Below are 65,553 nucleotides of genomic sequence, written 5' to 3' on the forward strand. Positions count from 1 at the left end.
TATTATGTATACAATAAGCCTACAAGGATATATTATACAACACAGGGAATATAACCAATATTTTGTGATGACTATAATGGAGTATAACCTTTAAAAATCACTACCTTGAATACCTACAAGTCATATAACATTGAACAGCAACTATATTTCCATTTTAAAAAGGTGTATCCAAGAGAGGTTGCCCACAAGTGAACACTGATACTCCTTCTCAGTTGCTTAAAACATATTTCTTTATTAAATGTGCTCCACAGATATCTTTTCTGCTATAAAAGCTGAGTACTGTGCTAGATTCTTGGGACAAAACTATGAATAAGACAGATATAGAGCTTACTGTCATGGAGTTTTAGGCTACTTGCAGGAGAGAAAGGAAACAGGGAAAACAAGGGAAAAAATGTTTCAAATATGGAGAATAAAAGACTAACAAAGAAGAGGGGGAGATGGTTTTAGATAGAGTGGTCAGAGAAGGTCTCTATAATGAAGCGACATTTAGGTTTAAGATGAGAGAGAGCTCCCCTCAGAAAGGTTAGGACAGGAGTTGGGGCTGACTCTAGGCAAAAACCTACTAACAAGTCAATCAGGCTAAACAATAACTGTAAGAATTGAAAAAAAAAAAAAAAATATATATATATATATATATTTTAACAAAAGAGCCAGTAGAATGAGGAAAACATGACTGAGTTCTCCCAACAGTCAGGCACCGACTGATCCATGTGTCTGGGTCATTTCCATCCTAGAAGGAAGTCGGTTTATCATACAGCCTGGATGATCGGATTAGAGAGCTGGTACTGTCAACATCAGGGGGTCTGCTGAGAGCACTTCATTGATAGTGTTGCCCTGTGAGTCTCCCCCGTCCCATTCTCGCCTCTTTCCGGAGAATTTCCACCATGAGAAACACTGAGAAGCAGTCAGAATCTCCGCGTTTAGTCAGAATTACTTCTCTTGAAACAGGCAGAAATCCAACTCGATCACATTATGTTGTGTCGGGGGATGGATTTAGTCATTCATGTAACTGAGGAGAACAGGGATAGATTAGGAAAGACTGAATTGAAGGCCTCATATAAACACTGTTTCCTCTCTCTTTCTGCTTTGCTTTGTTTTGACTCCACTTTCAGGCCACACCCTCCAGCATCTCCAGTTTGTGTTGTCTTTTCAATTAGCAATTTCAACAGGGAATGAGGGCGTCTTTAACCTTCGCTTCCCTGTCACATGCCCAAGTCTGACCCCATTGCTGGTCTGGGATGTGGGAGGTGCTGACTGGCGGGCTTAGGTTACAGACCCAGCCCTGGAACTGAGGATGCAGAGACAGGGGTGGGGGAAGGGTGACAGCCTCTTACAGACAAATCTACAGTTCTTTGATCAGTTTAGCTATTTTCACTTTAACTCTCAAGAAAGATTCTTATTGACTGTTTTCCTATGTGACCACAACTGCAATGGGAATTTGGGAGAGTTCCCCATTTTGGGACTACATTACTTTAAGCTCCCACTTGCTAATGTAGTTCAGTGGTGTGGAGTTCTGCTGCACTCTAAACATTGACCTGAGGGGCTCAGTCTTTAAGGAAAGATTTTAGGGCTGCCTAAAGATTTAATGACTGCCATCTTGACCTCTGCCTAGGGGCAATTTGAATCAATGAACTGGGGGGTAAAGAAGACTAAAGATTGGCCTCTTGAACCGAGGCTGTGTTCTAGTGTATAGCTCCTTTAATTAGGGTGACCTGTTTTAGAGCTGTCACTCCAGTGTAATTATTAATAGCACCCCTACTCACACTCAAAATTGTTCCATTTGGATGATAAATTATATAGTCACCCTACTTAAAATGGGGTTATTATTATTTCTTCCCTTTCTTAGACAGGAATGGCATAGTAGGAGGAGTCTGATATAGACTCTGCAAACAGTCTTTGCATTATCAGAGGTTTGTTTTTGCTTTGTAATCTTCAAGCCTTTGCTGTCACTCTCGGAAGGAACAGAGAATTTCATTTTTCCAATCTGGCATGGCTCAATACATCTGATTCTTGACCATTTAAGTTTCCTGGCTAGAAGCAGAAAGAGCATCTTTTAGCCAGACTGTAATTCCTTCCTCATTGCTTCTACATAGGCTCAGGTTCAGTATCAGCATGTCTGTTTCTTTAGAACATTTATAAAAACTACAGGGAGCCCAAACCTTTGCAAACCCTGACATATGTCAATCAAGACCTCTAAAACTCCACCCTTGCAATGCTGGGGTCTGACACCTTTCACTCAATTTTTTGATTACCATATCACAAGTACTTCCAATTCTCCAGCCCTGTACAGAGGGGTCCTTTCTACTGTCACCCTTCCTCAACTTAGCCAATTGCACATTTAAGAATCTGCATCACAATACCCCCATGACCAGCTAGCTCTATAGAACTCTCTTGGCCGTAAGAGACAGGACTTAATTCAAAATAACGTAAGGCCAAAGAGAATGTTTTGGCTCACATAACTAAAAAGTCTAGGAGTATTTTGGCTTCAGGCATAATCAACAATAGCATAAGGATTTGCTTGTGATAGTATTCCGTCCCCCCCACACATCTTTTCTCAGTTCTGCTTCTTCCGTTAGCTTATCCCTTGCACAGCAACAGAATCTATTCTGTTGGTACATGTTGATCTTGTATCCACCATGATCTGCCACTCTCTAAACCACAATGACTAAGGGTTGGGAAGGGAATTATTTTCCCAAAGTTGCTGTTATCAAAAAAGGGAGATGGATCCTCTCAAGGGTAAGAAAAACAATAGTGGTCCACCTTATACTTGAAAGCTTAAAAAATGTAGGTGCAATTTCCCATTTTGAAAGGTGAGGATGAAAACAGTTATCTAGTCTATGTCAAAGTAAAGTCAAAAAAAAAAAAAAGCAAGGGTAAAATATTTGCTTACTTTACTAATAAAATAATATCCAAACCCACAGTCTTAAAAGCTTAGACTTTTCTCAAGTTGCTGAGTGCTTTTGGAACTTGTCATTGAATTGGAGAACTTGACATCCATCCTCTAACAGCTGGGGAGCCCTTCTTTCCCCCCCTTTATCGGATTATCTATTACCTTCCCCTGAGGACAAGGAGTGTGGGTGAGGGCTGATGACGAGGGAGAAAGGAATGTCATTTCTGTCTGGTCTCAGACTCTGCATATTTTTGCTGGGAATGTGCAGTTTATTAATTGCAACCTCAATATCTTCAGCAATGATCCGTAACAGAAATTAGTTAATTCAACAAGTATTTGTTGAATGCCTAATCCCTTACCCTTTCTCTCTTCTCTGTCTTCACCCTCTCTGTCTCCTAGTCCTTTCCCATCAGCATTTAAACATCCCCAAGGAGCTCTCATCTTAAAAACCAAATAAAACTCTTACAAGCAGAGAATCCTCCTTGGATCCTACTTCCTTCCCAGCTCCCCACACCCCCTACAAAACTACATTTCACACACTAAGCATCCCAATGTACTATCTGCATTTTCTTGTCTCCCATTCCCTCTTCTGGCCACTCCTGTCCTACTCCTATTCTCACTGGAACAAAAAGTTTATGGAAAGAGCACCACTTTTGGGGAACACAGACATCTTCTTTAAATACCGTGTGGTAATTGTCTGTGTGATGTTAACTAGAGTGAGCTTCTTGAGGATAAGACTCGAGGGCATGCATGCTCAGTGGATCAGTTGTGTCCAACTCTTTTCGACACTATGGACTGCAGCCCACCAGGCTCCTCTGTCCATGGAATAGTCCAGTCAAGAGTACTGGAGTTGGATGTCATTTCCAACTCCAGGGGATCTTCCCGATCCAGGGATCAAATCTGCATCTCCTGCATTGGCACTTGTATTCTTTACCACTGCCCACCTGGGAAGCCAGAGGGTAAGACATAGCTTGTAGTTAAGTTACTCAGTAGATATCCTACTGTTGAATGTTATCATTTGTCTACTCTAGGCATAGTGACTAGTAAGAGTTAAACTGATCTTTGTTAAAGTGATGAATTAACTTGGGTTGGCAAAATAAAATGAGGATGAGGTTTGATATGGGATAGAGATAGTGGGGGGCTTCCCTGGTGGCTCAGACAGTAAAGAGTCTGCCTGCAATGTGGGAGACCCGGGTTCGATTCCTGGGTTGGGAAGATCCCCTGGAGAAGGAAATGGCAATCCACTCCAGCACTCTTGCCTGGAAATAGTGAAGTTTCAGGTATCATGAGCTGAAGTTAGAGATGTAGAAGGAGGAGAGGGTATCATATTAGAAGCATGGCAGAAAACAGCTTCAACAAAGCCTGGTAGATAATGTTAAATGCTACAAGCGAGTATATCATTTTTTTCCCCAAGCTGAACCCTAGAAAAGGTCGACAGATTTGCCAAACCATTATCACCAATTTATCTTTTGGGAGAGGGGCACGCTTTCACTGGAATGTTACCAGACTGCAAACCATTAAGGAATAGTAATTTGTAGGGAATGGAAAATTCGAGGATCACAGCACGGTTCGTTTAGGTGGACAATGAACACAGTGCCATGCAACAGGAACTCCTGGAAGGGAAGCAAGCATATCTTCGTGCTTCTCATCAATTCTACACCTTAAATTAATCCAGCCCATTCCATGCCTGTGGTTAGTCATGTAGTCTCTAAGCGGCCCTTCCTTGATTTTCCCATGAGGGTCCTGGGAACTACACAGGAATTGGTGGAGGATGTTACAGACCCTTGATAGTCTGAAAGCAGAGTTTCTCTGTTGTAGCCAAGCTCCTCCTTCCCTAACCCCTTCACAGGCTCTACAGTGGCCACCACGTCAGTTTTGTAGAACCCAGGAAACTGAATCCTAAAATGTGAAAGGAAAAGATAGGCAGAGAGTCCAGCAAGTTCCTCATTCAAGAGCACATGGGTTTTTACGTGTCTTATAGTTAATTCATGTAGTTTATTTTCAATCTCTTAGTTGAATTACTTTTCTTGAAAAGATGCCTGGGACAAGGCCAACATCGCAGGGAGGAATGCCACTGGGTCAGGATCTGGGAACAATCAGCTCTTCTGGTTTTAAGGATGAAGCGCCAAGATCTTAAGGAATCTGAATTCCTGGTGAGCAGTCAACTTCGTTCATTCGCCCCCAGCAGCATTCCGGTGACTTAAAACAGAAAAAAGAAAATCTATTTAAAAAAACCCAGTTGACCTAAAGCGAACCCATCCCCAGCTTCTTCATTTCTTAAAAAAAAAAAAAGGCCTCTCCCATCGCAGTCCCCCCGCACACAGCGACAGGTCAGTGGCAGGACTCTACTCAGGGACTAGGGCGCCCGGCGCCCACCCGAGCCGCGGGCTAGGCGCGAGCCGCAGGGCGGGGCCCAGGGTCCGACCAGCCCGCTGCTCCCTTCCCGGGAGCGCTTCGGGGAAGGCGGTAGCGCCTCTCCTCCAGGCCCGGGGTCCTAGTCCGGCCGGGGCTGCCTCCCGGGCGCCCGCTGCCGTGGTGGCAGGAAGTCCCCAGGAACTACAAATCGAGGCATGCTGGGAACATTCCCCTGCTCCTCCCAGGAAATGTCCTTTGTCCAGCCCTACAGGAAGCCCCAGTGAGGAGTCAGCCGGGCCACCAGCCAGTCTGCCAGCCAGCCCGCGGCCGCTGCACCCGCCGCCGCTGCCGCCGCAACAGCAGCAGCACAAGGGCAGTTGCGCCGCGGCGCGGGGCTTGGGCCCGGGCGTGCGGTGCCCTCGCCCCTTGCCGCACCCGACGCCGCGCAGGTAGGAGCGTGGCTGCGGCTGGGCTCCCACGCCGCCCGGGGATGGGGCTGATCGGGACCCGACCGGACTGCTGCCGGGATGGGGCGTGCGCCCCGGAGCGGGTGGCCATACCGCTGGGCGAACTTGTACCGTTGTCTGTTCACCCCGGTCGCAGGGGCCCCGGGGCTGTGGGCGCGAGGTGGGGGTGTACTTAAGGCCCCCCAAGCCGGGACCGAGCTCCTTTAGGGATCTGTGGCGAGGCGCGGGGAGAATGAGGCTGAGTAGCGAGGGAGGAGGCAGCGTTTGAAGAGGCAGTCAGACCGTCCCGCCGACCACCGAAGGGGGCATCCGAGACCCTCGGAAAAAAACGAAGCCCAGGGAGGAGCTTGGGAGGCAAGGAGAAGGTGAAGGGCTTTGTGTGCAGCTGCGGACGGGTACCGACTGCAGCCCCCTCGTCTTGTCTCCCCGCGCCCCCAGCCCCACTTGGGGCTATGGACAGTGGGGATGGGAGACTCCGAGGAGGGCCAGCGGGTCATCTCGGGTCCTTGTGAAACGTGTGCTCCCTTTTCCTCTCAGCTGCATTCTAACCTGACTCGGAGTAGCGGCTTGGGCTGCCATCAGACTGGACAAATGGCACAATGGGGATGAGAGGGTAAATGGGGCAGCAGCAGCTCGCTGTCCTGGGAGTGGTCGCCGCCGTTTAGCTCCGGTAGGCTTCGCACCCCGAAACGCCCATGTCGCCGGTGTGGCCAGGCTGGTACCGTCATCCAGGGGGAATGCCGAGACGGAGGACTGTCAGTGGAGGCACCGGGTGAAGCTTGGTGGGAGGAGAGGACGAGTAAGAGGTTGACGGGGGAGAGTCAGTGCAACAGGGAGTCAGCTGAGAGTACCTGATGGCCACGTTTCGAGAATCGGATGGCCACTTCCTCTGGGACTTTCCGATTTTCCTTTTTCCTAACCGCCCCGTCCCTACCCCAAATAATGAATCACCCACCCTTGCTACGTGAGCTGGATTCAATCTGGTGGTGTCTGGTGGTGTTTATCTTTGCTCTGATACCTGGCCTGTTTGTCCTTTACCTGTAGGTTGACTTGAATACTCTGCATCCCCGATGGCTTTATCCTCCTCTCGTGGGACTCAGGGTGTGGTGAAGGCGGTTGGATAATGGCTACTGTGATGGATGAGTGGGCAACTTTGAACACAGCCCAGGTGTTACGGCTGTGTACCTGAACTCCCTCGCCTAAGCAGCCCGTTTCTCCTTTCTACCCCCACCCTCGTCCCCTAATTCTGTTTAGTTTACTGCTCTACAAGTATTTTTACTCTCTGAGCCACCGGGAAAGCCCAAGAATACAGGAGTGGGTAGCCTGTCCCTTCTCCAGCAGATCTTCCCAACCCAGGAATCGAACCCGGGTTTCCTGCATTTCCGGCGGCTTTACCTGCTCAGCAACCAGGAAAGCCTTCTTCTCTTAAGCCAACATAGGGATATTATTTAATGTGCGGTGTTTTAAGAGCCAAATGAATCTTTAAAGATGGCATTTGGGTGGTGAGGCAGGAGTACCCAAGGCTCATGATGATGTGGTAGGCACAGAGTCCTGTCTCCTATATAAATAGCTTATGGGGAAAAACAAACCTTTCCGGCTGGCTTCTCTAGAAGAGATGAGGCATCTGTAGTGATTTAAGAATGGAGTGGGGAAAAACCCAGTTGTTGAGGCTGAGGACATGAGAATGGTGAAATAAAGAGAATACACTGTGAATTCAGAAGATTTCCAATTGGAGCATATTGGCTGTGTGTGTGCGCGTGTTGAACGTGGAGGTTATCGCTGGGGGAAATTTGATATTCAAAGTTTAGCTGGGCCCCAAGAAAAATATGATGATACCATAGTAAACAAAGGTCATAAATGGGAAGTCAGGCTACCTTTTACAGAAAGGAGAACATAGATGGCCTTCAAAAATGACTGGGATTAAGGGAATGAATGGAAAGAAATCAGGTTGAGAAGCACTGGTGATGGAACTGAATTGGCCTGGGAAGGGTGACCTCGCTGAAGGTTGCATGACTAAGGATGATGGGGTTGCATCACATTTCCTCTCCTTCCCCTCAAAGCTCTTTGGATTTCCTCTGTAGCTACACATTTGCCCAATTTCTGATGTCTAGTTAAGGCAAGGAGAAAGGGTAAAAGCTGGTTAAAGATGATAACTTAAAGCAAGAAAGATCTTGCCTGTTCGTGTAGAGTGAGAAAAAAAAACAAAAAACAACTCTGCAATGTCATTAAGAGGTCTGGAGCCTGATCCTGTGTTAATGCCATTTGGGCTTTTCCTTTGATCTGTGCTCCTACTTCTTTTTTTCTTTTCCTTCATTCTGCGCAGCTCCCCCCACCTCCGCCCCGCCCCACCCCTTTCCTAACAGGTTTCTTAGTACATAGTATGTAGTGTTAATGTAATCAGAAAGGTAACTCCAGAGTTTGGCATTCAAAACCCTTAACAATTCAGTGCTTACCTACCTCTGTTCTCCACTGGACCTGGGCCACTCATATTACCTATCCATTCTTGCAGCAAAGAGCTCCCTAGTCTGAGATGTAGCATTCTTCCACCTGTGTGTTTCCTCAAGTTGAACTCCATGCCTGTTGGGCATCCCTGCCCTGCCCTGATTATTGTCTCCAAATTCTAGCCCAGCTGGTGCCGAAGTCTTATAGAAGTCTTCCTAGACCTCCCAGTCAGAATCCATCTTATCCCCATTATACTCTGCATCCTCTGAAGAATACCCATCTCTGGTCTGCCTTGTGATAGTTAGATGTTCTCCTTCTCCCCTTCAAAAAGTAAATCCCTGAGGGCAATGGCTCTGTACCCTATACTTTAAACCTAACAAGTGCACAGAGGATGCTATATGAAAAACATGACTAAATGAAGGAATGAGTGAAAGAACTGAAAGAATACATATGTCTTAATTTATCTTTCTGTGAAAAGGAAGATGAAGCCTTTTTACAGACCTGTAAGGATTCACTGCAGATGTGACTCTAAAGCATCTAGACCTTTTCATTTTGTTCTTGCATTTGGAGACCCTAAATGGGTCTGTTACAGTGTCTAGTACAAAGACACTCATTAAGAGTTGTTGAATAGGGTCTTGCTGCTGCTGCTAGTGCTGCTAAGTCGCTTCAGTTGTGTCCGACTCTGTGCGAACCCATAGGCGGCAGCTCATCAGGCTCCCCAGTCCCTGGGATTCTCCAGGCAAGAACACTGGAGTGGGTTGCTATTTCCTTCTCCAATGCATGAAAATGAAAAGTGAAAGTGAAGTCGCTCAGTCGTGTCCGACTCTTAGCGACCCCATAGACTGCAGCCCACCAGGCTCTTCTGTCCATGGGATCTTCCAGGCAGAGTACTGGAGTGGGGTGCCATCGCCTTCTCCATGAATAGGGTCTTAGCTAGCCTAAATTTTAAAACTCTATAGGCAGGATATAGAATGGATTAATCCCAAGGGGATAAACAATGACTTTTGCCATGTTCTTGGAGGTGATATTTTCTTCTCAGTTGTGAAAGTTCAATGTGCTTTCTAGAAAGTAGCACTACGAAGATCATCCTGCTATTTCCAACTAGGCCAATGACTCCATCACGTCACTTTGACTTTTATAGCCCAAGCAGTCTACTAGGATTAAAATGTGGCATATAGAAGTTCAAGACAAATCAGACTTTCAAACTTTCCTTAAAGACATTGCAGTTTGTAGTTGCTCATTTATCTATAACTGGAAAGCTTTTTATGCTTTTGTTTTTTTTTTAATGTGATGACGAGTTACTGTATATTGAACATTTATGTATCAACGATTATTGTTTATTTGCTAAGTCATATCTGACTCTGTGACCCCATGGACTGCAGTCTGCTAGGCTCCTCTGTCCATGGGATTTCCCAGACAAGAATCCTGGAGTGGGCATTTATTTTTCTAAGGGATTTATCTGACCCAGGGATTGAACCCACATCTCCTGCTTGGCAGGCGGATTCTTTACCACTGATACACCTGTTTTTTATGCTTTTTTTTTTTTTTTTTTTAACGTGATGAAGGAGTTACTGTATATTGGACATCTATGTATCAGTTATTAAACTAGAGAATTTCTATGCATTGTCTTAATCTGATGATTTACATATTACAATCATCTCTGTTCTAAAAAAGGAGGAAACTGGGTCTCAGAGAGAAATTAGGGATCTTGCTTAGAGTCCCAGATGCTAGAGATAGACCGGAATTTAGGTCTGTTTTCACAACGGGTGTGTTTTTGTTTTCCCTGGGAGAAAACTGCTAGATCTATGTTCTTCCTCTGAGGTTCTTCACTTTACGGATTTCCTTCCTGGAATATTGTTGGGCTTCTAAATGCATCCTAATGGATCTCATGTGAGAGGCCCGGGTTCTTCATACATTCATTGTTTTTATGCCCTCACAATCCCATGGCCATCATTTGGAAAGACCAGGTTCAGAATCCATAATAAGACCTTTGGTCATAGAACTGCTTCCCTGGAATTCTTTCCCATTTTCTCACAGCCTATTATCTGAATTCTTTCTGTCTTCCCTCCAGGGCAAGTCTCACGCTTTCCCCCTTCTGTAGCCTTTCTTGACCACTCCAGGCCACATTCAGGCTCTCCTCTAACCTTTGGCATTGCCTGAAATACCTGAGGCTCAGTGTCTTCTTGATGAATGTAGACTTGAATGAGCCCCCACCGTGTGCTGGAATTTGCCTATTCTCTGCGCAAGGCAGGGACTGCATGTCCAGAACACACCCCGGCATATGGTGGACTTTCAGGAATTGTGAGTTTGGTAATGAACTGGTAATGACTCAAAATGCAAAAGTGCAGGCATGAAACATTATTTGCATGTTGCTAGTTTGTAAGAGAGAGATCGGAGGGTCATTTTCTTAGTTATTATAATTTTCATCCTTTTCACCAGACTGCCCAAAAAATTAAGCACCCTCTGGAAATAAATGAGAGCAGATCTGGGTATTGCTCAGTTGTACGAGCTTGATCAGTGCTGAACGATGATGGTGTTTTATTGATGCTGGGTAGATAGGCTTCCCTGGTGGCTTAGCTGATAAAGAATCTGCCCTCAAAGCGGGACACCTGGGTTTGATCCCTGGGTTGGGAAGATCCCCTGGAGAAGGGAATGGCAACCCACTTCAGTATTCTGGCCTGGAGAATTCCATGGACTGCAGTCCATGAGGTCGCAAAGGGTCAGACCCGACTGAGCAACATTCACTTCACAGCCTGGGTGGGGTCACAGCTTCAGTACCTTAATCCTTGCTGTCAGGCACACCTTCTGCCACATCTCCTAGGAGAGGCCTCTATGGTGCACGTCAGAGAAAACTGGAGGGGTTTCCCTGCTGCTGCAGATATGGGGGGGGAAAAAAGGCTGGAATGAGGAAGGAAGATAGTTCCTTCTGTTTTTACCTCTGAGAAGAGTAGCATGATTTGTATGGGGTATGGAATTGGGTTTTGTTGCATTATGTATTAATGGGGATGTTAAAAAGATCAGCAGCTGCCCCTCTGTGGGTGAAGAGGCTTTGCCACAAGATGGCTTTGCCATCTCCTGAGCCTTCTTTTCCCTGACCTCAAGGCCCCACAGTGCTGTGGACGCCTTGGTATAAGCACAGTGTGTGGGGGTTCTTAAAAGCACATCAGTCATTTTAAATGAGGATAGGGCAGTTCTGATTGGAGAAGGAAATGGCAACCCACTCCAGTGTTCTTACCTGGAGAATCCCAGGGACGGGGGAGCCTGGTGGGCCACCGTCTATGGGGTTGCACAGAGTCGGACACAACTGAAGCAACTTAGCAGCTTAGCAGCAGGGCAGTTCTTGGGCTTCCCAGCTGGTGCTAGTGGTAAAGAACTCACCTGCTAATGCAGGAGACTAGAGACTCAGGTTCAGTCCCTGAGTCAGGGAGATCCCCTGGAGGAGGGCATGGCAACTCACTCCAGTAGTCTTGGCTGGAGAATCCCATGGACAGAGGAGTCTGGCTGGCTACAGTCCACAGGGTCACAAGGAGTCGGGCACAGCTGAAGCAACTTTGCATGTACACAGTTCTTGGGGTCCCTGCACTTGTTCAGCAAGTCATGCACAATACATCCAGAGGCTGGCAACAATGTTCCAGTCAGATGTGTGGAGCACCACCTGCAGTTCTCTAGTTTCCCCTTCCTGCAGAGGGTCAAGTCGGGGTCATGTGCACACAGCTCTAATTTGCTAAAATGTGTATAAAGGGGAAGAGAGCCTACATTCATTCAGAGAGGCATTTGAGATATATTTTCTCCCGAGAACTTTGTCAGAATCTTACCCAGACTTACAAAACAAGAACCATTCTTTCTAGGTTTTATTAATAAGAAACATTACTTTGGTCTCAGTGTCCTACCTATTCAGGAGGTTAGCTTATCTCTGATGCTTGATCATGCTTAAACAGGGCACTCTGGGAAGAACACCTTTCCAGTTATTCAACTTTTTTTCCAACAGGTAAGAACCTTGGTGAATTTCAAAGAATCTCTTAAGGAAAAAAAAAAAAAAAAAAACAAAAACCCTCATGCAGGTATTGACAATGATTTCTGGTAGCAGTAGGTAGTTTTGAAAGCAGTGGGTTTTAGAAATGATTTCATCTGAATGTAATCTCCATAAGACAGAACTTAGTGTAATGGGTAGCACGGTACATGTTAAAAAAAAAAATTGCTGAATGAATGGATATATTACACTTTAAAACATTTACTTTGATGCTTTCCTAATATGATGGTACTGCCAATTTTTTATAAAGAGATATGGCAAAGGGTGTAGCTTATGTGTTATATTAGATGGGGAAAGGACGTTTTATATGTACATATAATTTTTTTAAAAAATAGATTTTATTTTTTTAATCTTTTAAATTATTTTAAAAACATTTATTTGGCTGTGTTGGATCTTAGCTATAGCACGTAGAATCTCTGATGTGTCAGGTGAGATCTTTCCTTGCGGTGTACAGACTCTCTGGTTGTGTCTTGTGGGATCCAGAGTGCTTGAGCTTCAGTAGTTGTGGCAGCCAGGCTTAGTGCCTCGATGGCATGTGGGATCTTAGCTCCCCAACAATGGACTGAAGCTGTGTCCCCTGTATTGCAAGGTGGATTCTTAGTCACTGGGTCACCAGGGAAATCCCTTAGACTTTATTTTTTTGAGCACTTTTAGGCGCACAGCAGTATATTTTTAATTTTATTTATTTTTGGCTGTGCTGGGTCTTAGTTGCTGCGTGGGTATTCTCTAATTGTGGTGAGTGGGGGGCTACTCTTGATTGCAGTGTATGGACTTATTGCTGTGGCTTCTCTTATTGTGGAGTACGGGCTCTAGGGGGGGTGGCCTTCAGTAGCTGCAGTTCGTGGGTCCTAGAGCACAGGCTCAATTGTTGTGCACACCGGTTTAGCTGCTGTGTGGCATGTGGGGTCTTCCCAGACCAGAGATTGAACAGGTGGTCCAGCATCGGCAGGTGGATTCTTTACCACTGAGCCACCAGGAAAGCCCTCACAACTACATTGAGCAGAAAGTACAGAGAGTTCCCATATGCTCTCTGTGTCTTTTCATGATTTGATAGCTCATTTCTTTTTAACTCTGAATAATATCGTTTGAATCAATGGATGTGAAAGTTGGACTGTGAAGAAAGCTGAGCGCTGAAGAATTGATGCTTTTGAACTGTGGTGTTGGAGAAGACTCTTGAGAGTCCCTTGGACTGCAAGGAGATCCAGGCAGTCCATTCTAAAGGAGATCGGTCCTCGGTGTTCTTTGGAAGGAATGATGCTAAAGCTGAAACTCCAGTACTTTGGCCACCTCATGCGAAGAGTTGACTCATTGGAAAAGACTCTGATGCTGGGAGGGATTGGGGGCAGGAGGAGAAGGGGACGACAGAGGATAAGATGGCTGGATGGCATCACTGGCTCGATGGACATGAGTCTGAGTGAACTCCGGGAGTTGGTGATGGACAGGGAGGCCTGGCGTGCTGTGATTCATAGGGTCTCAAAGAGTCGGACATGACTGAGTGACTGAACTGAACTGAACTGAACTGAATGTACCACAGCTTATCCATTCACCTACTACGGACATCTCGGTTGCTTCTAAGTTTTGGCAATTATGAATAAAGCTTCCATAAACGTCCATTTGTGGAGATGTTAGTTTTCAACTTATTTGGATAAATAGCCAGGCATACAATTGCTAGATTTCACCGATGCAATGGACATAAACTTGAGCAAACTTTGGGAGATGGTGAGGGACAGAGAGGCCTGTCCTTCTGCAGTCCATGTGGTCACAGAGAGTTGGACACGACTAGGTGACTGAACAAAAACATAACACGCTTAGTTTTCTAAGAAACTGACAAATTCTCTTTCAGAGTGATTGTGTTATTTTGCCTTTTTTGTCAGCCGTGAATAAGAGTTCCTGTTCTTGTACATCCTCACCAGTATGTAGTGTTGTCACAGTTTTGGCTGTTTCCTCACCAGTATGTAGTGTTGTCAATGTTTTGGCTGTTTTGCTATTCTAATAGGTTGTTGTTGTTCAGTCGCTCAGTCATGTCTGACTCTTTACAACCTCGTGGACTGCAGCAGGCCAGGTCTCCCTGTATCTCACCATCTCCCAGAGCTTGCTCAAACTCAAGTCCATCGAGTCGGGGATGCCATCCAACCATCTTGTCCTCTGTCATCCCCTTCTTCTCCTGCCTTCAATCTTTCCCAGCATCAAGGTCTTTTCCGATGAGTCATTTCTTCACATCAGGTGGCCAAAGTATTGGAGCTTCAGCTTCAACATCAGTCCTTCCAATGAATATTCAGGGTTGATTTCCTTTAGGATTGACTGGTTTGATCTCCTTGCTATCCAAGGAACTCTCAAGAGTCTTCACCAGCATCACAATTTGAAAGCATCTATTCTTCAGTGGTATATCATTAATTTACAGTTCCATAGTGACATAAGAAAACCTGTGCCCTCTGCATTGGAAGTGTGAAGTCTTAACCACTGAACAACCAGGGAAATCCCTGCCTATTTTAAAATTAAGTTACTCATTTTCTTACTGTTAAGTTTTAAGGATTCTCTGTATATTTTGGAAAGCAGTCCTTTATCAGATATGTGTTGTGCAGATATTTTGTCCAAGCTTAGGTTCTGATTCTCTTGATATATTTCCATATATATGAACTTTTCTTATATTTTTCTTTTTGAGAGGCATACCAGATCTATTTTAATATAAAACAGGTTTACCCCAGAAATGAAGACAGATAGTGTGAAATAAACTTGAAGAAATGCTTAAAAAAAATTATTTCATTTATTTTTGGCTGTGCTAAGTCTTCTTTGCTGCATATGGGCTTTCTCTAGTTGCAGCTAGTAGGGGCTGCTCTCCAGCGGTGGTGATCAGGTTTCTCATTGTGGTGGCTTCTCTTGTGGAGCACAGGCTCTAGGTGCATGGGCTTCAGTAGCTGTGGCTCCCAGGCTCTAGACCACAGGCCCAGTGGTGGTGGCCCACCAGCTTAGTTGCCTTGAGGCATGGGAAATCAGACCAGGGACTGAATCTGTGTCTCCTGCATTGGTGAGTGAATTGTTAACCACTGGACCACCAGAGAAGTCCCCTACTGTTCTTTTTTTTTTTTTTTAAATAAGGTAACTGCCAATTAAATTTAACCAGACGGTGGCCACAGCCTTTAATGAGCTTGGGGGCAGTTACTATAGGAGCTCTTTTTATTTCTGTTTCCCCATTCCCTCATAGGTACTTGTGTTTATTGATTGAATTAGTGGCTTAGTAAATATTTCTGGTCACCTACTTCCTAAGCGGCACATACCCATTTTAAAAACTTCTTTAAGAGCCTATGTTTGTCTCATAGCTTAATTATGGACCCTTAGGAAAGGGTTCAGAGAAGGCAATGGCACCCCACTCCAGTACTCTTGCCTGGAAAATCCCATGGACGGAGGAGCCTGGTAGGCTGCAGTCCGTGGGGTCGCTGAGGGTTGGACACGACTGAGCGACTTCATTTTCACTTTTCACTTTCATGCATTGGAGAAGGAAATGGCAACCCACTCCAGTGTTCTTGCCTGGAGAATCCCAGGGACGGGGGAGCCTGGTGGGCTGCCGTCTATGGGGTCTCACAGAGTTGGACACGACTGAAGTGACTTAGCAGCAGCAGCAGGAAAGGGTTTCCATAGGCTGATGACTATAAGTGAGAAGAGAAGTCAAGATGTGCAGATCCTTCCTGTCAGAGCCAGCAATCAAAACAGAATCCCAAAGCCCAAGAAAACTGCTGGAGAATAAACTTTGGTCTGAGTAGATGCTCTAATAATAAATATTGAATACAGATTTCTCCTGTATTTGATTGTGCTTCCTGTTGCCCTCTCCTCCCAAGCAACTTTTTATTTAGTCTCCTGACTACTTTGTAAACGTTGAATGTTGATCTTTTTTCATCCTCATTTAATTTCTAGCCCTGTTGGTTCTAGCCCTGTCTTTCCTGCAGGGACGGGAGAGAAGCAGTTGTCCTGTACGACTAGGAAAGCCCAGGAACAACCATGGATCCAGACACAGCTCTGGGCCACCTCTTCTTTGCACCACCGAGTTGCTTGTTAAAGCCTTGGAGAGGAGGCAGGACACGCACAAGACTATTTGATGCCAACAAGGGCTGCTGTCATTTGGCCATGGGACTCGGAATTCTCTTTTGAGAAGGTTCTAACTTTTGAAGCTAATCACCACTATCATATCTACCTGTGTAGCAGGATAATTAAGCATGCTTGGCTCCTGGTGCTGACAGGTTATTGGATCCAGTTAGGAGAGCTAGCTTGTTTCCAGGGCTCTCTGCCTGACATAATCTTAGCCAGATCACTAGATTTCCTGGTCCTATTAGTCCTTCATTTTGAGACTGAGGAAGGAAATAATTAGCCCTAACTTTATCCATTTAAAGAACTATTTGACAGTTTGGGAATGACAGATGTTAATATAATATATACAGAATGAATATATATATTCTAATATAGAGAGAATGGATAAACAAAAAGATCCTACTGTATAGCACAGAGAACTATATACAGTATCTAGTAGTAAACCATAATGGAAAAGATTTTGAAAAATAATGTATATGTATATATATGGTGTATATATATATATACATGTGTATTATATATGTGTATATATATATATATGCATGCATGCTAAGTCACTTCATTCATGTCTGATTCTTTGCAACCCTATGGACTGTAGCCCCCCAGGCTCCTCTGTCCATGGGATTCTCAAAGCAAGAATACTGGAGTGAATCTCCTACAGGGATCTTCCCAACCCAGGGATCAAACCTGGATTTCTTATGTCTCTCCTGCATTGGCAGACAGATTCTTTACCACTATTCTTTACCACTTTACCACTATTCCCACTATATATGGGAAGCCATCTATATATATATATATATATATATATATATATATAAAACAACAGAAATTAATACAACATTGTTAATCAACTATACCTCAATACAATAAATTTTTGTACTGAAGAACTATTTGAAGGCTCATTTTGTGGGGAATCATGAAATTGCATAAAGCAATATGTTCCCACCAGGACTTACATTTGGGAGGTGGGAGGGAGGGAGAGAGGGCAAACAATAAGGTACAACTTATAACTATGATTATATTTTTAAAACTAACATTCAGTCAGTTCAGTCACTCAGTCATATTCAACTCTTTGCAACTCCATGGACTCCATGGACTGCAGTATGCCAGACTTCCCTGTCCATCACCAACTCCCAGAGCTTTGCTTAAACTCATGATGCCATCCAACCATCTCATCCTCTGTCATCCCCTTCTCCTCGTACCTTCAGTCTTTCCCAGCATCAGAGTCTTTTCTGATGAGTCATTTCTTTGCATCAGCTTCAGCATCAGTCCTTCCAATGAATGTTCAGGACTGATTCCCTTTAGGATTGACTGGTTTGATATCCTTGCTGTCCAAGGGAGTCTCAAGAGTTAGGCAGAATGAAATAAGGAAGAGTACCCTAAAGAATCATATACAAAGTGAGATAATAATAATTCTCCTTGAGCATTTAACACTAATCTGAGAAGGTAGACCCAGTTGTTTCTCTCATTTTGTAGATGAAAAAGCCCAGGCTCAAAGAGATTGGGCTAGAGACTGGATTCACACAGGTGGTCTGGCTCCAGAATCTGAGCTGTCATTTGTTTATTGGAGTATAATTGCTTTACAATGTTGTGTTAGTTTCTGCTGTACAATGAAGTGAATCAGCCATATGTATACATATATTTCTTCTCCCTTGGACCTCCCTCCCCATAACCCCTTCCCACCACTCTAGGTCATCCCAGAGCACCATCTGAGCTTTTAACCACTACCAGTATTGCTTCCCACTAGGAAAGGGGAGACTTGTTTCTTGAGAGAGAACAGCACAGTGAGAGAGGAGAAGCACAAGGTGCCTTTTGGGAGGCTTGAATCATGCCTTTTTGAGGCTGAGGTTAGCTGGCAGAAAAGTCAGGGAGAGGTTAGCGCTTTCAGCTACATTGTCTCAGGCTTGGAGTTTGCACTTCTCTAGACAGAATGGCAAAGTCAGTTAGAGGTTTCTGAGCAGGAGAATGGCCAATGGCAAATGGTAAATGGAGTGGCAACTATGTTTTAAGATGCTTCCGGAAGCGTCTACTACAGTAATAAGAGAAAATAGAGGAGAGAACTGAAAAAGAAGGACTTGGCAGCTGATTGGATTGAAAAGGGTGAGGGGAGGGGCCAAGGCTGACTCCAGGGTTTTAAACCTGATGAGTAAGAACAAAGAGGCTTTTAACAGAAATGTGCAGGTGATTTGTAAGACAGGTTTGGAAGGAGAACTAATGTTTTTCAATATGACAAGGGCCAGATCCTTTCCAAATGGAAAGCCCCTTCGAGTTTTCAACAACCTTTCAAGGTAACTTGTTGCTCTCTTTGTATAGATGAGAAAAGTAAGACTTAGTTTGGTGAACAGCCATCCTAGGAGCATAGAGTGTGTAAGTGACAAACTTCTGTTTGCAGCCAGATCTGTTGGTGCCATTACCGGTGCTTTCCTTCCAGTTTGGACTGCCCATCCCCGATGCCCCCCGCCCCCTGGCCCCGCGTCCCGAGTCCCATGTGACATACAGGGCAGCACTTCGGTACGGAAGGGACGCTGAAGCTCCTCAGCTGTGACGCTTGCTGCACCATTAGAAATACGGACCTAGAATACAGGTCAGGGGGTGGAGGGAGAGTTTTGTATTCGTGGGGTCTCTGGACAGAGGAGGTATTTACTGAAAACTAGGGGAAGGGGTATCGTGATTGAGAGGAGAGGGAGAAGAAAATGTAAACAGAAACCTGGGAGGTCAACCTCTTGGGAGATAAGAGAAGCAGGGTACTAAGGGAAGTGGTGACGCCTAGAACAGTGGGTGCTAAGGTATGAGAGAATTTCAAGGACGGCATCTCAACAGGATTTCTGTAGTCATTTATTGCATCTTGATTATGCATGTCCAGCACATTCCAGTGTTAATGGTGAGATCATAGAAGAGACTGAATGTTGGATTGGAAGATGGAAAATTATAGCTGATGCTGATGTGAGCCAGACTCAATGTTAGCAATGATTGTGATCTACTGAGATGTTACACACCTGGGAAGACCATGGTTCACTAGGAAACTGATGTGTGTGGTGATGAGGTTAGAACTGATCAGGGCTCACTGACCCCAGCCCTGCTTTTCCCAGTAGCTTGTAAGACCTGTTGGCTCTGCAGAAGGAAATATAATATTGTTTGATAACTGGCTTTAGGCATTTAAAAAATGAAAAGGAAGGAAAGTCTTTGCAGAAGAAAAGTCTCTCCTTTCAATGAAAGGGTTTCATTCATAGTTTGAATTTTTAAGAGTCTTTAAAAATATTTTTAATTGCATGATGGAAATACTCTATTAAGATTCTCTTTTAAAATTTTAATTTAATTGTTTTGCCTTTTGGCCACACTGCATGGCACGTGGGATGGTTTCCAAACGAGGAATTGACCTATGGCCTCTGCAGTGAAAGTGCTGGATCCTAGCCACAAGGCCACCAGGGAACTCCCTAAAATTCTTTGAAAATGACATACCAGTTGTTCAGGTTGATGCTCCATAAGTATTCTTTTCTCTCCAGCTGTCTGTCTTTTATGATGACTTCTTTTTCAAATGCTGTACCAAAGACAGACGTATTCATTGTTTACCATAACACTCCCATTAAGTCAATGTTAATTCAGAATGACTGCTTTTTTCTGGGCAACAAGATGTCTTTTTTCTCTAAGACAGACAGTAGGTAATCCAAAATCTGTTAATTCGGAGATAATTTCTGAGGATCACATGAACTTAAGTTTGAAGAATATCTTTTATGTTTTTTAGAGGAAAGCTGTTTAAAATGAATATGGTGGGGCAGGGGAGGCAAGAGTCCAGAAGAGAACAAGAAAAATAGGAAGAAAGAAGGTAGTGTCAATGAATGCTGTCAGCAAAGCCAGAGCACTAAACCCATGAATATGACAGAGCTGGTTGGGAGAGTCTGGCGCAGGGGAGATGGAACTTAAAAGGAATCGGGTAACCTGAGTGGTAGTCCCAGTTCTGCCACCAGCTCGTGTTTGTGAATTCAGACAAGGCACTTATCTTCTCTGGTCCTCATTTTCCTTATCTGTAAAATGGTGGATCCTTTAAAGAAATGTTCAACAAAAACACATGAGATCTCTCATCTGTGGATGGAGTCTCTTCCCTTAGCTTATGGTTGGCTTGCTCCTGCCACCTGGCCCACTTCAGCACCACCTTCCATGCAGAATGCAGAGCTATTAAAACAAGCAAAAAGATAATGATAGAAAAGAGGGTGAGTCTGAGAAACTGTATTTGTAGTCATGGGCCATGTTGGATGACTATGGGTGGGTGGTACCCTTCCTTAATGATCCTTTCATGTGACCTGGGCTCTTTGTACTGAGGAGTTTGAGTTTATCCCAGAACTCCCTTCTTCACATGGCTATTTCCATGTTATTATGTATTTGCAGGCAGGATGACTTTGCGAACACTCTGATGATTTGTTAGGAATGAGTTGGTGACTTTGGCCAGATTTTAATTCGTTTTCTTTTGAGAAGACAAGGATTAACTAACAAAGCATTTTGTGTCCTGGGTAGGTTATGGCTTGATTAACGTGCTCTGACTCACTGCCCAAATAAGCTGCTGATGGGAGCCATAAACCCAGGGTCAAACTTGTATAAATTAGCCACATCCCAGAGAGGCAGGCTGTTAGAGGCTAGAAGAGCAATTTAACATCCTCTCAGTGCACCTGCCACATAACACAAGCGATCAGGACATGAAAAGTGGATGAACTACTGATGCCAAGTCGCCAGCCTGAGTATTTCAGCCAAGCACCATAGGCAATGCTAGGTTGAGCAGAAAGGGGATTAGAACACAAGTTGAGATGCCAGGGATTTAGGCTCCTGTCTGTGCTCAACTGGTGCATTCATGGGTAATTCACTTACCCTTTCTGGGTCCCTGTTGCCTGACTCATCTGTCACATAGGACGCTAGACTAAACCAGGGCTTCCCTGGTAGCTCAGCTGTAAAGAAATCCACCCTCAATGTGGGAGACCTGGGTTCAATCTCTGGGTTGGGAAGATCCCTGGAGGAGGGCACGGCAACCCACTCCAGTATTCTTGCCTGGAGATTCCCATGGACAGAGGAGCCTGGAGGGCTACAGTCCATGGGGTTGCAAAGAGTCGGACACGACTGAGTGACTAAGCACAGACAGACTAACCAGCAAATTGGATCAAGCAAGTTGCATTTGCCATGCCCCTCATTCTGCTCCATCCTTTTTGAAACATACGGATGTTTTTTGTGCTAATGCCTGATTCAGAGTTTACTGTCCCTATCATCTCTTCTCCACCTGCCCACCAGAAGATCTTGTGGCACAGAGTGTGAAACTGCTGTTACTTCGCTAACCCGAAACTGCTCTGGAGGTTTTCTGAAATGATAGGAAGGCATCATGAATCCTCTTAGTAGAGGTTCATGTCAGGGATTTTGCTTTGTTTTTGTGTCCTGTATGCTTTCAGAGCCCGAGGGAAAGCTATGGGCTTTCTCATCAGAAGAAAGGTTCTGCAGACACTTTCACGTAAGGTATCCAGAGTTCGTGGACTCTCAGGGCCCTCAGGCTAAGAACCCAGGCCTAAGGAAAATACAGTTATTCTGTTTATAAGCTTGTTTAGGACTACTGCTCTCTTCAAGAAATGCCAGGAGCTGGAGGTAAAAGGACAGAAGGAACCCAAACAGCCTGGGCCTGATGATTGACTTAGGAACTATGATGTTCAGGCCATGAGGGGGCCCTGGACACTCTGACCTCCTTCTTGAGACAGATGCCCCACTGCTTAGATGAAGGTTGTGTCCTGTCGTGGCTTCCATGCGCCACAGACTTGCCTGTACTCTTGGTTAAGATGGAAACTATCTGCAAGCCTTTAGTTTCCAACATGAAGTGGGAACATGATCTTGTCTAGCTGTTCTCTCTGTAATGTGGTATCTCGAGTATATTTGGATGGCATCCTTAGTGGTTCCCTGAGAAGGACACAACTTAAAAGTCCTCAGTTTGGGCTGCTAAGGTAATTCTGTTCCTGCCAGGGTGCATCTCATGGAGATAACATTTTCATAAATCACTAGTGTATTAGCTTTCTTTTCATCTACACACATTTTTTTTTAATCCTCTTCGAACAGTGGTCCCCAACCTTTTTGGCACCAGGGACCAGCTTTGTGGGAGACAATTTTTCCATGGACCCAGGCAGTGTGGGGCTGGGAGGGGTGGGGGAGGATGGTTTCAGGATGATTCGAGCATATTACATTTGCTGTGCATTTTATCTCTATTATTATTAAATCTGCTCCACCTCAGATTAGATCCCAGAAGTTGGAGACACCTGCCTTAGGAGATCATTCTGGAGATGACCAGTTATTGATGTACTTCATCTGTTGGACCATTGCATCGGTTTGTCGGCTTGACTTTACTGGGGATACAGCATTCCTCTACCAGAGCTGTCACAGCCAGGGCTCCCAGCCAGGTTTATTTTCTCTATTCCCATGCACCACCACCCCACCCCCATTTTTGGCCTCGCTACTTGGTTTGTGGGATTTTAGTTCCCCAACTGGGGATTGAACTCAGGACCTTGGCAGTAAGACTGCAAAGTCCTAACCACTGGACTTCCAGGGATTTCCCTGTTTTCTCTCTTGATTGTAGAGTGGCTGAACTAATAATGGTAGAAAGAAACAAGCACTGGCTGTGGTGTTAAGAACTCCTTCTTTGAGTTCTTGGGAAAAATGCAAGTAGTTATGAAAGCAGAAACAGTTTTCTGATTCTATTTTGTATATAACAGCTGTTCCTCTATTTCATAAATAGGAAAAAAAAAGAGAGATTCAAAATCATGAAACTTAAATTTCTTTCATCTTTTTCCCTTCTGCCTCTCTTCTCAATACCCATGAGCTCTGTTCAGTATTAAGGATTGTAATCACTCCTGATTTGGCACACTTTGTAAAACACAGACTAACCCTTTTGTGGAAGTTACTGACATTGTATTATGGTCTGCTCAGAATGTAAACAAGTACACGCGTGTACTGTCACTTTAGTCGTGACTGACCCCGGGCTCCTCCGTCCACGGGATTCTCCAGGCAAGAATCCTGGAGTGGGCTGCCGTGCCTTCCTCCAGGGGATCTTCGTGACTCAGGGGTTGAACCTGCATCTCTTACTGCAGGCAAGTTCTTTACCGCTAGTGTCAGCTGGGAAGCCCTAAATGAATATAAGCAGCCTTAAATTTCAGAAAAAAAAAGATTTATGTTTTCTGTTTTTAAACTTTATTGGTAAGTTTTCTAGTGAATGCAGGAGTAAAATCAGATCTACTACCACCTAGCTTCAACAGAGATCAGTGTATGCCTATCTTATTTTATCTGTATGTACTCCCCTCTGTCCTGGAATTCCAGACATATCACTTCAAATAACGCAAATTCCAGACATAGCATTTCACCTGTAAATATTTTCTTATGTATTTCTTAAAAACACAAGAGTAATTCCTCAATATCAAATAACTAACCCTCATTCACAAGTCCACAATTGTTTTATACTTTGTTTTTGTAGTCTGTTTATTTGGGATACAAATAAGGTCTATACATTGAGGTTGGGTGATACATTCCAAGTGTTTTAACTTGTATATTTTTCTCCTTTTGTATTTTGCTATTTTTGTTACCATTTTTTTTGTTGTTGTTGTTGCCACTTTTGAAGAAACTGGATTGTGTCTTAAATTTTTCTATGGTCTTGGTTTTGCTGATACTGTTATTTTTGAGGAAATAATAAGACTAACACAAGTTAGTGAATTTTTAAAAGGTATAGTTAAGTGTATGTAAATGTTTCACTTTATGCTGAAAACAGTCTAACTACGGAGTTTAAAATTTTATTAGGCGGAAACACTGAAGGATTAGGTGACATCACTACCATGTTTATTCTTGCTTTCTCTTCACTGGAAGACACCTTGGCAGGTTACATGGAGAGGTGTCACCCACTGCTGAAATGAACTGGGCTGAAACATACCAGCCATTCTTCATCAATGACGCCAAATGGTTATTTTAGGCAGATAACTGGAAGGGCTGTTTCTCCTGTTGAATTTGCAGTGGGAAACTCAGGTGATTGAATGTGTGCCTCAAACCTTTTGGTCCCAACATTCTTCTCTCCCTATTCACTGTGATTAACATTCTCCTGATGGCTGTTCATTCCAGTAGAACATGATCACAGAATAATGTGGGTTGGAAAAGACTTCCTGAGGTCACCTGACCCCATCAAATAACCTTAAGGGATTCCAGCCTCAACTCTCCCAGAACAAGGCTGTTTGTTAACAGCTCCCATATTCCCCAACCTCCCTGCTGTGCATTCTAAGTCTGTGTTCTCTCTTGTCCTTCAGTGAAGTAGATTATTAAATTGCATCTCTTTCTGCTACGGGGGAGGGGTGCCTATATACATGCATGTGTCTGTAGATCTTTAATTAAGATTGATGTTGACTTTTCCCCCACTTCCCTTCTACAGTGCATATACCCTGAGACTCCGTTTCACTCTCTGTATAATAATAATAGTTTTTATGAAAAATAAGATGTTTTCATGAGTAAATGTCCACATAGGACGGGATTATTGCAGACTGTGTTTTTTAGCCACGGTGCGATGGTTAGTTTTATGCATCAACTTGGCTGGGCCAGCAGGTACACACATATTTGGTCAAACATTATTCTGGGTGTTTCTGTGACAGAGTGTTTGGAAGAGGTTAACCTTTAAGTTGGTAAACTTGGAGGAGTCACATAACTGGGCTTCCCTGGTGTTGCCTGCAATGCAGGAGATATGGGTTTGATCCCTGGGTGGAGAAGATCCCCTGGAGAATAAAATGGCAATCCACTCCAGCATTCTTGCTTGGGATAATCCTATGGATAGAGGAGCCTGGTGGGCCATATAGTCCATGGGCTCACAAAAGAGTCAGACGTGACTTAGTGACTGAACAACTACAGCAGCAACAAACTGAGGAAAGCAGACTGAACACCGTAATGTGGGTGGGACTCATCCAGTTGAATAGAGCAAAAATCTGATTCCCCTGAGCAAGGAGGGGCTCTCCAGTAAACAGCCGTCAGATTAGAACTGCAGCATCAGTTCTCCCAAGTCTCGTCTGCTGGCCCACCCTGTGGAGTTTGGAGCTTGCCAGTCTCTATACGCACACAAGCCAATTCCTTATAGTAACTCTCTTTCTCTATACACATCCTATTGGTTCTGTCAAACTGGTTCTGACAAATAGTGTGGGGGAAAAAGACAAGTAAGTATACGCCCTAAATGTATCTGGCTGTTCTCGAAGTGATGTTTTATATTAAAGAGATGGAAAGATCACTGGAGAAGCCATTAGAAAAGTGAGATTCTGGCCGTAACTTTTCTAGCAAACTGTCTTTCAGTCTCTGATCTAGTCGCTTTCCCTCTCTGAGCCCCTATTTCCTGTCTGTGGAAGGAGTTTCAGCAAAGGGATTCCCGAGTGTATGATTCCATGAAGTACAAACATTGAACATTTGAGCCAGCTGCTAAGGAGTTGTGTGTGTGTGTGTGTGCTCAGTTATGTCTGACTCTGCAACCCCATGAACTGCAGCCCATCAGGCTGCTCTGTCCATGCGATTTCCCAGGCAAGAATACTGGAGTGGGTAGCCATTTCCCTCTCCAAGGGATGTTCCTGACCCAGGGATTGAACCTGTGTCTCCTGGGTCCTCTTGCAATGGCAGGCAGATTCTTTACCACTAGTGCTACTTGGGAAGCATCCTGAGGAGTTACCTGAATTCTTCTGAGGACTGCCCAGTTGCTAGATAAGAAGAAACGCTGAGGCTGTACACAGGGAATAGTGGTAGATGATGCGGGCAGAGCAAAGAAAAAAAAACAGAAGGATTTTCTGCGCATCAGGTAGAATATTCTATTTCAGTTAAATGTAAAATATGGATGAGTAAACACCTGCATGAAAACCTTCAGCTTCTGTGCCTTCCCATCTTAGGGCAGATGGTCTAACTTTGAAGGCGCTTAGGATCTGTCTCTGCATTGCAGTAATTTTTATTTTGTGCAGAAGGCGTGGGATGGTGGTGCAGGCTTGGCAGCTGTGACAAGCTGAGGCCCTTCGGCCAAACTGAGGGGCTCTGGCCCAACCAACAGGAAATGCCTGACCCCAAGGACATATGTGCTATTCTTGACCATAAAGATTGGAAAGAATCTCAGACTAGCTCTGGCCAACAGGGTTGTAAATGGATTTCTCTGTTGCCTTGGTTTTGAGCCTTTCTCTCTCTCTCTTTTTTTTCCCACTTGGGCTTCCCTCTCCAGGTTTAAAAAAAAAAAAAAAAACAGTAACCACAAGGAGGAAACCATATTATTTTAGCTTCTCCTGTCTGGAGAGTGGTCAGTACTTAGCTGCAATAATCTTTTGGCTCTGTCTGGAATTACCATGCACCTCACCGCAGCAGTCTGCCACTTGGGAGGTTGGCATGTGGGGCTGGACGGTCTGGGTGTGTGCCTGGGAAGTCAGCTGCCCCTTGGGATGTGGACCCATTCCCGGGGTTCACTGGAGGCATCTCCTCCTTGTATGGGGGGTGGAGTTCTTTGCCCTTTGCATCCTTTCTGACCACAGGCTCACTCACGAGGAGGCAGGACTCCCAGGGCCATATCCCCCTGGTTGATTGTTTACCCAGTTGATGCTTGAAGACTGACAAATGATTAACCCCCTGGAATTCCCGGTTAGACCCCAGTTACAGTCATGAGTTCAGCCTCGGGAGCCACAGACTTAAATTGTTTTTCCAGCATTTTACCCAGCCGGGCGTCCCTGCTGGACTCTACCCTGGGAACTCTCCCAGGGGAGAGCTTGGTGCGCAGGGGGCGTGGGAAGTGAAGGGAGGAGGCACCGGGGCTGTGGGGGAGGCGGGAGACTGAGCCGCTCCGAGGTAAGGAAGGGACCCGCCACAGCAGAGGGGACAGGAAAGGAGCTGCTCCTGGCCGGCCTCTTGGCCGCTTCCTTCCCCTGACATGACAGCGCCGCCGGCCTGGCTCCCCGCCACCTGGCAGTGGCCTTGGCACATGACTCCCCATCCTGTCTGAGAACGGGCGGGGAGAGGTCTGTGCTCAGGCGGCGGCTCCCCCAGCTTGGTCCGGCCTGCCCTGCCTGGGGGTTGGGGGGTTAGGGGGGGTGGGGAGCTGCAGGTGGACCTGCTCCTGGGGGTGAGGGGCGTCTGTCCTCTTCCCTGGGAGTAGAAATGCCACGGCAAGGCGACTGGAGAGGCCTGACAATACCTCAGAGCCCTGTCATCTGGAGCTCAGCTAGCGAGCCTAAGTTCTTGTCACGTGGAAAACTGGGTGACCCTCGGTGCTCACCCAACAGAATTACTCAAATGAGAGGGATGCCCTCAAGTGCAGGGTCGGCTCCATTGGTGGTCCCAGTGGAAGACATCTGGCCACTGGGGAGCTGTGAGCACCATCCTCTACCCCTCCCATCCCCACCAGGAGGTGGCGGGACTCGGGTTCCCTGCACAAGGCCCCAGACAAGGAGGGTCAATGGCTCATCCATAAGAAGGTGGGGGCGAGGTGTGTGCTTGTCAGCTTCCACCTCTTGGCAGGAAGAGAGGTTGAATCCATAAAGTGCTGAGGCTTCTGCTGTTGGAAAGGAATGGCTTTTGCCTTTCTAGAGGTCCAGAGAGGAGCTACTGGGAGAAGGTGCCAATAAACTCAGGCAGGTTAAATTCTAATTCTGGGCCAGCTGCTGGCTTCACTTCCCCTTCTTCTACTTCATTCTCTCCCACCCTCCCTGCCTCCTTCCACCATACTTGATCACATTCACTTCCACTCTGTAGCAGCATCTTCAGACTGATCTTTCAGATGGGCTTGAGTTTGTCTGGAAGGCACTGGAGCCTACTGATTTTACAGAGTTAGAAACATTACACTATTTTGAGATGTGGGGAGGGTGTGGGTTGAGAAGAAAGCAACATGAACATATTGCAAATTCTGAAAACTAGGATCTGAGCAGTCTTGGCAAAGCTGGCTGATCCCACCCTGAAGTGATCTGACCCTGGAGAAGGTTTCTGTGGTGGTGCTGGTGGGCACTGAGGGAGCCAGCAGCTTGTGGTGGGAGTCAAGTACACAAGCTGGGGCTGGAAATGTCTGGATTCATGCTCTTTTCTTGTCACATGACTTTGAGAAGCAGATTCAGGCACATTCAAACCCAATCTCCTCACTGAACAGAAGTCCAGAGGGGCAAATACTTTGAGTCACATAGCACAGTGTCTGTGATGGCCAAAACCAAGGCTCTCCCTGCTAGGTCAGTGATTAGAACCAGATGGCGCTAGTGGTAAAGAACTTGCCTGCCAGTGCAGGAGGTGTAAGAGATGTAGGTTCAATACTTGGTTCAGGAAGATCCCCTGGGTGAGGGCATGGCAACTCACTCCAGTATTCTTGCCTGGAGAATCCCTTGGACAGAGGAGCCTGGTGGGCAACAGTCCATGGGGTTGCAAAGAGTTGGGCACTGAGTGACCAACATTTTCATTTTTTCATTTTCCTCCTGAACATGAAATTCACACCCTGCTTCATTACATTCTTGTTAAGATTAAATGATGTTAAGTCCCTAGAAATGACCAAGAGATGTTTAACATTTTAATAAGTAATCTTCTGACTTTCTTCTCTGAACCTGTGTAAATGTATAACAATATGTATGCTAGTGTGCATATCCTAATAAATGGGATTATTTTTAAACCAGCTAGTTTTCTTCTAATAATACATTGTGACTGCCCTTCCTTACCTCTAAATAGCCTTCTCTGTTACTTGATAGCTGCCTAGAACCTTGTAATATGATGGATGGAGCTGAATCTATATTCTGGTTTTGCACTAACATAATGCATTTGTAAACAAATTGGAGTGGATGTTGTACCATAAATGTATCTCTCAAGGTGACAGAAGCTTCCCACTCTTCTCAGAACCTAATCCTCCCTCCCCTGGTGTGAATAAGGATCTGGACATCTTCCCTTTGGGAGCTCAGAGCCTCCTTAACTCTGAGTAGGGAAGCATTATGAATTTCATACACCGGCCCTAAATGGGGAACTCAGACTCTGCTTCTTCTCCTGTCTCTCCACTTAAATCTAAAAAAAAAAAAAAAAGTTTATTTATTTAGTATTTCTGGTATGAACTGTCTCTTGGTTCCCAAGAAATCACAATCAGAAAGTCTACTGTTCCGTTTTTGCTGTCTGCTGTGTTCTCTCAGAAGGCACTCTGTCCTTCTTAAAAGGCTTAGAGGTAAAACCCGAAGATGTCCTGCTGCCCAAGGTAGTCCCTTAAGCCCTGCCCTTCATGGTGGAGAGCAGCAGTCATTTCTGTACCATTCTGGGTACCATCCCCTGCCATTTTAGTTTTATGAGTTTCTGGTGAGGCTCATTCTTATTTGATTCCTCTGCTTTATGGATATAAAATTCTTCTTGCTGGTCTTAGGTTGGCAGAAATCATTGACTAGGTTCCCTTTAAGTTCCCCCCACCTCTGCTGCTTTTGCTTTTAGTCACTAGCAAACCAGTAGGTCACAAACCTTCCTCTGACCTCTCTACCCCCCTACCTTCAGGATGTATTACACTTGCTGACTCAAGGGATGTAGCTGTTTATTATGGAGACTGAGCTCCAGGAGACAAGAGAGTGATGGGTAGAAGTGATTTAGGGTCAAGAGTCCCTTGAGGGATAGACGTCTTAAACGGTTTATGGCTTTAAAGGGATTTTCTCCTATGGCCTAATCCTGCGTTTGGGACCTGGCTTGTAACCAGTTACAAGTTCTAAAGGGACTCTGCTGTGTTTCAGGATACTGCTTAGTGACCATCTTCAGTCCCAGCCATTTTCCTGTGGTGTTTAAGAGAAAGGCTTGATTTTCCCCTCTAATTGAAGGAGTATATCATCAACTCTAGATGGCACTGGTGGTAAAGAACCCACCTGCCAATGCAGGAGACGTGGGTTCCATCCCTGGGTCAGGAAGATCCCCGGGAGGCGGGCATGGCAACCCACTCCGGAATTTTTTCCTGGAGATTGCCAAGGACAGAGGAGCCTAATGGGCTACAGTCCATAGAGTCGCAAAGAGTCGGACACGACTGAAATGACACATCATCAACTCTGAGGATAGATATAGTGTGTTCTTTAGGGCCATGAGCCCGTCAAAATTAAGGAGGGGCTGCGGTCTCTCTGAGGCTGTTGAAATGGCATCAGGACTTAGATGAAGACTGTGAATTCCACATCTGGACTACTCAGGATATCAAGTTCAAGTATTTTCCAAAGTGCTTTTTTAATGTTTCCTGCTGACACCCTCCCTGAGAGAAAGGTTAAGTAGCATTACCCTCCTTGCACCTTTCAATGAGGGCATTGAAACAATAAGAGGTTTACTGACTTGCCTTGGGCTCTGGGGGAAGGCTGGCCCCGCTGGAATGGCAGCTGCCCATAACTCCTGTTTTCTATGCCCAAGAGTCTGGTCGCAGAGCCCGGGCTGCCTCTGGGAAGCCCTCTAAGAGGACGCAGGCAGGAAAAGCTGAAGTAGGGGCATCGTACTCAACCATAATTTTTTTTCCAAAGATTTTTTTTGATGTGGACTATTTTTAAACTCTTTTGTTGAATTTGTCACAATATTGCTTCTGCTTTATGTTTTGGTTTTTGCCTGTGAGGCAGGTGGGATCCTAGCTCCCTGACCAGGGATTGAACCCACCCCTACACCCCCCCACATTGGAAGGCAAAGTCTTAACCACTGGGCCAACAGGGAAGTCCCACTGCTCAGCCATATTCTTGCAAGTCCTGTTTGGGGACTGCCGAGGCAGAGAAAGAGCTGGACACTTCTAAGTCAGTCCAAGATCTTTGACCTATAAACTGTTTTGCTGCCTTGAGCTAAGCTGTAAGAGTGATAGATGGCAGGGGTCAATTATTTTTGGCTCAAGTGCTCAGACTTGGCAGGGTGCCCTATACATTTGATATATAAACCTGACATCTACAAAAAGGTTTAGGAATCTGATGTCATCTTCTCTCTACAGCTCACATGATGGCCTGTTCTGTAGAGGGGCTCTGTAGATGGTAGATTCTAGAAGCTCCACCTCATGCTTTAAAGTAAAGAGAATCAGTTGAAAAGGAGGCTGGTCTGGGTGGCAGAGGAACAGTGTCAACTCATGAGGCCACATAGCAACTCTCACTGGACTACAGTTCGATCCGCTTCCATCCATGAAGTGGATGCGTTTCCCTGGTGGCTCAGACAGTAAAGAATCTGCCTATAATTCAGGAGACCTGAGTTTGATCCCTGGGTCGGAAAGATCCCCTGGAGAAGGGAATGGCTACCTACTCCAGTGTTCTTGCCTGGAGAATTCCGTGGACAGAGGAGTCTGGCAGTCTACAGTCCATTGGGTCACAGAGAGTCGAACTCGACTGAGGGACTAACACTTTTGTGAAGTGGATTATTCTATTAAAATGGCTCTATAGCTTTAATGATGGGGTAACAGTGGTATTCCTATTTTACAGATGAAAAACCTGAAGCTCAAAAAGGGGACTGCACAAGCCTAAGGCCAACTTGTAAACAGTACCATTCTGGGTACCATACCTTTCTGTTTTAATTTTGACAATTGTGCCAGGGGATGTTCCTATTATGGTCGATCTACAATTAAAGTGCATAAATAAGGCAAAATATGTCATCAGGTTCTAGAGATGGCTTCTAATACAGAGGGTCCCTGCGTCCCCCCCACCTGTCCCCAGGAGACCTACTAAAGCTTGAACTTCTTGGCTCACTACTCACAGGAAGCGGCAGGTCCTCACTGCAGAGCTGGGTGCTGCCGCTGGTAGTGACGCAGTCTTAGAGGAGAAGTCAGTATCCTGATGCTTCTGTTACTCTTGTGTCTTGACTGTACTTTTCCTCTGGTTCCTTCAAGGCCCCCTCCTAAGTAGCTAAAATCCTCACAAAGACTGTTGTGGGTTTCAGGAGGTCAAGATGTGTGCCGCCCCCCAACCCAGTTTTACTGAGATATAATTGACAAATAAAAATTGTGTATGTTTAGAGAAGGGCAAGCTTTAACAAGAGTAAAGAACTCATGGAACTTTGAGGCAGCATGATTAGTTTAATCCCCAATTTCTGCCAATCTGGCTGAGACGGCAAAGAGTCTGCCTGCGGTGCAGGAGACCTGGGTTTGATCCCTGGGTCAGGAGGATCCCCTGGAAAAGGCTGAGCGGCTATAATTAACACTAGCAAAAAAATTTTTTATATCAGTAAAGAAATCAAATAAGTGTCACCAGAAATTCATAAAACTAAGATGGCAGGGTATGGTACCCAGAATGGTACTGCTTACAAGTTGGCCTTGTGGAGTCCTCTTTTTGAGCTTCAAGTTTTCTCATCTGTAAAATGGGAATACCACTGTTACCCACTGTTAAAGCTATAGAGCCATGCTAATAGAATAATCCACTTCATGAAAGTGTTAGTCACTCAGTCTTGTCTGACTCTCTGCGACTCCATGAACTGTAGCCCGCCAGGCTCCTTTGTTCATGGAATTCTCTAAGCAGGAATACTGGAGTGGATAGCCATTCCCTTCTCTGGTCAGGGTATCTTCCCAACCCAGAGACTGAATTCGGATCTCCTGAATTGCAGGCAGATTCTTTACCTTCTGAGCCACCAGGGAAACCCATCCATTTCATAGATGGAAGCAGATCGACTATAATCTGGTGGCAGTTGGCATGTGGCCCTGTGAGTTACTACTGTTTCTCTGCCACCTAGATCAGCCTCCTTTTCAATTGATTCTATTTACTTTAAAGCATGAAATGGAGTCTCTAGGATCTGCCACCTAGGGCTTGGAACTCTATACATTTTATTGGACTGTGCCATCAATTTTCATGGCAATCAAAGCCAGACCTGGTAAGGGGATGAGGCCAGACCCACGTGATCTTGATCTGTGTTTGTTTTGTTTGGAGCAGGTATCCCTGGTCACCTCCCTCATCCTGTTCTTCCTGGATGGAACAAGACGACAAACAGGGTGTGTGTGAAGCCCAGGACTCACAAGACAAGGGCATGGGCTCTGATTTTGAGAACTGTGAAGACAGGGAAGGGGACCCAGACAAAAGAGGAATGGGTTCTAACCCACAGGATGCAGACAAGAGAGAAGGGCACCTGGGGCAGGAGATGGGCTCCGACCCACAGGATGAAGCTCCAAGAGGACACTCAGAGGAGAGGGAACTGATGTCTAACATCTGCACAGGTGAGGAAAGAGCTGGGGAATTTCTGTGGAAGTTACCCCATTCACATTGTTTTCTAGCTCCTTTAGAGTGATAATCATGGGCAGCATTCTTGGAAGGCAGCTTTCTAGCTGCTCCTGCTGCTAAGCCGCTTCAGTCGTGTCTGACTCCGTGCGACCCCATAGACGGCAGCCCACCAGGCTCCCCCGTCCCTGGGATTCTCCAGGCAAGAACACTGGAGTGGGTTGCCATTTCCTTCTCCAATGCATGAAAGTGAAAAGTGAAAGTGAAGTCACTCAGTCGTGTCCGGCTCTTAGCGACCCCATGGACTGCAGCCTACCAGGCTCCTCCATTGGAGACCATTAAGCAGATTCTGTACCACCTTACAGCAGCTGGTGCAGTGGTAAAGAATCTGCCTGCCAATGCAGGAAATGCAAAGGGACACAGGTTAGATCCCTGGGTCGGGAAGATGCCCTGGAGCAGGAAAATGGCAACCCACTCCAGTATTCTTGCCTGGGAAATCCCATGGACAGAGGAAGCTGGCAGACTAAAGTCCATGGGGTCACAAAGAGTCGGACATGACTGAGCGATGGCACACACACTGTCTTAAGTCTGAGGAACATCTCTTTTCTTTGGTCTGGGGAGGAGCTGTAGCTGGTAAACAAGGGTGAAGAAGGTAACTCACTGGTGTGCACTTTATAATACAAAATATTGCTATAAAATGACACTTGTAACAGCTCAAGAAGGAACACAGGTAATACTGGGCCCTACCCTCCTGGGGTTGCTGGAGAGTTATATGAATTGCTTAGCACAGATCCAGATGTTTAGTTAGTCATCATCCCTGCTTGCAGATAAATAAACCCAATGGCAAAAGACCTGCCTGGGATCACGTGGCTAATACCCAAAGTGCCCAAGTGAAAGTGAAAGCGAAGTAACTCAGTCGTGTCCGACTCTTTGCGACCCCATGGACTGTAGCCTACCAGGCTCCTCCATCCATGGGATTTTCCAGGCAAGAATACTGGAGTGGGGTGCCATTTCCTTCTCCAGGAAATCTTCCCCACCCAGGCATTGAACCCAGATCTCCTGCATTGTAGGCAGACGCTTTACCATCTGAGCCACCAGGGAAGATAAGTGCCCAAGGGCTCTCCTAAATCTTTGCAGTTCTTCATCTAGAAAGAGTAAATACTGGGCATCCATCCACTTCCTTGGTTCCATCTTTGGGCTTTTGTTGCTTGATCCTGCTCATGCCCTGGGGACTGCAATGAGCTGAAATACCTTACGATCAGGATCCTGAGGTTACAGTTCTTCCCCAGGACATCTCCCAGACCTCCTGTGCCCTCCCCTGCAGTGCACAGAATGGTCTTTCATATGTCTGGGGATAAGCAACCAGAGGCAGATAGATATGTGTTCTGGATCAGCCTCAAGGCTGGACTCATCAGCTAGCTCCAGATCCTGCACTCACCTCCCCTTTTCCCTACTCCCCACCCAAACAGCGCCTGCCCCCACACACACCGCCCCCCCACAGAGTAAAGCCCTTAAGTTGGGATGTGTTTGGTTTGTTGTTCCACCTTAAGCTGTTGCAGACTGACCAATCATACTAAAAAACAGACCAGTGAGCTAGGCCAGGTGATCTCTTCTTGTGGTTGGCCAGAGTGGCCTTGTCTTTTGAGGCTAGGGCTGTGAAAGGGATTGTTGGCTCGAAGAGTGGAGCAGGTCTCTTCTGAGGTCACAGAAAGTCCCACCTGGCCCAGAGTTGACCATCTCAAGCGCGCTGCCAGGCCTTCAGCAGCCACGCTGAGCAGAGCCCCAGGTCCAGTGGGTGGGGCCTAGGCCCAGAGACAGCTGCCTGAAGAACTGGAGGGGCAAGGGGAAGGTGAGCTTTAGGCCATCCCTGAGTCTCCAGGTGGGAAGGAGGCTGGAATTGAGGATTGAGTGGGCACGGACCTTGGAGAGACATGTTAAGAGGTTCCGGGGGAGGAGATTACCTTGTGGCCCACACTCTTATTGTGACAGGCTTCCTCTGGGTTTCTCTTGAACGTCAAGCCTAGTCATCCCCATGGCCTCCTTTTCTGTTGTAGAGGGGCTGCTGAGCGAGGAAGACGGGGTTGCAAGCCGTGAGGAAGAGGATGACCAATCTGGCGTAGTTGAGATGGCCATGTTCCCAGGGCTGTCTGAGTCCGACAGCATTTCCCGGAGCCCCCAGGAAGAGGAGGAAGAGGAGAGCGCAGGGGAGAACCGGCTAGAGGAGGAAGAGGAGCAGCCGCCCCCTGCCGTGCTTCCCTGGAGGCGGCACCTCTCCCTGGGGAGTCGGCACCGGGGCGACAAGCCTGCCCACCGCCGCTTCCGCCGCCTCCACCACCCCATGTCCATGGACCTCGGGGAGCTCGACAGCCTGATGGCCAGCATCATGGACGCGCCCACCATCTGCCCCGACTGCGGGGAGAGCTTCAGCCCTGGCGCCGCCTTCCTGCAGCACCAGCGCATCCACCGCCTGGCCGAGGCCGCCGCAGCCGCTAGCCTGGAGCCCTTCGGCTTCGCTGGCGAGTGCGAAGCGGTGGTGGGGATGATGGGCGTGGGCGGGGGCTTCGGGGCAGGGCCCGCGCTGGCCCGGCCCCCGCGCGAGAAGCCCTTCCGCTGCGGGGAGTGCGGCAAGGGCTTCAGCCGCAACACCTACCTGACCAACCACCTGCGGCTGCACACAGGCGAGCGGCCCAACCTCTGCGCCGACTGCGGCAAGAGCTTCAGCTGGCGAGCCGACCTGCTCAAGCACCGGCGGCTGCACACGGGCGAGAAGCCCTACCCGTGCCCCGAGTGCGGCGAGGCCTTCAGTCTCAGCTCGCACCTGCTGAGCCACCGGCGCGCGCACGCCGCGGCAAGCGGCGCAGGGCCGGCGGCGCTGCGGCCCTTCGCCTGCGGGGAGTGCGGCAAGGGCTTCGTGCGCCGCTCGCACCTGGCCAACCACCAGCGCATCCACACGGGCGAGAAGCCCCACGGCTGCAGCGAGTGCGGCAAGCGCTTCAGCTGGCGCTCGGACCTGGTGAAGCACCAGCGCGTGCACACGGGCGAAAAGCCGTACATGTGTTCCGAGTGCGGGGAGACCTTCAGCGTCAGCTCGCACCTCTTCACACACAAGCGCACGCACTCGGGCGAGCGGCCCTACGTGTGCCGCGAGTGTGGCAAGGGCTTCGGGCGCAACTCGCACCTGGTGAACCACCTGCGAGTGCACACCGGCGAGAAGCCCTTCCGCTGCGGCCAATGCGAGAAGCGCTTCAGCGACTTCTCCACGCTCACGCAGCACCAGCGCACGCACACGGGCGAGAAGCCCTACACGTGCATCGAGTGCGGCAAGAGCTTCATCCAGAGCTCGCACCTTATCCGCCACCGCCGCATCCACACAGGCAACAAGCCGCACAAGTGCGCGGGCTGTGGCAAGGGCTTCCGCTACAAGACGCACCTGGCGCAGCATCAGAAGCTGCACCTGTGTTAGGGCTGGGCCCAGCGGAGGCTACCCTGGGCGGGGCGGGGGGTGGGAAATCACGTGGGGAATAGGTGTCCTGGGGACAGACCCTGTAGAAAGAAACGGGGAAGGGGGGCGGGAGGCACAATCTGAGAATGACTGGGGAGCCTTTTAGGTGTTAGGAGTCCCGAAGGGGTGGGTTGAATAAGAATTGTTCTTTGGGAGGGGCTGTATTTTGCCTGCCTCCTCCCTAACGGTGAAATGTTTGGGAGATGTGCTTGAGCGTGGTGATTTCATCCAGTGCACGCTGTAGGGAGTGAAGGGTGTGGAGGAGCAGGCATTTTGAGGACTTTTAGGAAGAGGAGATAGTGGGGTGGGGGAGGGTACAGGATGGCAGGCAGCACAGTAGGTTGGGCCGTGATGGCCTCTGGGAAGCAGGGAGAGGGTGTGGATGGAGTGAGAGTTCTGGGATAAAATCAAAGGTGTGCATGAGTAATTCTGTCCTGGCTTCACCAGGTATTAAGCCACTGTTTGCCCTGTTCCCCCCACATCAGCTGCAGTCCCACAAAAAGCAGAGGAACTTTGTCAGTCCTACAGGAGTGGATATTTTGTGTACTCTTCCCTTCCTTTCTCTGAGCCACAGTTAGCTGCTATATTGAGGCGTCGAGAGGAAACTGGGCAGAATTTTCAGCTACACACCCTCATTTCCAGGGCAGAATCTCTGAGGTTTAGAAAATCATTCGTAACTGGTTTTCAGATCAGGGAGCTCTTGGTACTGCTCCTGGTTCTTTGCTACTTTAAAACAATCTAGCCTCATGCTGGATTAGGCTGGTCTGTGTGGATGACCAGACCCCCACCCCTGGTGTCAGGTGTGTTCCAGGCCCAGTGTTATTTCAGGTCTCATCTGTGGTCTTTAAGTGCTGGGAAATGGAACAATTCCAGCCATGTGTGACTCTTCCTTTCCCCAGGTCAGCTTGATGCTTGTGTCAAGTGAAACTCGGGCCATCAATGGTTGCCCTAGTGACCTGCTGCAAAAGTCAGTTTGCTCAGACTTTTGCTGGCCTTCTGTGAGAAATCCAGGAAATCAAGATGTTCCCATGTCGGGCCACAAGGCTCCCTTGTCTCATTTGTATCTGTGTACCCCTCCCCCTCTGCAGTGACTGGGGAGCTACTCCAACTCCCACCTCCACCCATATGGTTATGGGCTCTGGTCTGAGCAGAAATTTCTCTTTCCTACACAGGGAGGCACAGTAGAAAGCTCAAGACTTTACACAAGGAGGGCACAAGCAGGGAGAGGTATAAATGCAAAATTGCCAAATAGCACAAGCAACAAGTGTTGTCTGGTGGTTCTATAAATGCCAAAATAGCGCTTTTCTATTTGTAAAGTGCTTTATGCTTTTGAATGATTGTTAGTTGTTTCTCACGTCTTTGTGAGGTAGGACAGTATTATGACCCCTGTCTTAGGGAAGGCCAGGGGACAGGAGTGCGACAGGCGGTTCTGAAGAGAGGCAAACAGCAGTGTGGATAGGTGGGTCTGACCTACTGTGCTCTCCAGTTCAGCTGCTAGGAAGACTGACCTATTGTGATGTATGTAATATAAGGACACTGAAAATTCTTATGCTTGATGGAAAAACTTAAGGCTAGTCTAGAAGGGCCAAAGATGTCCTTGTTGACAAAGCTGGTCTTTGTCATGTAATTAGCATGTCCTGGACATGTTCCATTTCTAGTCGGGGCTGTAGATGACTCTTGTACAGACTTCAGTGACCTATGCTGAAAATCCCTCCCTTAGGGTTAGCCTTTAGAAGGTAGAGTTGTGGAAAGCGGTTTTGTTTTCTTTATTAGTGATTGTTACCCTCTACTTTTCATGAAAGCATCTTCACAAACTGTTGGACACACTTGACGAGGAAAAAAAAAATCCACAAGATTGTTTTTGTTGTTTTAGCAAACTTTCTATGGATGCTGGTAAGTTATACTTGGTCGGTTGTACTTTAGCAAAGAACTTCTTTGGGGACTGTAGGAAAGCATGTTTTTGCCATCATAACACTTAAAAAAAATTCCTGAGAAATCTGGGTTTGTATAATGCCTGTTGATCTTGCTCTCTAAATTGGTTTATTGTTATTCACAAATGCAAATAGATTTTTAAACTATAGATAGTTTTGGAAGATACTAATTCCTTTTTTATTTTGGTTGAGAGTAATCTGAGCAAAGCAAGTGTCCATTATTTATTCTGACTCTTGAAGTCTGAATACTAAGTGTGTAAGACTCACATGAAAATAATATAGCCAATTTGTAGGTAATCTTATTCCTTTTTTTTTTTTAAATGCACATCTACCTCTTTCAGCTGTTTTAAGTTCTCTCAAGTCTGTGCCTATGAAATCTCATCCAACTTTTGGTTATTCATGGGTTTATGATCCACATTCTGGGTCACTTGGTCTTTTGCTGACATTTTCATACTATTGCAGTCTCATCCACACCAGCTGTCAAGCATGGGTTCAATGGGAAGAGGAGACTGAAACTATTGTTCAATAATTTACTGGCAGTGGAAATCTTTGGATGTCACTGACCTCCTCCGTTCTTTAAGTTACTATAGATAAGAAAGCCAGCTACTACTTCAGGATCCCTTCTATGAGTGCATCCCTTAGCAAAAGAAAACGGTCCAGCCACCAGCACCCTACTCATGGTGCATCTAAGATGTGATTCCATTTTCCTTATGATTCTTCAGGGAGCATAGCTGCATTAAGTGAGGTTAATTGCATTCAGGAAGTTGTTTCTTATATTAGTCCTAGAAAATTAGTATTTCTAAAGCAAACCCTGGTAACTGTGGTTCACCCTTAAAAATGTTCATCTGAAGACTCCTTCTACCAACTCATTCATGATGGTGGAGGCAAATGTATCATTTGTTTCCTGGGGAGCTGGGTCAAGTGCAGGCTGCACTTTTCTGAGAACAGAGAGCAGGTTTAAATAGGTTAAATGGCTTGATTAAATATTGAGCGCTGAGTTGGAAGGAGAAGATAAGTTAACCCCTTGAGCCATGTGGCCTCTTTAAGATCCTGAGGCTATACATATGTGAAGAAGTACAAATTAAGAACCTGTGTTCATAGACAATCGGAACTGTGTTTCTGAAGTTTGTGCACATTTTCCTTCACTGTAATGTTATTTTACAACTGTTTGTTATAATAGTGAATAATTTAATGATTTAAAAATAACAGGTTTTGTGTGAGTGTGTGCTTGTATATGTGAGAATTGCCTTATTTTCAGGTTGTTTTATTTAAATGATGGTTCCTTGGACAGCATTCTGGTGTTCAGCAACCAGTGTGGAATATTTGTCATTAAATCCAGATCAGTCTTTTACCATGTCAGTCTTTCTTCTTTACCCATTAAATAGCACTTGTCACCCATTAAATAGCACTCAGTTCAATCTATGGAAGTTATGCTCTGGTAGAACAACGGTCAGCAAGATGCCAAATCCAACCCTTCCCTTTGTGTGAATAAAATTTTACTGGGAGACTTCCCTGGTGGTCCAGTGGTTAAGAATCCACCTTTCAATGAAGAGGACTTGGTGTGATCCCTGGTCAAGGAACTAAGATCCCGCCACAACTGGAGAGCCCAAGTACTGCAGCAAAAGATCCTGAGTGCCGAAACTGCTGCTGCTGCTGCTAAGTCGCGTCAGTCGTGTCCGACTCTGTGCAACCCCATAGACGGCAGCCCACCAGGCTCCCCCGTCCCTGGGATTCTCCAGGCAAGAACGCTGGAGTGGGTTGCCATTTCCTTCTCCAGTGTGTGAAAGTGAAAGTGAAGTCGCTCAGTCGTGTCCGACTCCTAGCGATCCCATGGACTGCAGCCTACCAGGCTCCTCCTCCCATGGGATTTTCCAGGCAAGAGTACTGGAGTGGGGTGCCATTGCCTTCGCCGAGTGCCGAAACTAAGACCCAACAAAGACAAATAAATTTTTTTAAAAAAATTATTGGAATACAGTTCTACTTAGCCTTCCTTACATAGTGTCTATGGCTGCTTGTGCACTAAAATGGCAAGGTTGAGTAGTTGTGACAGAGGCTATATGTGACCCACGATCCCAAGATATTTACCACCTGAATCTTTACAGAAAATGTTTGCGCACTCCTGATTTAGAATGTCTAGGTGGATCCTAGAACATTCTGGAATTGGCTGATGTCTAAGTAGTCTGCCCATTCTAGCCAATAATTCAGAGCAACATTTCTGCACTAACGTGGCTTTGGGCTGTTGGGAATGTGTTAATGTTATACTGTTGTTGCAGTTTCCAAAGACCTGTCTTCATTCCTTGTAAGAAGCAATCTGTGGGGGATTTTGGCAGTAGGCAGGAAAACTACAGTGATGGAGGAGGGAAGCAGTTTCAGGTCCCGCTTCCAATCTGTAAAAAATGTATTCCTGAATCACACAACAAAGTATTTTCTTCCACCCAGTTTTCAAAAATATAGCTTAATGACTCCAGATTATATGGAATGCAACTTATCAGCTAGACTGAATTTGTGCTAAAAGTATTTTCTAGCTAGTCTCTGCCCATGAAAACAATGACACAGCAGTTTGAAAAGAAGGGGTTCTAAGTAATAGAAAAGAGCATGAAAGGCAGCTTAATTTCTTTTAGTGATCGCAACTACCTCCTCAAGTGAATATCCACAGCCTTTGGGCTGCTGAGCAGGGCCAGCAACTGCTGGGTTCTAGTCCCGTAAGGAGGCAGTCAGTTCTGATTGCAGCATTTCTCCCTGAGCCTGACTATTCTGGCTCGAAGCAACCACCAGTCTAATTCCTAGACCTTGGGAAGCTATGTTAAACCAAGCATTTGAAGTACCTGTTCAGTGCCCTATGGGAACACACAGTAAACCTGGCCTTAGGTGCTCCCTGGTGAGGGGATGCTCAACCTGGACTTCAATTAGAGCAGCCTCTATCCATGTTCCAGTTAGAGAAAGTATGTCTCGTCAACTTAGAATTCTCCAGGTTTGATTCATTTCAGACAGATTTTCTTAATATAACATTAACTGCACAGTAGGTTTACCTTGTTAGTTGCTAAGTCATGTCTGACCCTGTGACCCCATGGACTACAGCACGCCAGGCTTCCTTGCCCTTCAGTATCTCCTGGAGTTTGCTCAAATTCATACTCATTGAATCGGTGATGCCACCCAACCATCTCATCCTCTTTCACCCCCTTCTCCTCCTGTCGTCCCTCTTTCCCAGCGGCAGGGTCTTTTCCAGTGAGTCGGCTCTTCCTGTCAGGTGGCCAAAGTATTGGAGCTTCAGCTTCAGCATCAGTCCTTCCAATGAATATTCAGGGTTGATTTCCTTTAGGACTGACAGGTTTGATCTGGAGAGTTTTAAAAACAACCCTCTCCCAAACAAACAAACTGTTCAAGGTACTGGTTAACTGGTCTGGGGTGATGTCCAAGTACCCATGATTTTATAAAGGCTTCCCAGGTGATTTAATGGGTATTTCATGGAAACTCAGCCAGGATTGGGAGGTCTGTAGGATGAATTAAGCACCTCCTTTCTTCCTTGGGGATTATGGTTAGGTAAGACTCCTAAGCCGCAAATCCTTTTGTCTGCCATGGGGTACAAAGGGGACCGGTCAGATGCAAAGGGCATTGTCAGATACAGCAGGCTCTGCTGCCTGTCTACTCTTGGTAGGCCTCTGTTTCACACATGCCTTCCCCAAATAGTTAAAGATAATAAGTAAGAGTCAGGAAGAATGCCTGTCTTTGCTGTTCCTCAGATAATGCCCCAGGGGCATCGCTGGCTGCCACCAGCCCTTCTCTGTATTTGCCAACTGCAGAAAGCCTGCCTTCCCTTCTTTCTGACCTTCATCCCTTGTCTCAGCTCACTTAACAAAGCAAAATTCCACACATTTCTCTTTTTCTCAGCTGCACTTGGCAGTCAAATTGCTTCCTAAATTTTGCCGCTGGAGGGAAAGAGGAGGAGGTCCCAGCTTGAGCAGACGAGTGTCGTGCTCTTGTCTTTCCCGGCCAGAGCTCAAGTGTCTGTAGTTCCCTGCTTCCTGCCTGTGTTTCAAGGTCACTTCTGCTAACCTCAGACACATTCCATTGGTTTTCAATTTCCAGCTGCCCCGATGGAATCCAAGTAACACTGTTCACAGCCCTCTGTAGCCACTGTGATGAGGTGGGTCACCTCATCACAGTGACCAAGATGCTCAGCTTTGGAAACCAAAGAGGTGGGTGGCAAAGTGTCCCAAGTACCAAGTTGTCCTATGCTTAAGAAGGTTGAAAAAAAGGTATCAGTGTGTGTGCAGTGCTCAGGTTGGCATTCCCACGTATGTATTTGGAGGGATTTCATCCGGACTGAAAGGTTCCAGGCCCCCCAAGTTGCTGGAGACTAGGGATTGATTCAATGGAAGCAGTTCAGAGCAGACATCTGCAGAAGATGCTCCTTTGATTTTCCCCAGCAGACAGCCTTCCCTGTATACCTATGATTAAGCAAGAGCTGTTTTGCCCACTGCTGACAGACATGTTCCTAATCAGGGCTGGCTGTGTAATTTTCAGGGCTCTGCAAAATCAAAGGGGGGGCCCTTGCGGCAGAGCATGAAGTCAAACACGGGTCACCTTGCAATCCACATGCTGGTGAAGATGCCCTGCTCATAACTACCAGTGACTTCACACTCCAGCTGGTGGGGGGAGGAATATAGATCCCCGGCTGTGAGTAGGCTCTCCCTACCTTAAGGGCCAATGTCTATGCCAGGAGGGCCAGTAGCCCACCTCATGCCCACCCCCTGTCTCCAGCATCTATTTTGGAAGAAGGGCTGTCTTTGCTGGTGCAGTTTCTTCTGTTTATGGTGGAAAGACTGCGTATGAGAAGCTTCAGTTTTCGGACAGACTGGTGACTGTACCTGAGTTTGTGACTAACCTTAGGGCCCCCTGGGCTTCCCTTATGGCTCAGATGGTAAAGCGTCTGCCTGCAATGCAGGAGACCTGGGTTTGATCCCTGGGTCGGGAAGATCCCCTGGAGAAGGAAATGGCAACCCGCTCCAGTACTCTTGCCTGGAAAATTCCATGGACAGAGGAACCTGGTAGGCTTTAGTTCATGGGATCGCAAAGAATCAGACATGACGAGCAACTTCACTTATCACTTATCAGGGCCCCCTGCCCTTGGGAATGGAGTGGTCAATCCACTTTTTATTGGATTCCATCCCAACACAGCCTCCATTCTGTCATAATGAACTTCTTTCACGCCTTGAAATACCAGATCCCCTCCCTGCTCAAGACCCCTGGGATCTTGGGCCATGACATAGGAAAAGGACTCCCCCATGAACTTCTCCCAGACACCCTTGATGCTTTTTAAAATTATTTATTTATGGCTGCCCTGGGTCTTCGTTGCTACATGCGGCCTTTCTCTAGTTGGAGTGTGAGGGCTGCTCATTGTGGTGGTTTTTCTTGTGGAGCACAGGCTCTAGGGGTGTGGGCTTTAGTAGCTGTGGTGCATGGGTTTAGTTGTCTCTTAGCATGTGGGATCTTTCCGAACCAGGGGTTGAACCCATGTTTCCTGCCTTGGCAGGTGGATTCTTAACCACTTGGACCACCAGGGAAGTCCCCTCCCTTGATGCTTTAAGAAGCACTTGCTATACCTTGAGGGATTGAGCTGTCCTTACCCTGAGTCGCTTGGGCTTCCCTGGTGGCTCTGTGGTAAAGAATCCACCTGCAATGCAGGAGATATGCAGGTTTGATCCCTGGGTCAGGAAGATCCCATGGCAGAGCGCATGGCCACCCACTGCAGTATTCTTGCCTGGGAAATCCTATAGACAGAGGAGGCTGGTGGACTATGGTTCTTGGTGTCGAAAAGAGTCACATGACTGAGCACGCACGCTTCCCAAGTCACTTAAGGGAATGGGAGATTTTCTTATGAGTTCAGCTTTTCAGTAAAAGTAGGATCCCCTTTTTTCTGTAGTTCAAAAACTCTCTGGGCATGAGGTTGTTTCAGGTTGTGTATCTAATTTCTGCTGCTGCTGCTAAGTCGCTTCAGTCGTGTCCGACTCTGTGCAACCCCAAAGACGGCAGCCCACCACGCTCCGCCGTCCCTGGGATTCTCCAGGCAAGAACACTGGAGTGGGTTGCCATTTCCTTCTCCAATGCATGAAAGTGAAAAGTGAAAATGAAGTCACTCAGTCGTGTCCGACTCCTCGTGACCCCATGGACTGCAGCCTACCAGGCTCCTCTGTCCATGGGATTTTCCAGGCAAGAGTACTGGAGTGGGGTGCCATTGCCTTCTCCGATCTAATTTCTAGAACCCTTAAAATCTTAGCAGCTAAGTTTTGCCTTCACAAAAGCCTCTTTCCTCTCATATTCTCTTCACTTACTCATCACTCACTCACTCTTCATGTTTCTACCCCTAACCCCCTAAGAAGAAGTGTGGCTTCTCTTTTTCCTGATTCTCATAATGAAGGTCTAACTTCTTCAGGTTCATTAACACCCTGACATTATCGCTGAATTCTTTCCAGAACTGTCATTTCTTCTGCCTCCCTGCCTCCCTTCATTCCCCACCTCAGCAATTCAGTTGTTTGTGTGTGTTTTGTCTGTCTGTCTATTCATCCACCTGTCATCTGTCCATTGTGTGACCGTTTTGTGACAGGCACAGGACCAGGCATAGGGGACATAGAGATGAAATGGTGAGTTCTCACCCTCAAGAATATAACCATGTAGTGAGGGAGGCGGAATACATGAATAGCAATGAGATATCCACACGGTGCAGCGGTGATAAAATGGGAAGCGCTGGATGTTAAATAAGGAGTTGAGAAGGATGTGGCAGGAGAGGTGGGTGAGCCCAACGCAGAAGGAGCACCATGCGTTGGTACAGGAATATGTAGAAGATGATACATGCCAGCAGCTCCCAATTTTGGCCTGCTGCTGGAGCATAAAGTTGGAGAATCTGGAGACAGGGCAGAGATTGGCAGGAATTTAGTCTGGAGAGGTAGACAAGGGGCTAGCTCTTAAGATTTTTTCTTTTAAAATGGAATTGTAGTTGATTTATAGTGTTGTGTTAATTACTGCTATAGAGAAGTGATTCAGTTATGCACACATACATATATATATATGTGTATGTATATATATGTATACACATAAATATACATATACATACATACATGTATCCCTGAAGGAGGAAATGGCAACCCACTCCAGTACTCTTGCCTGGAGAATCCCATGGACGGAGGAGCCTGGTGGGCTGCAGTCCATGGGGTCACTAAGAGTCGGACACGACTGAGCAACTTCCCTTTCACCTTTCACTTTCATGCACTGGAGAAGGAAATGGCAACCCACTCCAGTGTTCTTGCCTGGAGAATCCCAGGGACAGGGGAGCCTGGTGGGCTGCCGTCTATGGGGTCGCACAGAGTTGCACACGACTGAAGTGACTTAGCAGCATATATATATATACATATACCTACATAGAAATGTATATATGTATGTGTGCAAAACTGAATCACTTCTATACAGCAGCCATTAACACAACATTGTGTTAATATATGTGTGTGTGTATATATATATATATATACACACAGTCATTTTTAAAAATTCCTCTATTATGGTTCATAATAGTGAGACAGGCCTGGGACCTGGGACACTTTGCTGCACTGTGGCAATGCTTGCACCTGGACACACCTCTCCTCAAGAAATAAAATACAAAGGAACTATACAGGACTAGGGGTTCTGTCCTGGGGCAAAAATAACTGGGGTTCAGCTGGGGCAAATTCTGGATCCAAAAGATACAAAGAAATAAAAAAAAACTGCCACTTTTGAAGAGCCTTGAGGAAAAGTTGGGGGTGGGGAGCATGCACCCTGCACACAATATCACCAAAAGGGTGGGCACAGCACCTAAGCCACCCCTTAAACCCAACCCCTGGACACACCCTACCCTCACCCCATAGAAGGAACAAGCTTGCCCCCCCAGCAGGGGAACAAGCAAGCAAGGGAACATGTTGTTTGTCCTCGTTCCCCTTTGCCGCAGCAGGGACCCCAATAAAGCCTTGCTTGAATTTCTCATCTGGCCTCTAGTCAATTTCTATTGATTGGGAAAGGCCAAGAACCCTGTTTGGTAGCAACAGGATATTGAATATAGTTCTCTGTGCTCTACAATAGGACCGTGTTGTTTATCCTTTCTATATATAAAGGCTTAACATCTGCTAACCAGTTATCCTCCCCCTCTTCCTTCCATCTTGGCAACCACCAGTCTGTTGAGAAGTTTTCTGTGTTGTCTTAAGACACTCAGGATTATCCTAAGAGTCCTAAGGCTCCTCCACTGGATGGTTTCACAGAAGAGAGTGACATGGTCAGTTTTTATGTTGGATGGATAACTCTGGCAAAACTACCGAGAATGAATTTCACGGATAATGACTCTGAGGCAGGGAGGCCTGAACCAGGCTGGGTTACCAGGGAGGTACACAACACCTTCGGGAGGTGTCTGGGAGGTGAAACCCATAAGATTGAATGATAGGCTGGAGGGAGAGTAAGGGAAGGCCACTGAGATCCCTGGCTTCAGGAAGTGGGTACATGGGGTGCTCACTCAGGCCTTGCCCAAAGCAGCATCTGTTCTGCCTCAGGCTGGCCTCAGCTGCCCTGTGTGTTCCCTTTGTTAACACTACATAAATCAAGCCTTTATTTCTTGCCTACATTCTTGAAGTAGCCTTTTAATCTTTTCCAATCCATTCTACACATCGCTGCCAAAGTAATCTTCCAGGGACAGTTGAACAAGAATCTTTAGTGGTTTCCCACTGCATACTGAATAACCTCCACATTCTATAGTCTGACTACCCATATTTGTTGTTGAGGGGCATGGGGAGAGGGGGCAGGTATGGAGACAAGCTCCTTGTTCTTAAAGAGTTAATTTTCCAGAGACAGTGAGACATGTGACATGCAGTTAAATGTCACATGGCCTCTGGAAGGGGAAGGAAGGCAGTCTCCTACAGGTGACCCAAGGCAACCCATTGTTTTTCCAGTTGTATCCTCCATTCTCCCCCGCATCTGCTCTTTCCACACTGGTCTCCTTGCTGCCTGAAAATGACTCCCCTCTCTCACCTCTGTATCTTTCCTGTCTCTATCACCTCTGCCTGGCATATATTCCCCCACGTTTCTACCTGTTGAAGTCCTACCCATCTGTCAACATTAAGCCCCAGTGCAAGGGCTCTGTGGAGTACCCTACCCAGAGAGGACCCTCCAAAAGCATTTTACCTTTCTAAGGGCACTTGGTACATTTTACTGTGCACAGAACTCACCATGTCTCATATTTTATTACTTCCACTAGACTGAGAGCAGAGATGCAAAACCAGAAGCCTTAGGTGTCAGTCCAGCCCACAGATGTGTTTTGTTATTTTGAACTCTTTTTTAAAATCAAAATTAATGTATTGAAAATTATAACCTATATCAAACATACAGAAAAGTATAGAAGATAATGTTATGTATACTCGAGACCTAGCGCCAAAAATGAACAGATTGCCTTCAACCCCTCACCGCCCATTTTTAAGAAATAAGCTATTACACATAAAATTTGAGCACTAACCCACACTGGTCCCATTCCCAGAACTGGTCTTCACACTGTTTTTAAAATTTAGAATAAGTTGACAGTATTTAGAAATCAAAAGATTTCACATAAAAAATGAGGAACCTTTGCTTTCCTTGAAGAGTCAGAAGATCTGGTGACTTGGGGTATATTCCCACTTGAGTAATGGGAAGGGGGGCTCTGTGACTGCTGCCCCCCCCCCCCCCCCCCCCCCGAGACAAAGTATGTGCTCCCTGCATACCACATTCCTCACCACTCCCTGAGGCCTCTTAGCTCTTGCCTGCCTCATTTACACATGGTACCTGGCTCCTGCAGGCATGTGAGTTTGCCATCTTTATGTAAGATCTTTGAAGTCAAAAGCTTTTTATTACTGGAACTGAACCACAACTTGCTGGATGACCTTGAGCAAGTTATTGACCTCTCTGTCTCCATTTCCTCATATATCAGGCTAGGATAATAAGCCTACCTACTTTTGGATGTTGACCGAGTATTATTATATATACATATGGGACTTCCCAGGTGGCACTAGTGGTAAAGAACCTGCCTGCCAATGCAGGAGATGCAAGAGATGCAGGTTTGATCCCTGAGTTGGAAAGATTCACTGGAGGAGGGAATGGCAAGCCACCTCAGTATTTTTGCCTAGAGAATCCTATGGACAGAGAAGCCTGGTGTGCTATGGTTCATAGGTCCATAAAGAGTCCAACATGACTGCAGCGACGTAGCAGGCACAGGTGGTGCTAGTGGTACAGGACCTGCCTGCCAATGCAGGAGACATAAGAGATGAGGGTTTGATCCCTGGGTTGGGAAGATCCCCTGGAGGAGGAAGTGGCAACCCGCTCCAGTATTCTTGCCTGGGAAATCCCACAGACAGAGGACCCTGGCGGGCTACAGTTCATGGGTCTGCAAAAAGTCAGGACTGAACAACTGAGCACACACACACTCATATAAAGTGTGTTAGAACCATACTTCATTCATAATTTTGCTGGTTGAGGTTCGCATTCTTTTATCCAAAACCCTCAGGGCTAGATATATTTTGGAATTCAGATTTCTTTTGGATTTTAACAAGGTAATAAGGGTACGTATCATATATTACAGTACACCCCAGCAAGATCCAGGTTAGCACCTTGTCATTAAACACACTGAAATTTCTGCAGGAAAAAACCTGGAGTACACATGAAGTGTGATCCAGACCTAAATTGCTCCATCCATTCTGGGGTGGGCCAGGCTGCCTACAAGCATTTAGGCCTTCAGGGAGAAGGTAGGTCTCAATCCCAGAGCTCCCAGATTTTGACTGTTTGGGGGATATTTGGGATTTCTTAGGAGAAATTGTGAGGTTGGGTTTTGTCATTGTCCTCATCTGTTTGTTAATAAAGTAATTGAGAATATAGTAGTTGTCCTGCAGTTTCCACCACAGCTGTCGGGTCTGCCTTCCTCCAGCCCCTTTAGGTCCTTTGTTGCTTTTCTGCCCCTCCTTCCCCAGGCCAGTCACCCTCCTGCCAGCTCCACCTCGGCCCTCTCTGAGGCTTGCCTCCTCAAGCTTGGGGGGCAGTCTAAACTACCTAATCTCCCCTGGCAAACCCTTCTCACCTGGCGGACCTGAATCCTCTCTGCCCTCCCTCCTCCTCCTCTCTGCCAGCCCCACCCCGCCTGCCCCCACCACTGCTCAGCTTCTTCCCGCTGCCTGGACCCGCTCACTCACTTCCTGCCTAAGTCCCATCTCCCTCCTCCAAGACCTAGCTGCGGTCCCACCTCGTCCTTGAGGCTTTTCCCAGTAACTTCTGTTCAGCTCCGTTCTCCAGACTCAGTATCCAGAGCACTTAACCTGGTGGCTGAGCACGTAGCTGGCTTTCGTTCACTCATTCGGCCGTACCCCACGCAGTCACCCAGGTGTGTGTCGGGGTGGGCGGGCGGGGAGGGGAGTGGTGCTGCCGGGCGGTTTCCTTCTTCCCTCTGGGTCTCTGCTGCCCCCGTGCGGTGCTTCCCCTGTAGTGCACCTAGGGCTCCTGTGCACGAGCTCGGACCACCCCGCGCGGGTGTCAGGGAGCCCAGTGTCAGTAAGGACGCAGCTTCGTTGGTCAAAGCATTCCCAGGTCTTTATGCTTATTCAGTAGAGACCAACAGCCGGGCAGATCCGCTCTCCTCTTTCTTCTCTCACACCAGCTTGCCCTCACCGCCCTCCCCTGGGAGAACAGCTCTGGCGGGTTTATGTTTGTGGGATTTCACTAGACTAAAAACGGCTGGAGGGAACTTTTGTCTCAGACTCCACCACCCTCCTTTCCTTCCTTCCTTATCGGCATAAACATATGAGGGTTTGCATATCACGAGGCTGGACAGAGGCTGCCTCTTGTGTTTTGTGTACTGGAGGAAGCGGGTATTCCATCTCTCACTTTGTCTCACCCCTGGGACCATTTACTGATCTCCCAGGGCTGATCCTCTGTCCCTTGTTTTTTAAATTTTTTTTCCCCTTTGGGGTTTTGAAGGTGATGAAACCTGTTCCTCCGGGCCAGAGTGCTTTCCCCCTTTTCCCCTTAAGAGTGAATACTTAAACAATCTCCTTCGCATCAAATTCAACTGAATTCATAATCTGTAAATTCCCTGGGTAAGAGAGAGGCCATGTTGGTGTTGGGTGTGACTCTTGTAGCTGTGGCTCACAAAGACAGGCGACCCCCGGAGTAGAAGAGACAGCCCCACCTCCCCGCCCCCGACCCCTTGCCCCCACCCCCCACCCTCCCCGGGCCACCTCCTCTCCTGCTTCGGGTCGCAAGGTCCTTGTTGGTCTGACAGGGTCTCTTTTGACTGCCTGTCCTCCAGTCAGTTAATGAACATGTCATCATTTAAGTCCCCAAACATGTCTCGATTGGCCTCCCTTCCTCGGGGACCCTGAGAAGGATGAGAGGGCTAGTGGTTAGGGAGCGATGGAGGGAAGGGAAAGAGGCTGAGGAGCAGAGAGGGAAGGGGAGAGAGGAGGCAGGGTGAGGGAGAGATGGGGAGGAGGAAGGAGAAGCAGGAGGAGCAGGAGCTAAATCTGGAGGAGCTAAATCTCTACTTTTGCACCGAGTGGGAGAGACATTTTCAGGGACATTGACATCTGTTCCCTTTACTTGCCTAGGAACCCGTCATGTGGCTTCACCGTGATTTGAAAGAACGTTGGATTATTGACTTCTGAGTTACCGGAGTGGCCAACACACGCATCCATCCACGTGTGTTCTAGGGACCTTCAAGGACACTGGCACTGGCAGTGAGGCTGGCTGCACCTCTGCCTCTCCCTCTCCTCCTGGCTGACGAGGGTAGGAAAACCTCCCAGATTCCATGAGGGGCTCTCCTCAGTCCTCCTCTCCTCAGACACCTGCACAGGACCGGGCAAGAAGGAGGTGACCCAAGAGATCTGGGCTCTCCCAAGAGTCAATACTCCATGTCCAGAGCTCCCGCTGCACCCTGGCAGCTCATTCACCAGCAGGAGACACAATTCAGTGGCAGATAAGGGTTTTCAAGTTTTTCTGGGTTAAATGTCCTGGTCTCTCACTAGTTAGTGTGATTGTGAACATGTTTCCTTATTCATAAAAGGGAATAGCCAGTCATCCCTACCTCGTAGGTTTCTGGTGAGGGTTAAATAAGTGAGTCATTCAGTAGGTGCCTAAAACATAGTAAGTCCTCGTCAATCCCATTGTCCACTTCCCCAGCACTCTGCCCAACCTAGTCCCATGCTGCTTCTCTGAATAGGAAAGGCTGATATCTGGAAATGGAGGGGAAAACAAAAGAGACTGTTTTCACGTAAACCACGGCTTCCTCCAGATTAGTCATGAAAATGTTGATCATTTTTATTGAGCTACATGAAGGAATATGAACTTTTAAAAGAAATGCTTCCACATTTAACAAAGAAAGTGGGACTAAGAGGCAAAACTCGAAGTTACAAGAAGCCCAAATAACTCAGAATCTGCCACTGAGATTTTGGTGCCAGCAGCTGCAGCAAATCACCTTGTCTGTCCCCTGGAGGCGGGTAGGGAAGAAAGCTCCCACTTGGGCCATTGACAGACACAGTTTCTGGTGGCGGAAGGCAGATAGTAAGGTGAGCATCTTCTAAAAGGGAGGCAGGAGGACCCAGGCTTGTGTCCGTGTTACTTTCTGTATGAAGCCTCAAGGGGAGCCCTCGATAGACATCTGCTAACTAATGTCCACGTTCCCATCATTGTCACTCCCAGGTCAGTGAATCTTTGTTTTCAGGGTCTCTTTGTGCTGTTTCACCAGGGAGCCAATCCACTCCTTGGTTTTCTGCTTGGCTTCCTCCCAAGTGTAGAGGGGCTCATACCCCAGATCTCGCTGAGCTTTCTTATAGGAGAAGGTGAACACGCTGTTGGAAAGAGTCACTAGGTGGCGGTTGAAGCAAGGGTTATATTTGTAAATTGGACTGAGCAGGAAGCTCACTATTTCCAGCAGGAAGGCAAGCCAGTACTGCAGAGAAATAGGAAGGCTCATCCGGGAATCCAGGCAGAAGCCCCATTCTTTGCTCAAAGTGTAATTGAGGTCATCGTAGCTTTGGTGTGGCGTGTCGTCTGAGATGTAGTAGAACTGTCCTTGGATGTTTGGGACCTTTTTGGGGTCCCTCAGGGCCCTCAAGGCCAGAATGTGGGCCCAGGCCACATTGCCAACATAGACTGGGTTGACTCTTGAGAACTTGCAGTGATTGGTCAGGATGCCGTTGTTATTCAAGGCTCCGTGCATGTAGGCAGAAAGGAATGGGCTCCCCTCCCCGTAGATGTACATGGGCCTCAGGGCACAAGTGTACAAGGTGCCACCATTTTTCAGAGCCCACCCATTAGCTCCCAGCACAGCCTTCTCGGCAAGCTTCTTGCTGTATGGGTATGGAGAGGACCATGCCGATTCATGATGCTCTTCTTCACGGCCGTCTTGGATGATCTCCCTGTAGGAGTTGGGCCCAGCCACTTCTATGGTGCTGGTGTGGATAAAGACCGGTACGCTGGCCTGGACACAGGCCTCCAACAGCAGCTGGGTACCTGCCCGAAGGAAGCACACCATCAGTGTCAGGACACAGCCCAGGCCCAGCCCTGCCACGGACCGTGTCTGCCCCTCGTCCTGAAGTGCAGTGGCTATTACATGTGAGCAGTGCATTATCTCTGGCTAAGATCCAACCATGCTAAAGCCGTAGGACAAAAGCGAAAATGAAAAGATGAAAGGAGAACAAGACTTGGGTTCTGGACCGCAAGCATTTGGATTTCATGGACTTTGGGGATTTACATGGAACATGTTTGTACTTTTAATGTTGGAAAAGAACGAGTTGCCGCTTTATATTTTGCACAGTAACGAGATTTTAAAACGATCATTTGTCATCTCCAGCACCTCATTAAAGGTGGGCTGAAATGAAAAAGTGAAAGTGCTAGTTGCTCAGTCGTGTCTGACTCTGCGACCCCATGGATTGTAGTCTGCCGGGCTCCTCTGTCCATGGAATTCTCCAGGCAAGAATACTGGACTGGGTGCCATTTTCTTCTCCAGGGGATCTTCCCGACTCAGGGATGAACCTGGGTTTCCTGCATTGCAGGTGGCTTCTTTACCATCTGAGCCACCAGGGAAGTCCTAAAGACAGCTGTTGTAAACTTAAAAAAATTAGGAGGCCATACTCTTAGGATAGGGACAACTCTGGTCCATAGGAGGACAGTTGAAGGACTCACATCTCTCTCTCTCACACACACACACACACACACACACACAGAGTTGTATGTAAGTAATGTGAGCATGCACGCTAAGCTGTTTCAGTTGTGTCCAACTCTTTGTGATCCTATGGACTGTAGCCCACCAGCCTCCCTGTCCAGGGGATACTCCAGGAAAGATGCAAGTAATATATACTCTTAAATATAAATTGAATTGTTGGTATTTTCTTATCTTTTTTTTTTGAAGACCAATAAAAAATTGTCACAAGGACTTTTTGTCACTGAGCAAATGAACGGTGAGGAGAAGCTGGAGATCCGGACTGTGTTTCTGATTTTGCTTCTTGCAAAGGCCACTCCTAATTCTGGCTATGACTTCTTTTACGGAGGAATGAAAAACTGAGGTGGTAAACCTTTTCTCAATACTAGTCTTCTGGAGCCTGGCAATGGCTTTATATGTTGAGCCTGGTGAAGAACCAGAAAGGAGTGCGCCCTCTGCTGGTAATATCTGTCATGGGAGGATCTTGTAGAATTCCTTAACCTGGGGAGAATTTTAGCTCCTAGAGGTAACCCAGAGTCTTCCCTGCAGGAAAGAAATGATTTCCTGGAAAAAACATCACTTTGGAGTGGTATTTTAAAAAAAAACCCTCTAAATATCTTTGTGCAATTTGATTTTCAGGAAAGACAGCCTCGTTAAAAACATTTAAATCTAAAAGCAGAGATATTTCAGAGCTAATGGTAAAGAATCTCCTGCCAATGCAGGAGGCGAAGGAGACACAGATTTGATTCCTGGGTCGGGAAGATCCCCTGGAGAAGGAAATGGCAACCCACTCCAGTATTCTTGCCTAGAGAACCCCATGGACAGAGGAGCCTGGTGGGCTGTGGTCCATGGGGCCAGAGTCGGACACGACTGAGCCACTGAGCATGCACTCACGTGAACTGCACAAGAAGAAATGACCGCGATTGTGAAGCATTTTCTAAACCAGAGAGTGATGCAGTGATCCTAGTTTTAGTCGATGGAGGCCTCCAACTCTTCCCAGGGATTTCAAATCCCCAATGCTGGGAGCTGTGGAGAGTAGGAAATTATGGAGTAGGGGAGCTGAAAACTCAAGACCGGTTAGCACTCTCTTGGCAGTGTGGGGGTAACCAGGGGCATGGCTAAGGCAAAACTAGAAAGGGTCTTTTTTGAGACTGTGATTTTAGGCCAGAGACGCAAAAGCAAAGAGTTGCTTTAGAAAAAGAGTCTCTGTGTAGACTAATTCTGGTGGGCAGGGTGTGGAAGGCAGATGCGCTGGGGGTTGGGGTGCTGTGGTCCTAGAGAGACTGGCCTCCAGGGATCAGAGGAGGATACTACACAGCAAGCCAATAAGGGATTTCAGCTAATTCCTTGAGCGAAGTGTCTAGATTTTAAGTCGATTGGAAAGTCACAGTTCAGAGAGAGCCAGGAAGCATTTAAGGGATAAGGATCTTAAGATGCTATACTTTGGACACCTGGCTAGGAGCTACTCTTCAATAATAGACCTGGTGGGACTTCCCTGGTGGTCCACTTCTAAAGCAGGAGGGCATGGGTTTGATCCCCGGATAGGGAACTAAGATTCCGTATGCCATGTGGCACACCCCAGAAAATGAACAACAACAACAACAACAAAAGACCTGGTAGTGAGCTGAAGCTGAAGCTCCAATACTCTCATGACCTGATGCAAAGAGGTGACTCATTGGAAAAGACCCTTATTCTGGAAAGATAGAGGGCAGGAGGAGAAGGGGGTGACAGAGGATGAGATGGTTGGATAGCATCATTGACTCAGTGGACATGAGTTCGAGCAAACTCTGGGAAACAGTGGACAGGGAGACCTGGCATGCTGCAGTCCACAGGGTTGCAAAGAGTCAGACACAACTGAGCAACTGCACAAATGAACTGAAGAGATGGTATTATGGATAATGTAAAACTAGTCTTGTTAAGAAGATACTACAGGAAGACCAGAGCTGGCTAATTCTGTACTGCCAGACCACTGTGAACCAGCTTTGGTAGTTTTCTTGTGAGGAACTCTTCTCGGGGGTGAGCAGAAATTCTCTCAACGTTCTCACTACCCTTATAATCCTTCCTTTGCAGGAAGTCTTGCCTGAAGGAAACCAGCCCAGAGCTGTGGCCCATTACTCCTGACCTGGGAGCATCTTATATCACAAAGCTGTTAGTTAGTTCTTGGCTGTCCTGTGACCCCCAGCTTATAACCACACAGAAGGGCTAACGTGATGACCAAGGAAACACTTTTAAGTTCTGGTTCCAATGCAGTGGAGGCAGGAGGTGGTCGGAGAACAAGAGTTTGAGGTTGGAGCTGACTCAACACTTGATTGGACCAGCAGAAATGTTTTTGTGGCCTTTGGACTTACCGAGGTGTGGGTTTAAATTCTAGCCTGTTCACTCCTCTCCACAGGGCCTTAGACAAGTTATTTAGCCTGTCTCAGCCCCAGTTTCCTCATCTAAAAAACTGAGGATGATGGCTATGAGTCTGTTGATTGGAAGAAAGTATGTGAAAGTGTTAGTCGTTCAGTCGTATCTGACTGTTTGCGACCCCACAGTCTATAGCCCACCAGGCTCCTCTGTCCAAGGAATTGTCCAGGCAAGAATACTGAAGTGGGTTGCCATTTCCTCCTCCAAGGGATCTTCCTGACCCAGGGATCGAACCAGGGTCTCCCAAGTTGTAGGCAGATTATTTACTCTCCAATCCACCAGGAATCTCTGTTGGTGGTGATGAGCAAAAATGCTTGGTGTCCACCCAACAGGTGTTCACCAGGCGCCCCCTCCCTTATCCTGGCCTCCCTTATCACTGGCCCACCTCCCTCCAGCTCCACCCAGGATCCTGTACCTTTCACATTGACGTTCATGATGGTCTCTCGCGGGACAGCATTCCTGACGTCAATGACAGAGGCGGTGTGGATGACCACTGAGGTGCCCTGGCAGGCCCCCTTCAGGCACTGCTCATCCAGAATGTCTCCTTCCAGCAGGGTCAGCTTGATCTTGCTCTGGAGCTCTGTGTGAACAGGAGGCAGGTCACTGGAAAGCTCTCTGCATCTGAAAGTTTCCTGATAAAGGTGGCATTTTACCTAGGTCTTCAAGGATAGGTAGACTGAGGGGAAGGAGAGATCGGGAGGAGAGGTGAACAGCCCATGGAAGGAGCAAGTCAACAAGGGCATAGCAATCAGAATGTGCAGCATTTCTTGAGAAACAGCAAATATCTCTTTCCATCCCATCTCCTTCCAAAAACATAAAAAAAGAGAGTTTGAGCTATGAGGAGTCATGAGTACCTGGAACACGAAATTGTGAAAGAGACTCATGCGGCATGTATAAAATTCATTAAGGAAAGAATTTGCATTTAATTCAAATTAAATGCAATGGGGAATCAGGTATGGATTTGGAATTAAAGGAGAAATGTAAGCAAGAATTGTGGTGTAGGAAGCAAACCCCTGCTGCAGTATTATAAAGCGGATCAAGGTGGGGGGTGGCTAAGAAAAAGCAAGGTGACTGAGGGATTAATCGGGCCATGGCACCACAGTTTACATGACGAGGATTGGAACCAGGGATCCAGCAGAGGGAGTTGAGAAGAGAAGAAGTACAGAAGGTTTGACTTTCAGACCTTACCTTCCAGGTCCTGGTTCTTACTGGAGACGGGCTGAGAGGAAGAGTCAAAGGCAGCCCGAGTTTTTTCCTCTTGAGTGATTAAGAGCATGGTGGTGCTTTTTAACAGGAATTTAGAATGAGCCCCAATGCTGAATTTAACTGCAAGAGCTCTTATTAGATATCATCAAAAGCAGATATCAGTGCTGAAAATGAGCTAGCCACCAAGGGACTAACATTCTGACTATCTTAGCCAAGGATCACAGAGATGTCATCAGGGTCTCCGGCTCCTCTGAAGCCCAGGGAGGTGGCACAACATCATCACCTCAGATTAGTGTGGTTGCTCAGCTGAGTCCTACTCTGTGCGACCCCACAGACTGTAGCTGGCCAGGCTCCTCTGTCCATGGGATTCTCCAGGCAAGAATACTCGAGTGGGTAGCCTTTCCTTTCTCCAAGGAATCTTCCCAACCCGGTGGTCGAACCCGGGTCTCCTGCATTGCAGCCAGGTTCTTTACTGTCTGAACTACCAGGGAAGGCCCACCTTAGATTAGCCCATGAAATAAATGCCACACAAAGAGCTTAGATAAGTACCCTGCACTTATTTTGTGCTATTTATTTCACACATGACTTTCAGCTTTCTAATTTCCTTCCCCAGCCATCTCATGAGACAGGGATTCCAATTTCCACTTTACAGGCAAGGCCATCCAGGCTCAGAGGAATAGTCTTAAGTCACACTTCTAATGAAGGCTCCAGCCTGCCCACCTGCCTTCAAGCCTTGCTTGCTATCCCATCACCCACTTGCAGGACAGCAGATCAGTTCAGGATCAGTCAATTTAAATGAAATGGGCAATGGAGGCCAGAGAACAGCGAGAGAGAAATCCAGAGTGAAAAGTCTCCTGCATTGCAGGTAGATTTTTTTTACCACGGAGCCACCAGAGGAGCCAGCCAGACAGCCTGGGTTCAAATCCAGTTTTTCCATTTTCCAGGTGTGGGACCTTGAACAAGTTAATTAACCTCTGCTACATCTGGTCTGTATGTTTGTGTCCCCTCAGATCCATTGTTGAAATCCTAATGTGATGGTGTTAGGAGTTAGGGGCCTTTGGGAGGTTATTAGATCGTGAAGGTAGAGACCTCATAGATGGAATTTCCTTCTTCGGTTACAACTTGGTAAAACCATCTGCTCTCCTTTAAGCCTGTTTGAGATTAGCTCCGCCCCAGCCCCTTCCACTCCCAAAAGGCCACAGAGTGGGACAAAGGCAGAGGAGTTAACTGGAGAGCAGAATTTTCTGATTGTGTCTCCACCTCTGCCCTGCCTGTCCCTTCCCCTTCCTCTCTTTCAAGGCTGACTTCAGCAGACTGGCTCAAAGGCCAAGCGAGGAAAGACCGCTCACCCATTAGTCTGCAGGGATGCAGAGTGACAAGCAGAGGGCGCTGTAGATGCCTCAGCTGGAACCCCTAGCTCCCTCCTCCTCCAAGCCTCTGTGGGCTTGGCCAGTGTTTTGCATAGACTGAATATGCAGTGTAAGCTTACCTGTTGTGAGCGGGGTTGGAGGGAGCCCCAGAGAGAAGCTACTAGACAGACTAGCAGTTGAGAGCACAGATACTGCAGCCAGACCGTGCGTGACTCTTTGCAACCCTATGGACTGTTGCCTCCAGGCTCCTATATCCATGGAATTCTCCAGGCAAGAATACTGGACTGGGTTGCCATGACCTCCTCCAGGGGGGCCTCCCTGACCCAGGGATCGAACTGGTGTCTCCTGAGGTGGAACCTTGAACAAATTAGTTAACCTCTGCTATGTCTGCATGTTTCTGTCCCCTCAGAGCCATCGGTGAAATCCTAATTTGATGGTGTTATGAGTTAGGGGCATGTGGGAGGTTATTAGATCATGAAGGTAGAGCACAGATAGGATTAATGTTCTTATAGAAAAGACCCCAGAGAGATCCCTCATGCCTTCCACTGAGAGAGGGCACAGCAAGATGGTGCAGCTATGAACCAGCAAGAGACCTCTGACCAGAACTTGACCCTGCCTGAATTTTGGACTTCTAGACTTCAGATGGCTCAGTGGATAAATAATTCACCTGCAATGCCGGACACACAGGGAGTGCAGGTTCGATCCCCGGGTTGGAAAGATCCCCTGGAGGAGGAAATGGCAACCCACTCCAGTATTCTTGCCTGGAAAATCCCATGGGACAGAGAAGCCTAGCGGGCTACAGTCCATGGGGTCACAGAGTTGGACATGACTGAGTGACTAAGCGCACACACACACAGACTTCAGAACTGTGACCCATACATTTCAAATTATAAGATACCCAGCCTGCAGTATTTTGTTACAGCAGCCTGAATTGACTGGATTCTTCTATGCCTGTATTCTCATAAAAAAAAAAGAAAAAAAATAAACTGAAGCTCTGTTACCCATCCCAGAGAGAGGGTTGTGATGAGGAGCGAATGAGTTGACACACGTAAGATGCTGGGCACAGCGCCTGGCACAAAAGGGACCCTGTAAGTATTCTCTATCATTATCTTGACAGAGGCCCCTGCCCACCCACCACAGCACCTGACTTATTCACCTTGGGAGCTGTTCCGCTAGGTTGAGCATCACTCTCTCTGGGCATAAGTCATCAGCCTGCATATATTGCTGGGATGTAGGGATTACCAAAGGTTGGTGTTAATCATTTGTGAATTTTTTTAAAAAAATCAAAGACACTGTTGAAGCAGAGGGTAGAGGAAACAGACATTTGCAGAGGTCGGGGAGGGGAAAGGAGAAGAGAGTGATGGGCAGGGGCCAGGAGAGTGAGCTGGGGAGGAGGACTTTAAGTGGGGACGGGGGTCCTGGGCAGCCAGGGCCTGTGTGTAGATGGCCAATCCACCGGGGCTGGGGAGGGGAGACAGGGAGTTGGTTTGGGGGCACACAGGCGGGAAATGGGAGAGACTGAAGACTCACTTTGTCAAGAGTTGGCCCTCGGGCCATTGACTGGGGCTCGTCTGAGCTCTGCTCCCCATCGATCCCAGAGACTTTGACAAGTCGCTTTACCTTTGCGGACTTCAATTCCTCATTGTCCAGGCGGGTGTTACCCTCTCCTACCTTCCTCACAAGGATATTTTGAGGATCCGGGAGCAAAGCAGATTGGAAAATACACTATAAATCAAGCGTTTGCCTTGGCACTATGGGCAGCAATCAGGAAAGAGAGCCATGAGCTGCTTTAGCAGATTCTGTAGTCATGTCCTTGTGATGATGAGGAGAGAGGCAAATAGTACAAAGAGACGCACAGGGAATCCCCTCGAGGTGTGTCTCCATTCAGGCTGCCTCTAGTTCTCTTTCTGGCTTCTTTGTTGCATGCCTGTGCATCCTCTCCTCCCCCCTCTTTCTGGCTCCTTCTCTAATTCCCTCTCTCTCTCATTCACACACACACGCTCACAGAGACACACACACACTCACACACTTCACCCCCTCTTCCTTCTATTTCACCTTTAACAGAGATGCTCAGTGAAGCCACAGAAACATAAGGGCAATCAAGAAGCTCTGGAACTCACTGGTGGCATCTCCAGGTTAACAGCACTGGCTCACTCTTTGCAGACGGTACACAACAAGTAACAAGTTGAAACACTGAAGACTCGTGGACAGGGAGAAAACTGAAACATGATTTTCTAGATGAGAAGAACAGACTCTAAGTGTCTGGTCCACCGCCCACCCTCGCACCCTGGGTCGGGGCCCCTGACCCATCTGGGACTGCACCATGTATTACCCTACCCCGTCTTCTGACACTACTTGTGATTACACCATGGTATTACTCCATCTGTGATCTTCCTTTCTGATAACAGGATTAGCCTTGATTTGGCTACCATTTTCCTTAAGCTGCTAGACAAGAACCCCCTCCCCCACACCCACATAAGTCTTCAAAGGGAGCTACACGCCCATGACTCGAGCTTCAGTTCAGTTCCGTCGCTCAGTCACGTCCGACTCTTTGTGACCCCATGAATCGCAGCACGCCAGGCCTCCCTGTCCATCACCAGCTCCCGGAGTTCACTCGCTTACTTACTAGAAAATTCCTCCCGAACTTCTGGTCTGAAGACTTTGTCTAGCACCCGGATTTCCTGCAGATCCTTCTCCTCCACCAACAGGCAGATGATCCTCTGGCCCAGAAAGCCTCCTCCTCCGGTCACGAGGCAGCTCCACCCTGCCATGGCCAAATCTGAGCACTGAGAAACGCTCACCAGGAACCAGAAAGCACTGGGGGGCAGTTTGGGCCAGAGGACGATGCTGGAGAGATCCACAAAGACAGTTCAAGTGATTCCGTGCTCATAAAGATACACTGTGTTCCTTCTATTCCATTTTTGCAAAAATCCCTTGTGCCCACCTCCCAGGAGTAGCAGAAAGAAAGTGAAAAAGCTCTAACCGGTCAGATTGTGGCAAGCCAGATGAAAGCACCCAGGTTCTGATCTCCAGATCTCCAAAAGACGGGACTGGAGAGAGCTTTATATGCTGCTGCCTCTGACTCAGCCCACTCAGCCTTGAATTCTTACAGTGTACACATTGCTCACATCTCCTCACTTCCTCTCCAAGCAGTAGTGACCTTTACCTTGTAGCCCTCATTCCTCTAAGGCATAGGAGGAGAGAGCAAGCTTCGAGGCCACAGCGCGATAAAGATTCTTGATTCTACCCTCAACAGGGCTCCTGGCAGTCAGTGTCTGCTGCCTGGGATCCACCGTCTGTGAACTTAAATGGGACGGGGCGAAATCTCCAGCACTGTGAACTGTTGCTTCATGCAGCAAAGACATCTGGAGGGCGTGGGGGTGAGGTGGATCCACGGTAGCCTGTTGTCTCCTCTGTCAGAGTGTTCTTTGAAGTGTTGCTGTTTTGCAGAGTTTAGAGTTTAGAAATTTGCAGTGATGGAAGCTCCAATCACTAAATTCGGTGGAAGGCAATTTTCTTTCCCACCCAACATATCTGGATCCTCAGTTTCTTTCCCCCTGCAGAGCTCTGGGTTTCTGGAGGAAAAGCACCGTTGAAGGGAAGCTATCTGGTGATAACTGTCTAGTTCTATGACCTGTACAACGTGAGTAGGTATATGGCTGTTAGCATAACTATCTCCACCTTGGTCCCTTACAGTTTCTCCTGTCCTTTCACTAACCCTACCCAGGACTGTACAGTGAACCACTTCTCTGTTATCAAGGGTTTTGTTTTTTTTTTTTTAAAGATATTAGTTGTTGTTGTTATTTGGTCACTAAATGGTGTCCGACTCTTTGTGAACCCATGGACTATAGCCCAACAGTCAATGAAGATTCTCCAAGCAAGAATGCTGGACTGGGTTGCCATTTCCTTCTCCAGGGGATCTTCCTGACCTAGGGATAGAACCTGGGTTTCTTGTGTCTCCTGCATTGGCAGGAGGATTCTTTACTGCTGAGTCACCTGGGAAACGCAATAGATACTGCTTAATAACTGTTAGGGCCAAATGGCCTCTAGGCTCTGTTAGTCCCAAACGACAATGAAACTATTTGTATTCCTGGCACCCATGAAACTAGTTACCCTTTCATAAATACTAATTTAGGAATGTATGTCTTGTATGCAGGAGTTCCTAGCACCTACCTCATACCCTAGGTTAGTTATAAAATTGTCCCCATGGCCCCTCAGCAATGCTGAGTACGTGTGTGAATGCTTGTGGGTCATTGTCCACCAAACCCTACTCTGTAAGTTACACTCTGATAAACTGATCCAACGATTACATGGAGCTGCCTGCTTCACTTTTCCTTCCCAAGATGTCTTCTCAATTTGATGGGCATGCCTCCAACAGTAGGGGTCTGTAGCTGTGGGCCATAGTAGCTTTTATTATGAATGTTTGCACTCAACCCACATTTGGTTTGCAAAAACACTCTCAGTAGATTCTTGAACGGATGATACTTACATGGTTCAGAAGCCTATACCTCAGAGATGTCCAAATACCACTGCCATCAGCATCTCAAGATACTGTCAAAAGATTGAGGTGTAATTTACGTGCCTTAAAATGTCCAGATCTTAAACGTTAGTTCAACGAACCATTGCAATTATGTACAGCTATGTAAGAAACCACCCAAAACAAGATCTAGAATGTTTTTTTTTTCCCTGCAAAAAATTCTTTCCTGCCCATTTTCAGTCAATTCCCACCCTTCCAACCTACCCCAGAAACAACTACAGTCTGGTATTTAGTGGATAGATATTCTCCTAACTTTTCTTCTAAAGCCTTCATCATTCTGGATGTATATTTAAATATAGAATTCATCTAAAATCAAGTTTTATACACTGCATACAGGAAATTTTACTATTGTATTCCTCTATTGTCTATCTATTTTCTCTCATCAATATCTCGTTTTAATTATTTGCTTGCTTTTATGTACTTTGTGTTTAATTTATACTTTTCAAGTTTCTTGTGGTCGAAGATTAGATACTTGATTTCTTCTTTTTGACAACGGGCATTTGCATTTAAAGCTAATTTCTGTCTAAGCACCATATTACCTGCAACCAACAATGTTTTTTTTTTTTTGGTGGGGCACACATTGAAGGCATGTAGGATCTCAGTTCCCGGACCAGAGACTGAAGCTGCAGACTACCGTGGAAGCACAGGGTCTTAACCACTGGGCCACTAGGGAAGTCCCTTAGCAGTTTTGTTACCATTCAGGTAAAAATATTTTCTGACTTACCTGTGGTTTCTTCCTTAATGCATGAGTTATTCCTAAGCATGTTGTTAAATGTCAGAAACCAGAGATTTTCTAGATAATGTTATCAATTTCTAAGTTAATACTATAGTGGGCAGAGAATATAGCCCGTATGATTTTGATTTTCAGATATTTATTGACAGTTGTTTGGTGGCTCAGTACAAATGGTCTGTCTTAGTGAAACGCCACAAGCACTTGAAAAGAATTCTTTAAATTGCCAACAGTTGCAGAGAGTGATGCTTTATAAGAGTGGGTTTGACACCCTCCTTCAGGTCTCCCCCTCTTCCTGCGTTGTGGACATCCTCCTCTTGTCACTTGGGACTTGCTCCCAATGCCTCAAACGCCCTTGCTTGGGAAAGGCACTGAGCTACAGCGTCTTCTTCTCTGAGCACTAACTAAAGGCCCTCGGTCTCACTGAGACCTGTGGCGCCTATCTGAGGTCATCAAGATGCCTCGTACAGCTTTGCCTGCTGTGGGGATGCTGTAAGTGGGCATTTATACCTCCTATCCCCTCCAAGGCTGCGGCTGAAGAGCTAATTCCCCCAGCTCTTGGAAATGTTGGAGGCTGGTAGATTTCATCTAGTTTCTCTCTGAGGATTGCCTTCAGCCAAAGAACCAGTGGAACAAGAGTTCAGAGTTGATGAGTGGAATTGATAAACTGTGTAGATGGTGAGAGATAAAGGGGAAGGCAGACGGGGGCCAGAACATTACTTTTGTTTTGTTTTCAGACATCTTTGCTGTAAAACAAATTTACATGACATAAAATTAACTTATTTTAAGTGTACAATTCGACTATTTTAAGTAAAATTATGAACTTGTATAACCATCACCATAGTCCTATTTTGGAACATTTCTGGGTTTGTGTATGTGCGTGCGTGTGTGTACTAAGTTGCTTCAGTCGTGCCCAACTTTTTGCAACCCTATGGTCTATAACCTGCCAGGCTCCTCTGTCCATGGGATTTCCCAGGCAAGAATACTGGGGCGGGTTGTCATGTCCTCTTCCAGGGGACCTTCCTGACCCAGGGATGGAACTTGAGTTTCTTACGTCTCCTGCATTGGCAGGTGGGTTCTTTACTGCTCGTGTTGCCTGGGAAGGCCTGGAACGTTTCTATCCCCACTAAAAGATCTCCTGTACCCATTAGCAGCAACTCCTCATTCATGCTCCCCAGCTATGTGAAAGTCGCTCAGTCACGTTCAACTCTTTGTGACGCCATGGAGTATACGGTCCGTAGAATTCTCTAGGCCA

General features: G+C 46.8%; 2 protein-coding genes across 4 annotated transcripts; one reads left to right on the top strand and one right to left on the bottom strand.

Moving 5' to 3' along the window:
* The first annotated feature begins 5,443 nt into the window (after positions 1–5,443).
* On the top strand, positions 5,444–40,177 carry ZNF697 (zinc finger protein 697). Its single transcript, XM_027535604.1, has 3 exons — positions 5,444–5,694; positions 33,109–33,389; positions 35,445–40,177. The coding sequence occupies exons 2-3, from the start codon at positions 33,146–33,148 to the stop codon at positions 36,851–36,853; spliced, it is 1,653 nt and encodes a 550-aa protein (XP_027391405.1). The 5' UTR covers positions 5,444–5,694; positions 33,109–33,145; the 3' UTR covers positions 36,854–40,177.
* Positions 40,178–52,139: 11,962 nt separating this feature from the next.
* On the bottom strand, positions 52,140–62,126 carry LOC113888503 (3 beta-hydroxysteroid dehydrogenase/Delta 5-->4-isomerase). 3 transcript variants are annotated; one of them, XM_027535608.1, is made up of 5 exons: positions 61,658–61,747; positions 61,152–61,250; positions 57,644–57,674; positions 56,871–57,035; positions 52,140–53,358 (listed from the first exon to the last, which is right to left on the bottom strand). In XM_027535608.1, the coding sequence occupies exons 2-5, from the start codon at positions 61,158–61,160 to the stop codon at positions 52,547–52,549; spliced, it is 1,017 nt and encodes a 338-aa protein (XP_027391409.1). In that variant the 5' UTR covers positions 61,161–61,250; positions 61,658–61,747; the 3' UTR covers positions 52,140–52,546. The 3 variants fall into 3 exon arrangements, with proteins under 3 accessions (XP_027391409.1, XP_027391408.1, XP_027391406.1); XM_027535607.1 differs by lacking the exons at positions 57,644–57,674; positions 61,152–61,250 and adding an exon at positions 62,015–62,126 and having other exon boundaries at positions 61,658–61,878; XM_027535605.1 differs by lacking the exons at positions 61,152–61,250; positions 61,658–61,747 and adding an exon at positions 60,188–61,142 and having other exon boundaries at positions 57,644–57,738.
* Positions 62,127–65,553: the final 3,427 nt, after the last annotated feature.

Source organism: Bos indicus x Bos taurus, chromosome 3, assembly GCF_003369695.1.
Source record: "Bos indicus x Bos taurus breed Angus x Brahman F1 hybrid chromosome 3, Bos_hybrid_MaternalHap_v2.0, whole genome shotgun sequence".
In the NCBI taxonomy this organism is placed as follows: Eukaryota; Metazoa; Chordata; class Mammalia; order Artiodactyla; family Bovidae; genus Bos; species Bos indicus x Bos taurus.

Bases quoted from the DNA above. Each gene is read 5' to 3' on its own strand.
- ZNF697 (XM_027535604.1), top strand. From the start codon at position 33,146: ATGGAACAAGACGACAAACAGGGTGTGTGTGAAGCCCAGGACTCACAA. The intron at 33,390-35,444 runs GTGAGGAAAGAG...TTTCTGTTGTAG, and splicing joins GATGTCTAACATCTGCACAG to AGGGGCTGCTGAGCGAGGAA.
- LOC113888503 (XM_027535605.1), bottom strand. From the start codon at position 60,249: ATGCAGGCTGATGACTTATGCCCAGAGAGAGTGATGCTCAACCTAGCG. The intron at 57,036-57,643 runs GTAAGGTCTGAA...CTGTTCACACAG, and splicing joins TAAGAACCAGGACCTGGAAG to AGCTCCAGAGCAAGATCAAG. The intron at 53,359-56,870 runs GTACAGGATCCT...TCCTTCGGGCAG, and splicing joins CATGAACGTCAATGTGAAAG to GTACCCAGCTGCTGTTGGAG.